Source organism: Setaria viridis, chromosome 2 (assembly GCF_005286985.2).
Source record: "Setaria viridis chromosome 2, Setaria_viridis_v4.0, whole genome shotgun sequence".
In the NCBI taxonomy this organism is placed as follows: domain Eukaryota; kingdom Viridiplantae; phylum Streptophyta; class Magnoliopsida; order Poales; family Poaceae; genus Setaria; species Setaria viridis.
This window is the reverse complement of record NC_048264.2, coordinates 11,273,232-11,344,760: the sequence shown is the minus strand read 5'-3', so window position 1 is coordinate 11,344,760 and position 71,529 is coordinate 11,273,232. Positions and strand designations below refer to the sequence as shown.

Here is a 71,529-nt window from a genome sequence, read left to right as displayed (position 1 = left end):
TGGCTTTCTTCCCCATTCGTGCTGCAACAAGGGTCTTCTTGCGCATATGCTCGAGGGCTAGGTTGGAAAGGAGACGATGGCACTCGAGCACAAGGATTGCAAGTGGTGACGCTAGGGCTATAGTGAGGAAGATGAACGGGCACAATGGCTCGGGTGAAATGGAAGGGATGAATTCCTCCATTATTTATAACCGTGGCACAGTCAATTGAGAGGCAAAGTTATCACCTGACAATTTCCAGTTTTATCACAAAAAGATAAGGTTACTGTTGGCGAACCATCACGTTCACCAATGGTTGACCCTTATACCCAAACTAGTCGGCTAACGACTCAGGGGCTGCGTGCCACGTGCCCATCGGCTAAAAAGTTTTTTCTTTGGTTTTTAAGGCGAAAGAGATGTAAAATTACAAGATTGACCCTCAGCCTGATTCTTCGATTCAACCTAAGACTCAGGGGCTACTCCATATGGAGTGCAATTTTCATCGCACTTCTATATAAATTTCAAGATTAAAGATTCAAGACCAAATTAAATGAGGCTTGAGCACCTTCTAGCCGTATGGCAGTACTCGAGTGTGTTTGAAGACTGAGATCTGATGGAGTACTCGAAGAGCACCACAAACTAGTCGGAGAAGCCTACAAAACTACTCGGAACTGCTACATTTGACTAAAAAGTACTCGGGGGCTTGTCGGCCATAGATATAAGGGCCCACCGAAAGGTTTGGACAGTCCTACAATACGGGGCTGTACGCCGAGATGTGTCAAACATGGAGACTATGGTGCAGGACGGCGTGGTCTACATGGAGGACAAGAACTAGTCGATGATTAGTAAACTACTCGTAGCAATTAGAGTAGGACTCTCTAGTTGAATCCGACTAGTACTCTTGTAAAACAACCGACCTGTAACCTATCCCCGGCAATATAAGGCAAGGCAGGGACCCCTCCAAACAAGTTCAATCAATACAATCCAACCACAACACACAGGATATAGGTATTACACGACATAAGCGACCTGAACCTATCTAAATTGTGTGTTCGAGTTCACCATCGAGTTCTTGATCTCGGCGAGTCCCACACATAAAATGCTACCTCAAGTACCCCTCGGTAGGTTCCCGGGTCTAAACACAGACACCCTCCCCTCCATCTACAGCATCCATCCCTACCTCATCCAGTGGCGGAGGCGGCGACCTAGGACCAGTTGTGAGCCAGCACCATCGCCCTCTCCTCTCCATGTAGGGCGCGAAGGACGATGGAGGCTGAGAAAGGGATAGTGATTAGGCTTGATACCGGTCACTCACGTCCTCACCATCAACCCCCATCTGCTGCTGTCTCTCGCCCATCCTTCTCGTCAAGGACAACATCCACCTCCACCTCCTCACGCTGGTCATATAGTTTGGCAGGCGATTGTTCCGGTGACGGTGGTTGCATCAACAGGTACCTTGGATGGCATCTAGAATTTCTTCCTCGAACACAGCTACTGCCTACCACACATTTCTAGTTCGATTCTTATATGTTCTTTGATCTAATGCATTTGTTCAGCTTGCATATGTGCGGCCATAGGTAAAAATCCATGGCACCTTGTGTGGCTACTCAACCCTATCACCAACGCCACCATCGACCAGGTCGACTCCGCGTACCGTGAGGCTGGTGGGGCTTCTGGGAGAAAGGCTCAGTACAAAACTCCAGGTATTAGATTCTCTTTCCGTCATTCAGGCCTTGCTTTTTTGGGTCTGGTCTCTGGTGGTATCGTTCAACTGGATCTCGTTTTGCTTCTTGACTACCTTCCATTTCTTGCTCTCCGCCACCTTGCTCGAGGTGGCTTTCTTCCCTATTCGTGCTGCAACAAGGGTCTTCTTGCGCATATGCTCGGGGGCTAGGTTGGAAAGGAGATGATAGCACTCGAGCACAAGGATTGCAAGTGGCGACGCTAGGGCTACAGTGAGGAAGATGAATGGGCACAATGGCTCAGGTGAAATGGAAGGGATGAATTCCTCCATTATTTATAACTGTGGCACACTCAATTGAGAGGCGAGATTAACAGGAATATTCCATTTTTAAAACGCTGAAGTTATCTCTTGACAATTTCCAGTTTTATCGCAAAAAGCCCTGAGAAGTCTTATTGACAAACTCAGTCCCGTTGTTAGCTTGGACACTTCGAACAGGAAGACTAAACTACGTGTGAGCATAGGCGCAGAAATTAGTGATGTGTGAGGCAACTTCAGACTTGTGAACTAGAGGAAACGTCCAACAAAAATGCGAGAAGTCGTCCAAAATGACTAGGAAGTAGCGATAACCAGAGATGCTAGCTACGGGAGAAGTCCAAACATCACAATGAACTAACTCAAAAGGAGCAGAACTACGAGAGCTAGAATGTGAGAAAGGTAACTGCACATATTTCCCTAACTAACATGAATGACATAGAGTATGACTATCTTTATTACAAGTAATGGATGAAGTTTGTCTAAGTGTGGTGATGGCGGCAGGACCAGGATGACCAAGACGGAGGTGCCACAAACTGGAGGAGATGGAGAGGCCGGCGTGTGGTGCTGCAAAGCTAGCTACTGGACGCATAGTGTAAAGATCGTCGGTGCTATTGCAGCAAAGAATCACGCGTCTGGTTAGAAAATCCTTGACAGAAAAACCGAAAACGTCAAACTCTATGGTGCAGTTATTGTCCTTTGTAAATTGATGAACAGAAATCAGTTTACGAATCAGAGAGGGAACAACAAGGACATTGTTAAGACGAAAGTGAGAGGTGGGGGTGGTAAGGGTGAAGTTGCCACCGCACGTGATAGGAAAGGTGTGACTGTTACCGATAGTAATGGAGGAGTGAGAGGGAGGGAGTCGGGAAAGAAGAATACCATCCGAGGATGACATGTGGCCGGATGCACCTGAGTCAACCACCCAACCGTTGTTCTGCAGTGCCATATGGTTCAGGGCAGCAACCAGACCCACCTGGTCCCAGGTTGACGCCTGAGTGGGTGCCTAAATAGGGGCATAGGCGGCGTGGGCCTGCAGAGGGGGGCGAGGAGACTAGGGGAGCCGGCACGCCAGCCCCGACCACCTGACGGATGCTGACCGCCAACCTCCTGGAAGCCCATGGCACCGTAGGACCCGACCCCTGGACTGAAGTAGAACCACGAGCTAGTGGGTCGTGAGGGCCCACCACCGTGAGAGCTGCCGCTGCCAGGGGGCGCCTGGAAGCCACTGCCACCCTTGTGCCACTTCTTCTTGCCGCCGCGACCGCCGCTACTGCTGCTACCGCCTCCGCCAGTCTGGACAGAACCAGACGGCGGGCGACACCCGCCCGTACAGCTGGAGGATGAAGACGACGAGGAGGTCTCAGCGAGGAGGATGGTGGAGTTGGAGATCTTCTCCTAATTGGCGAGGCAAAGTTCCTTCAAGGCGAGCATGTCCCGCGCCTGGGCGAAGGACGGGAAGCCAGCGGTGGAGTTGGCGATGTCGTCGATGGTGTTGGAGAAGCGCGGGTTGAGGCCGCAGAGGAGGTTCAAGATAAGCTGGAAGTCCTGAATGGGATGGCCAACGTCACAAAGGGTGTCGGCGAGGGTCTTCATGCGACTGCAGTACTCGGCGATGGAGGAGTCGCCCTGTGCCATGGAGTGGAAGTCCTGGCTGAGGAAGATCGCCCGGGACTGCTTGTTGGCGCGAAAGAGGCCCTCGATGGCGAGCCAAAGATCTCGGGCGGTCTGATCATTGTCGGTCATGGTGAGGTCGAGGACGGAGTCATCGATGGAGCCGAAGAACCAGGAGCGGATGCAGCAATCCGCTTGATCCCAGTTGGGGTCCTGGGGATGGGGCGCCACCATGCCATCGATGTGCGACTTGAGGCCGAACTTGCCGCACATGGACTTGAAAAAGGATGGCCACCTGGAGTAGGTGTTAGACTTCATCGTCAGCGTCATAGGGACATGAGACTTGACGAAGATGGTGGTGTAGGGGTGGATGGCGGGCGGCGGCGCCGGGTACACGATGAAGCCATCGCCGCTGTTGCCGGGCGCGTCGCCAGTAGGAAGAGCTTGGGGCGCACTGCTAGAGGAGCCGCCGGTGCCAGGTGCCAGCACAGATGCACTGTCGTTGGCAGCAGGGGGCGGTCTAGGAGACGGCGTAGGATTAGCAGCAAGAGCGGTGGTGTTGCCCGGACACAGAGGAGTTGGCGGAGGACATGGCGCACGACCGCGGGGGGGGGGGGGGGGGGGGGGGGGGGCGGTTGGGGAACCGGTCGGGGAGGTGCAGCGGAGGGTGGGTGGCAGCGGCGGTAGCAGGGGGGCACCGCCTAGGGTTGCGCGGAGCAGGGGGAAGGTGCAAGGAGAGGAGGCCCACGATCTAATCTTGTGATACCATGTCGAGAAGTAGATGGGAAAACACCACGCGCCCTAATGAGGGGGGTGGCCTCTATATATATGGCCAATATGGCTTGGAGTACAAGGAATACATCAAGTGTACAAGGAAAGGATAAATACATCCTAATATACACATACTTCCTAATACTTATGGTGAACTAGCATATCATCTTCTTCTTTTTTTGCATTCAGTTTGATATTAAACAAGCAGACTTTATGCTTAGCTGCTTTCCTGTAGCCTTTCCTGTAGTAGCTACTAAATTTAAATTACCTACTTAAAGAATTTCAGCTCCCATTTATGGAGCAGTATGCACCTTTATACAAGTCTTTGAATGTATCAGGTGTCTTTCTTTCTTCATCCAGACCATGACACAGTGGTGCATTGCTTTGAAAGTTGGTGCAGAGAGACCTTTATGTTTCAGTTCAATGTCCTTAAAGATATTGCTTCGGCCATGAATATTGAGTACTGATAAGGTGCCACTTGTTTTTCTAGGTTACTGGTATATGGCATTTGCTGGTTTGGTATGGTTTGAGAAAATAATCAAATCACATGCAAATATTTGAGGAGCTGTCCTTGGTTTATTTCCTTCTACATTGCGTTTCTGGTTAACTGCTTGATGCATGAATCTGATGTCATTGCACAGGTATGTTCTTCTCCTCTGATTTGAGAACTATGAAATTGTATATAAGGGTAGATAAGAATTTGAGAACTATGCAATTGGAGTGAGAGCTTTGAACTCTCAACGTTTTCTTCATGAATAATCAATCTTGTACAGCTGTTATTTATTTGAAAATGTAGACTTGTAGTTTGCAATTAGTGGGTGATGGATGGTACTTCTACCTTTTTGTGATGGATATAGCTAGCAAGATTCGCTGAAGCTAAATTGTGGTTAGTATGCAACATGCTGTCATTAATTGGTCTAAGTCAAAATAGCATTCATGATTCTGTCAGGAGGACCACTTGATGATGTAGATGTAGGATTGAAGAGTATCTTGCATCAGTTTAGGTATTCAAGGATGGTGCCTACATGAGATTTACAGATCACTCATATACTGTATAGTTTGCTAGACTAAAAAATATTTAATTTTTAGTACTTAATGTTTTCCTGCAAAGTGAGAGGATAGATTTATTTTTGGATCATGATCAGTAATAGATAGTTAGCATAGATTAGATGATTTTAATGATAGACTGAAATGGTCACTCGCGGACACATTCTTGCCCAAGCAACCGGAAACATAGGTCTGCAATGTAGACTTTTGTGCACACTACGTTTATTTGGTTTGTTAAATTGCGTATGACTTTTCTAGAATTCAATGATTAATTGACAATAATGTTTCCCAATAAGAAAGTTACCATTCCAAAAATCCGCTATTGGAATCTTGCTTTTATATCGCTATTCTAAAGTCTGGTGAAATTAAGCACCAGATGTGACACTAGATTTTTTTTTTCTCACCATAGTTACAATTTCACTTGCCTGTGTGGTTAAAGAAGGGAGTATTCGATTGTAGCCCTGATAATTGTTGAACACCCGGTTTGCTTAAAAACTTTGACACAACAGGAACAATGCTTCCTTGCTTTGAGCTTGTGATATATTTGATTTCCTGATATATTGTAGACTTCCATGATAGCTATTAATTAGCTTATTTTGTAAAGGATACGCGGTGCATAGATGATAATTAGTTTGCAGTAATTAGACACTAGATGCGAAGCTTTATTTTTCCTATAGAAGCAACTCAAATTAATTTGAAAGTTCATCTACATACATCTTATAAACCTTTGTGTAGAGATATTGTAAGTGTTTATGAAGTTTCAGATAATAGAAACTTTTCCATTGTGGCTCGGAATATCCAAGTTTACCCACTCAACAAGAAGGTAATTACTTCAAACTTAGCAGCATGTGAATGTGAAGCAAAATATAGTTTGTGCTGTTTTTCTTTTATTCTCTAGGTCTATTTATTATTTACACATTGGATCTGCAATTGATAAACCAGTTGACTAAGTCACAGGCTTTGCAATGAGGGGGGGCATGAGTTGATGAGCCCGTTGTATGTAATCTCTTTAGAGAAAATATCATGGTTTTACAGAGTCAATTATTTACTGCATATTTTCTTATTTGAGTTTATAAATACTTATCACGTTGAAGCTGGACAATCTTCAATATAATGAGAGCTGTATAATCTTCATTACTTATACACCAACAACCAAGTCTAAATCACAGGCTTTGCAATGAGGGGGACATGAATTGGTTCTGGTAAACGTCGCTCTTGTACCATAGGAATATGCAAATGATTTTCTCATCTACATTATGGCCCAATGCTTGATAAAATTACACAGTTTGACAGCTGAAGTGTCTTTGTTTTCTGTATGCTTTTTCTTATGTCTTGTTTTTCTAAGAGTAGTGACCCCTGAATTTGGTGATCTTGCAGCTCAGGAACAGAGCTTGAAGGCACATTAAGGTTAGCAATACATACTTCATTGAGCAATGGCAAAGCTTGCTTTCTTTATTTTAAAAGATTAGAAGTATTGAACCTGTAACCTTCATCAAGGTTTTTTTTGAAAGAAACAGGAGGGGCTAGCCCTACTGAAATATATTAAAAAGAAGGTCTGAAAAGGTTACAGAGCAAACAACACCAAAACAAAAACAAGTGAAAAGGAATAAACAAAGTACAAGGTCGAAGATCAGAGGGAGTGGATCCAATCTAAGCATTCCTGACTTAAAACAGAGTTCATCCTGTGCGAGGCCACCAACGAGAGCTCAGTTAAAAACTTAGATCGAGTTCCTGAAATCAACGGATCCACATTATTAAATGTCCAGTCATTCCTTGTAGTCCAAATACTCCAAGACATGAGGATGATGATTTCCATGAAGAAGGAGGTGTTCAAATGCCTTCTAATCTGATTGAATATATGAACTGACGATCTTGTGGAAACAAAGGAAATCCCAACCGAATTCCAACAGGCTTTTGCAAAATTGCATCTTAGAAATAGATGTGTTACCATCTCCCTTTTTTGGTGGATACACATTTCGCAGATGTTAGAATCCAAATGCATCCCCCTTCTCTGTAGAACATCTTTTGTGTTTAGCCTGTCTATAAGTAGAAGCCAGAAAAAGACTTTGTGCTTTTTCTGACATTTCGATTTCCAAAGCCAGCGATGGATTGGGTGTGTTTCCCTTTGTCCTGTTAAGGCCTTGTATGCTTTACTGACCGAGAAGATTGAGGATCCCCAGATGTAAGACCAAGCATCAGAATCATTCTGTGAGACTATATTGTGCATAAATTCCTGAAGCATAAGAAATTCCGAATGAGCTTCTGTGGATAAAGGCAAGTGAAACAACAGACTGAGATCTGTCGTGTTTATCGCTTTGTGATACGAGATATTTTTGTTCCGGACAAAGGAAAAGAGGTGGGGAAGCTCAGATTGTAGAAAGTGATCATTCCATGAGTCTTGCCAAAGCAGAACAGTGCTTCCATCCGCAACCCGAGCAGATGCAAATCCCTTGAATTTATGTAACAACTTGACGATATCCTTCCACCAGAAGGAGCCCTTCTTCTGAACACCCGGAAGGGTACCATTGCTGTACAATTTATCCCATATCAAGTGTACCCAAGGCAAATCAACTTTGGAGAAAAATTTGTGTAAGAACTTTAATAAGAGAGCCTCATTCTGTGTAATTATGTTGAGCACCCCTAATCCCCCTTGACTTTTGGGTAAGCAAACTAAGGGCCAAGCTGCTTTGGATGGTTTGGTAGATGTTAGATCTGAGCCTCTCCAGAGGCAGTGTTTTCGGAATTTATCAATCTAATGGATAACCCCTTTAGGTAGTTTCAAAGTAGCCATCTGAAACATAGCTGATGATGTTAACACAGAGTTCACCAACTGTAACTTTCCTCCTTGTGAAAGCATAGATGATATTCCACCTAATTTCCCTTCTATTCTTTTGATCAAAGGGAGGAAGTCTTGCATATTAGGTTTACGTAACCCCAGAGGTAATCCCAGGTAGGTGAAAGGGAATGCACCTGTTTGACAGTTTAGGATACCAGCCAAAAGATCAAGCTTGTCCTGCTGAGTGTTTATGGGGACCATCATGGATTTGTTGTAATTAACTTTTAACTCAGTAGACTCTGCAAAAGTATCCAGAAGACTCTTAAAGTGTATTAACTGACTCGGATCAGCCTCCATGAAGAGTAAAGTGTCATCTGCATACTGAACAATTGGGAAGTCATTACTGGCTCTCAAGGGAATTGGAAGGGAAAGGTGTCCTTCATCCTTAGACTTGTTAATAATGGATTGGAGCAAGTCAGCAGCAAGCACAAAAAGAAGAGGTGATAGTGGGTCCCCCTGCCGTACCCCTCTTTTACAGTGAAATGTTTTACCTGGGACACCATTCAGAAGCACTGACGACGTGCCTGATCCGAGAATGGTCTTAATCCATCCTATCCATTTCTCTCCAAAGCCTTTATGTTTCAGGATCTCTAAAATGGTCTTATGCTCAATACGATCAAAAGCCTTTTCAAAGTCCAATTTGAGAATGATGATGTCCTTCTTTGAAGATTTGCAACAGTGCAGAAATTCAAGAGCCCAAGCTAAGCAGTCCTGAATGGTCCTAGTTTTGATAAAACCATATTGATTCTGATGAATGAGATTAGGGATGACCTTTTGTAGCCTCAACGCTAGAATTTTTGTAATGAGCTTTATTGATGAGTTTAGCAGGGATATTGGCCTGTAATCACTCACATGCAAAGGGCCAGCTTTTTTCGGGATAAGAGTAATGAAAGAGGAGTTGATGCTACGCACACAAACTTCCCCATTATGGAAACCTTCACATAAAGCATAAAAATCTTTGGCCAATTCATGCCAGCATCGTTTGAGGAATTCTCCATTAAAACCATCAGGACCTGGAGATTTATTTGTTGGTAGATCCTTGATGATACCATCAATTTCTTCTTTGGAGAAAGGCTCCTCTAAATCCTGTAGACCCTCTGATGGAAATAAGGTAGCACTTAGATCTATATACATGTGGTGGTAGTCCGACATGCCCATTCTATTTTTGTATTCCACCCAAATGAGGTTTGCTTTATCTTCATGGTCTTTGACATTCTGTCCATTCTGGTCTTGCAGCGTCGAAATGTGGTTAATCTTGTTTCGTATGGAAGCCTTTGCATGAAAGAACCTTGTACTCTCATCACCCATTTTGGCCCAGTTAATGGAACATCTTTGCTGCCAGTAGGTTTTCTGTTGCTGTAAAAGATTTTTGAGATGATTCATGATAATATCTCTTAAGTTCCATTCTTGCAGGGATAGATCTCTAGATTCTTCCAGAATATCTAGGAAAAGAATGACCTCTTTTGTGTTTTGGATAGTTTTTGCCAGACTTGGTAACCCTGCTTTCCATATTCTGAGTTCTCTTCTCAAATTTTTGAATTTTGCACCAATGATTTTAGCTCTATCAGAGGATGAAACCGGAGAAGTCCAAACGTTATGCAGAATGTCATTGAATTGTTCATGATGCATCCAGTAGTTTTCAAATCTGAAAACTTGAGAAGAAGGCATTAGATTTGATATAGAAATGACACATGGATTGTGATCAGAGGAGTCTCTTGACAGAGTTGTTGCCCATGTGTTTGGATAGACTGAAATCCAGGCAGAAGATGAGAAGAACCAATCCAACCTCTCTAGTAACGGATTAATCTGTTTATTTGTCCAAGTGTATTTTCCTCCTTTGAGCTGAATCTCTGTTAGACCTAACCTGCTGATTGCTTCATTGAACAGCATCATTTCTTGGGGATGACCTCCAGGTTTATTTCTGTCTGAAGGACATCTTATCAAGTTGAAATCCCCTACAACTAGCCATTTTTCATCATCCGGCATCCTAATTCGCTTGAACCAATCCAGAAATTCTATTTTACCTTCTGGAGTGCATGGGGCGTAGATGTTGGTTAAGATCCATGTTTCCCCTGACAACTTACACTGTAACTCCATGGAGTGAGCAAATCTATTTTGAAAAATTGGCTGACCCTGAAACTTATTAGCATTCCATATCATAATGGCTCCTCCTGAATTGCCGATAGACGGTATGAAATCGAAAAGGGTGAAAGCAGGGGGACAGAAGTTCCTGAGATACGTGTCTGTGAAAACCTCCCTTTTGGTTTCTTGCAAACATATGATGTCTGCATTCGATTCCACTATTTTGCTTCTAACCGCATTCCATCTGACCGATGAATTAATTCCTCTCACGTTCCAAGATAGGATATTCCAAATACGTTTATGACTCATAATCAAAAAAGAGAGAACGTCGTTTCCAAGGGCCCCTTAATCCAAAGGGGATAGAGACCCAAACCGAAAAAACCTTCGGAATCCAGGAAGAATGATCCAGGACAGCCAGTAAACTAATCCCAAGAGATGAGGCAACAAGCAAGAGTACCATATAAACAAAACCAACGTTCCAGCAAAAGATCCCCCTAGTCAAAGACAGATTATAGTTTGTGACTGCCATAAGAAAAAACTTGCAATAGAACATGTTTGCCGATAGACAGGAACTAAAAAACAGCATCCATAAATCATTCAGCTTCCGGAGTTCGGTCCTTGAGGCTTGGTCTTCTTGGCCTTCTTCAGTGTCTCCTGGGAAGATGAATTTCCTTTGGTTCCTACCACCTTCATGGGATTGGTCTTCTCTGACAAACTAGCAGAGGAGATTTTAGACGAATCAATGCTGCATACCTTTTCTCCCAGCCCCTGAATGTGCGCTGAGGATAGGGTGGGGGCTTTCGAGTGGCAGGCCAAGCAACAGCTGTTTTGACAGGTAGCAGCACGAAAGCCTTCATTTCTTGCCTTGATTCTGCTACTCCTCCTGACAGAAGATTCACACTCCGGAGCCATTGAGCTCCCAAGTCTTGCCCTTGCTTTCTTCAGAGGGGGTGTCTTAGCAACCTTTTCAACGTAGGAAGCTGCAGAGATACCACCTTCTCCCTCTTGACTGATGCAAGGCAAGGGACTGGTTCTGGGACAAACTGGGGGAATGTTGAAAGCCATCATCGACAGGTTGTCCACACAGTTGAGCATGAAGTTCCAAGCAGAGGAGACAAGAAAGTTTTTGGCCCAATCAAAGTGCTGAGGTGATAGAAGCATATTGATGAAGAAGGAGGCCCAATCTGCTGGAATGTATGTTACTTGTTCAGGGCAGCCTGCTGGAGAAAAGTGCTGGGCCCAAAGTCGAAAGATGTTGGGGTTTTGAATAGCACCAGATGCCTTTGGGTTTGACTCCGAAGTGGGGGAGAGTGTCTCCGGAAGAACCACACCTTTGTTGATCTTTTGTGCCAGCACTGGGTCCCTATGCCACTGAGAGTCTGGTAACAGCGCGAGATTAACATTGATGTTCCCCATGGGCTGGTTATTTGCTATCTGGTTGGCAGCTATGATCTGATCTTGTTGGTTGTTGGCAGGCAGCCCAAGAACAATCTCCAGATGGATCAAGGGTCCATCCTGCATGGCAGCCTGCTGTGCATGAATATCCATATACTGACCCATTGGGGGGACCGGCACCTGCTCATGAAGTTGATCAACTTGATTGAAAGCAATTGCCTGAGGGATCCCTCCCGTGTAAACAACTATTGGGAGGGGGTCATTGCTCAGAACAGAAGAGCTCGAGGAAGGTGGTGGTGGTGATAAGTTAAGATCTAGGTCCAAGATGACCTGGGGTTCCTCTTCCTCCTCATGGAGTGCTTGTGCCTCCTCAATAAGCATGTCCAGAAGATCTTCCTCATTCATTCCTTCCTCTTCTTCCTCTTGTTCATTAGCCATGTTGTTCTGATCTGGGTTGCCATTCAAGTCCGGTAGCTGACCCCCAGGACCATCCAGATCCATATTGTGATTATGTGGTTGGTTTTGTTGCTGCTGAACATTTAACTAAAAACCTGGGAAGATGAATTCCCCATCTGGTCCTCCTGGTGGTATGTCCTCATCCTGCAATTGGGCCCCCAACATGTTCTGTTGTAAGATTTCACACTGAACAGTGTAAGAAACACCCTCAAAGTCATCTCCTTCTAACAGAATTAGATAATGTGGGATATCCACAAGATCCGTGACCCGAGCCTTTATAATGACCCTAGCCAAAACATCATCTTTCTGCCAAAGAATCATCCTACCAAAAGATCTGATGGAATCCTCAATTTCATGAGAGGAGCGGTTGTCAATGGGAAACCCAATAAGCATAAGCCAACATTCTCTGTTAAAGTTGACCCTACGGGCATTGGATGCACGATTGTGTTGTACAAAGGTGAAGCTAAGACCATTATGGAAAAGGGGGCTTCTAGCAATGAGAGCATCTCTATCCGATGGCCTACCCATTCTAACAAAAGCTTCACCTCTACCAAAAGGGCTTCTTTGAACTTCTCTAACTTCAAGACCCAAATCATGTACCAGGTAGTTGAAGATCGCATTCCTCAAGGGATCGAAAGGGATCTCACCGGGGGGAGGTTCCCTAAAGAGACGATTGCCAGGTCTTCATTTTTTGGTAGCGCTCTTGGAACCACCACCCTTGTGAACTGCTACCGACCTTGGACCATCACCCGATGAAAGCCGACGAGCATGAGGGGCTGGGGATCAATGTTGAGGAAGGCCATTGTTTGTGCTTGGTTGATTTATGGTGATTGATGGAGAGCGGCGCTCGTGTCCGGTGGAAGGTACTGTTGCAAAAGGGGGAAGATGGGCGGAGACGAAGCGGCAGGCAGACCGACGGTTGGGCTGCTGGTTGCGCTTCTAGTTACACTGCCATGAAGGAAAATTGCTAGATCCTCGAGATTGGTGAAGATCCTTGGGCCGCTTGTGCCTGTATTCCTTCCATCAGGTGGGCCGGCCTTGAACCATGTGGAGTAGCAATCCAGAGGCCAGTCTGAAGCCTTGATGCCTGGGGAAAACCCACAGCCGAAAGAAGAGCCGCAGCGCATGATGAACGCTTGGAGACTGTGAAAAGGCTTGCAGTCATTAAGCGTGTGTCCCGCCCATCTACAGTGCCAGCAGGATATCCTGTTTCTGCAAGCAGATCTCGTGTGTCTTGGAGACAGACATCGGGAACATAAGAAGCTCCTGCTCATGCGCGTATTCTGGTCATTAAACTTCTCGAGGGAGGGTCCACAAGAATTCAAAATCTTGCTGGCCCGATGATCCGTCTTGCATGCCTCAGCTCTGAAAGAAAGCCGATCAAACACCGATCTCCTCTTCTGTGGAGGGGAAGAAGAAGAGCCCAAAAATCCAACAAACTGATGATTATTGATGAATGCCAAATTTTTCCCTAAAGGGACGGTGTTAGCCCCTGTCAGCCTCTGTGGTGATCCAGAGGTAGATCTAACAACATCAGCAAACGAGCGAGGCTTCTGAATGATAACCGCGTCGAGAAGAAGAAATACCATAAGACGTTTTGGATGTCTCCTGATAACATGAAACCTTGGAACTCAGAGGATGACCCAAAAGAGAACTTTTAGAATGTGATACTACTTTTCCATGCCTGGGACCAGGAAGTTCCCAGTGATAAGCAGGTCCAGATAGTTTTCGAGAAAATAGAGAAGCCTTGGATAGCCCCGAAGCATTAGAGAAAAAGAAACCCAAGTTGAACGCATCACAAGAATAATCCTTGAGGTCCTCACATAAGAAACCCACATGTTTCGAAGCCACAAAAAACTTGAAGACTTGTTGAGAAATTTGAGAAACCCGAAAACCAGATGCAGCACTTCCCAAGACATTTTGCAGACAAGATGCGACTGAATTCGAATCCAGCCTGAAAGAATTCCTACTAAACGCAGCAAGCATAGCGAAGCCAGGAATTTGCGTCGACGAGGGAGAGACTTGGGAGTTGAGAAGATCACGGACTTTGGCTGCGAAGGCAATCCCATGACTCTGCACAAAGCAGAGGGGGGCCATCAAGTCTTACCTGAGACTAGGCCGCAGCGAGCACCTTGATGGACAGAAGGGGGAGGGGGAGGATGGTTGTCCGACAAGGCCGGAGAGGCCCTTGCCGGATGAGGTGGTCGCCGGGACCAGGGTGGTCACCGGCGAGGAGGGGCGCCTCCTAGCGCGGGTGGTCGCCTCATCTCGAGTCTCCCTTGGCTTTGGTCTTCTCACCTTCATCAAGGTTCATGCACTCAAGTTTGTGGATGCAAACTTGCTAAACTTGAGTAAATGTCTTTTGTTTGAGTAAACTGGCTAAACCTGTTAAATGAAGAGAGTATTCTATTGTAGCCCTGATACTAATATCTATGTTTAATGATTTCCAATTTGCCAGTTGGCTGATTGATAAATGATTCTTCTGTTTTACCCCTTTATATGAATGAAAAATATATTAGTACACATGTTTGTTGCAGATGTTAAGGACACATCTAAATTGTCGTACAATTTTGTGCAGGTGTGTCCTCTGTTGGTTCCAAGAATTTAGACAACTTTTTCAAGTATCTTCCTCTAGCAATAATGCTTCCAAATATTGGAGCAGGGAACTAGAAATGTTGGAAGAGATTCAAAAGAATTCTTTTCTTTAGAATTATTTCTTGCTAATAGATCCGTGTGATCCAAAAATATTGGTAGTTTGTTTGGGACATCTTTGATATAATAGCTTTCATGAATATGAACATACATGGATCAAAACATAATATTTGTTCAACGGTAACAACAAAGTGAGGTGATGTACTAGCTGTGTGATTGAGTGCTTGATCAAGTTTATTTTTATTATTTTTTTAAACCCGTGCGACATGCACGGGTATCTCCACTAGTATACAAAATACATTAGCGTGGATGCAAGACATGCATGTTAGGCTTCCACTCAAGGATCAAACAAGTAGGTGCAAAGTAAACCGGGATAGTAATTAAGGTCAATCAAAAGATTCAAATTGACTTAATATGAACTTCTCTTAACCCAACGATGCGTTGATCTAGTTTACTTCCATAATCTCTTTATGTAACTCTAAATGATGGCCAATTAAGACTAAGAGCGTGCTCAAGACTGAAAGCATGGACATTCTAATAGATTCATATAACTCTACAACGGTGGGCAACTTATCCTCCCACAGTTAAGGATAAACGCAGATTCATACCTCAATCTTCAGCCGAGATGGACAAGTATAACGGAACATTGTGTGCGCCCTCCCTTATGTTCCGAGACAATCTCCCTCCAGCCTAGGAGTTGAAGCTCTCGATGCCACCATATATTTGCTAAACCAACAACATCTCACTAAAACACTCCACTTATTTTTTAATTAAGGAAATTATCCAGTCTTGAACATTCACATTCACATGCGAATGTCTACGACCACAGCGAAACAAATCCGGTCACATAGTCAGAAAATACATGAGTCCTTAGACTCCACGCCTCAAATGAGGAACAAAGAAAACAAAAAAGAAAGAGACTAAGAAAGAAAGCTAGAAAAGCTAAGCTTCAAACTTTCTATGCTCTTGCTTCAACCTTGCATTTGGCCTTATCCAGCAACTAGTCCCTCACCTCTGCTATTTTCTTAGAAACTTTAGAAGTTAGGATCATCATGCTTGACCGTCATCTACTTCATGTTATTCTCTAGTCGTGTAGAAACTACACTTAGTCAATCTCTACCATACACTCTAGCAACCCAATCAAGTGCATTGAAACAGTCGTGCACTGCCATTCCTCCAAGCAGATCTAGTACCACCATCCCAAGGACTCCAAAACAGCGCCTGAAGAGGAAAGCAACGCCAAGACGCCGCGCCGCTCGAACCTGCGAGTCGGTTCTTCAGAGATCGAGATCCTTACTGCAACGCCTTCAACAAGGGGAATGATGCAACATGGCACCATCATCGGCACCGACCGAGACCGGTCATGGCTTTCGCCTGAGAACCTATGCACCCTGACAACCACCAGACGCTACCGCAACACCATAAGCCAACCTGGGCACCCTGACCACCACCGGACGCTGCGGCAACACCATAAGCCACTGAGCACCCGTGCCCGAGGGAGCTTCTCTGCGTCGCAGCCGCAACGCTTCAGACTCCCCCCCCCCCCCCCCCCCCCCCCCCCCCCCGGACGGAAGCCCGTGCCGTTTTGCTCTTTACTCTCTTCTACGCATTTTTGGATCTCAGTAGTGTTATCCTAATGTTTCAGCCACTTCCTGGAACAAAGATTATTTCTTCCCTTTATGTGCCATGCGTCTCTCTCCTCCTTTTGTGGCTGCTATCCCACAGACAGAGCACAAAGGTTATCGGCGTGTGTGAATTTAATTATCATCAAAAGTGGATTGTTATATCACGCCTGTTACATTCGATGAATCCTCTTTCCCGTTGCCTAACACGGCGGCGCCACACCGCCCTGTTCTTTACCTTGAGTTGCCGTGTGAACATGGACACCATGACGCTACCCATCGGGTGCTTTTGCAGGACGACGTCCTCCGCCACCAACCGTTTCCGGTGGCGCTGCGCGCGTTCCCTACCGCAGCTAGGCAGGTACGTAGCTGCCAGTGGCCCCCAAGTTGAGCAGGCCAGTGCGCCTGCTTGCTGCCTCATCCAGTGATCCTGATCATCCTGGCACCAGGATCGCGTTCACACCGGCCGAGTGCAGAGCCCCTGCGCATGCATGCGCCTCCCGCTCGCCGATGCAGTGGATGGACCGAGAGCGCCCCTCCGCCCTGAAGATGGGAAAGTTGCTAGCGTCACTTGCACCACCAATGCAAGCTGCTGTGGTAAACCGTGACTGTCAGAGATATTGGAGGGAGGGAAGGGATGTTATAAAAAAGTTAAAACGATGAAAGGAGGGATACTGGAACAACTTCACAACAAAAGAAAAAACTTATTATATACTCCCTCCGTTCCAAATTACAGGTTGTTTTGACTTTTCTAGATACATAGATATTATTATGCATCTAGACATAGGGTATATCTAAGTGCATAACAAAGTCTATGAATCTAATAAAGTCAACGACCTATAATTTGGGACGGAGGGAGTACTACTGATCACCATGAAAAATACGAAGAGCCTCTCCGATTAAATTTTTTTTCCAGATTTACTCTACACATAATAACAAGGAGATACCGTCAGGGTTCAAGCGTATCCATTCGTTCCTTCTGGCTCAGTGAACAGAACCCACCAAGGCACCAACCAACCAACCCATGGTAGCTGCTAGCTGGGGCTGCTGGCGCACGCCGGGAGATATATATCCAGGCCCAACCAACGAACCAAAGGCCCGGTGGCGCCGCCGCCGCCGCCGCAAATAGGCTAGCTGCTGGGCGCCACGCCCCCGCCCTCGCCGGCCGGTCGGCTGCATGGCGCGCACGCACGGCCACGTGCGCGCCGCGCTCGAGACCGTACGTCCCCATCCGGTGCATCGCGCGCGACACGCGACGCGAACCGACGTGCGGCCGGCCGGCTCCGCCGCCCTTCCTATATATACGTACGCACACAGCCTTTGGCCTAGCTGCGTGCGCGCGTGACTCTTCCCGAGAGCGGGACACGGCCCCGTCGCCTTCGACTGTTTTGGAGCCGAGCCGACTTCTGCAGGTGCGGCATCATCAAGGTTCGCAAGCAGCAAACACTAGCTCGATCGGTGATTGTGCTCAGCGTGCAGGCAGTTCTGCGCGCTGGCTGCGCGTACGTGTGAATCTTGATGATGCTGCACCAGCAAGAAGTCTCGGCTAGCTGGTGCTCTCGCTTGTGGCTCAAATTATTGATGGGGGCTCGCGTACGTGAGTAGGGCGATATAGACGGCCTACTCGGAGCACATGTAAATCGGGCGCGCGCCTGGCCATCGATCTCGTCGTCATCGTTGCCGGCGAGCGCTCAGCCGCCACATATTCCAGCACCATGTCCCTGCCTCAACAGCCATCAGCGTCCCACCTATAGGTAGAACGGTTTTCCCAACCGGCCTTTCACGCGCACGTCGCAAGGCACAAGTCACGCGATTTTTCACGCGAAATATGCGCATGCGCGGTACGTGGGATTCGAACCCACGACTTCAAGCCTCGCGCGTAGCTTCCTTACCATCTCACCTACATAGCATATATGACCGACACTACTGGAAAACTGAGCATTCATTCCGAGGCTCAATACCGGTTGTATTTTGACCCGGTACTAATGTGAGCCTAACGACTAGTTCCCGACGAGGCCCCCGTGAACCCCTTTAGCACCGGATGGAGGCTTCAACCGGTACTAATGTGCAACCTTTAGTACCGGGCAAAACCTCCACCCGGTACTAATTTGGACTTCATTGGATTGAAGTCCACCGCATGCGTCTGCTCCTCACCGTCTTATCCGCATGCCTCCCCCTCCCTTCACGGCACCCTCGCTTCTCTTCCTCCCATTCTTCCAGACGCGCCCCTCCCCTCAAGGCTGCCCCTCCCCTTTCCCCTCCGTGCGCCCCTCACTGCGATGCCGGTGAGGAGTGGCGGTGGGACGAGGTGAGCCGACAGCACGGCGGTGGGGGAGCGCAGAGGTGGAGTGGCAGGCGACAGCGCGGGGAGCTGCAGCGGGCGATGGCGTGTGGAGTAGTAGCAGGCGATGGCGCGTGGAGCAGCAGGATCTGCAGGCTAACGCAGTGGGAGAGCGTGGAGGCGCAGCGGGGGCAGCGGGATCTAAGGGGTGGCGGCGCGGCAGGACGAGGTGCGCGGCCTCACCTCTCTCTTTCTCTCTCTGGGCGAGGGCAGCCGGCAGCGTGAGAGGGCCGGGCAGGGGGAGGCGAGGCAGCGGGGATGAGGTCCGGGACCAAGCTCGACCGATGAGGAGGAAGGGCCGCCGGCAGTGATGAGGAGGAAGGGCGGCCTGTGGTGACGAGGAGGAAGGGCGGCCGGCGGTGACGAGGAAGAAGGACGGCTCTCTCTCTTCGATGCAGGGCTCATGTGCTATGCGGCTGGGGCTCTGGCGCTCGGGCGGATGGCGGCGGGGTGCGGCCGGGGCTCCGGTCGGCGGATTTCTTTTTTTTTAATTTTTTAATACCCCTTTAGTATCAGTTATTTGATCCGGTACTAAAGGACCCCTTTAGTACAGATATAATAGTACCGGTTGCACAACCGGTATTAAATGGGGGTTTGGGACTTGTACTGAAGGTGGATTCCTCAGCAGTGTGAGTAGGGGATGCAATCCTTTTGTAGTAAGTCGTGGGGATCCTTTAGTCCCGATTGGTATACCGGGTTTATAACACCAACCGGGACTAAAGGTGTTTTCACGGACTACAAAATTTAGATCCGACACTAAAATCTTTTAATCTCAGTTAAAAACAATCGAAATTTTTATTGAGAATGGAAGATCGTTTTCCTAACCGTAGCTACTCCGTACGCCACGGCCCACGCCTAGCCTCTGCCTCCACAAGGTCCTCTTCCAGTCTTCCTCAGCTCGCTCTATGCTAATTGCGTACTAACGACTTCAACAGTCGCGTACGTCTCAGCTCTGCCCTTGCCCCATGCATACACACAGAACCCCAAATTAAATGCTTGCTGCTTCTTTTTTTTTACAAGGGCACGAATATGCACACGTACACACCACTACACCCACATATGCACCCACGCATATGCATCCATCATACTAGCTTCTACAAAGAAAACTGTTGGAAGCACTCGTAAATCGTAGACACGACCATTTTAATAACGGGAATGCTAGGAGCCTGACGTCCGGCCGGAGGTAAAAAATCGGACACTCCGTCCAGCAGACTAGCCAACACGTGGCATGAACTCCTCCAATGTTTCTTGCTCTAATATTTTTTTTACCCCAACTGCCCTTCTCTTTCCTCTTCCTAGAACATGTTCCACCGCTTTTTCCTTCCCAAAGCCGTCGGCACCATCTCTTCGGCGTGAGTGCGCGCAGCAGCAAAGCTGCAGAGGCAGCGCATGCAGTCCCCGTCCTCGACCCTCTACCTGCCACGGACCTCGCCATGCCCGTCCAATTCGGCTTCCATACTTGCTGCCGCCGCCACGAGCTCGCCATGCCCATCCGATTCGGCTCAGTTCTCCAATCCAAATGCCCGGCCCGCGCTACTTCTTCGGCAAACGAGGCAAGGGAAAGGGATGGACGATTGCTCCGGTGCAGGGTCTGGATGGCAGCGAGGAACCAGCGGGCGCGGCTCGATTGCATCCTCGCAGGCAAAAGAAGTAGGTTAGGAAGCAGCCAACATCGCCATTTGCGATATAGATTTTTACATGTTGCGGTTGTTGCGGATGTATTTTTTGATTTTGCGCGATAGATTTTGAGATATTTAAATGTTGCAATATATGTCTTCTAATGTTTCATCTACTAATTTTTTAATGTTGCATTGTCTGTTATCGGTGCATCACCTACGAGTATTTGCTTGAATGTGTTGCATGAAACAAATTTTGATGTTGCGGTAGGAATTTTTCTCTCGAAATCAGATACATTGATGGGTTATATTTCTGATGTTGCAAACGTGAATTTTCGATATTGCATATATTTTTTTATGTTTGCAACGGAATGTCCAATCAAAAATTTCTCATCGGACGTCCGGACGCTAGCAATACCGTTTTAATAGTAGTGTATTGGAGTTGCATCACCCTCATGCTCTACATACGTATATACCGCCACTCTAATTAAGTAGTTCTCTACTCTAAGATTATTGACCTTATTAGAAGGAACTAGTGGGCTACCTCCGCGACTTGTATCCAATCAAATCACAAATATTCTCTAAGTTCAAATCAAGACGTACTTTGTTTGGAAAAAAATAACAAAACTCATATTTTGATCAAAAGTTAGTTAAATTGTCACTAAGTTGAATGTGTAAAATTTATGCAATTGAGTTTTTTTTGCAGATAGAGTTTCCTCTTATTGTATAGGATTTTGTAGTATAATTAACGATATGGGGCATCAGATGATGCTAAAGAACGGAACTATTTTTAACTTTTCCATTGTTGTAGCATTTAACTGTTCAAGCTTAAGAAGGGAAGGACTGCTTGTGACATACTAGTCGAGTTAAAAGACTTGAATTGAACGATCTCTTGACTTGTGCTAGTATTTTACTGAATTTATTCTAGAAATTAATGGTGCTATATGCTTAGGGTGGTAGGTGGTATTCTCATCAACATTGAGCCTTACGTGGTGATTTCATCAATCTTAAGATCTGTCATCTCGGTCCCTCATAGATGCTCATCGGGATAGGATTTACGTGCATCTATTTATAAAAGTGAGTGTGCAGCGTATAAGTGAGCACATTGAGCCTCATATGATGACTTCGTCAATCTTAAAAATTTTCATCTTAGAGTCTCAGAGATGCTCACGGGGATATGATTTGCGTGCATCTATTTATAAGAATGAGTGTGCATGTGTAGATGCGAGCATCCTAGTGTGATTCGAAAAGAAAACAAGCCAAATACCATCCAAAAAGAATTCATATCGTCAAATCCATGTGCGGATGAATGCTGACGTGGCTCGGGTTAATCAGCTCATTCTAGCTTGTTAAAATATCGAACTGGCTCAGGTTGGCTTAATATAACCAAATGAGAGCTAAAAGCGTGGCCTTATAGTCAGAACTAATGAATTATTTCAATTTTACCGCCATATAAAACTATCCTAACTTTGTACGTACAATATAATAATATAGAGGTTTTGTGCCCAAGTTCCAATGCATGTTTGGCACGTGACAAGGGGACGTCGCCCCCTCCGTGGTGCTGGACTGGACTGCAATGCACCCGTCACGACTCGCGAAGGGACAATGTGTCTGCACTGCACTGTGCTGCGCATTAATTAAATCCATTCTGTTTTGGAGCTCGGATGCAATGCGGCACATCTTGTGCAGCAGACTTCCTCAGGTGGTGACCAACTGCAGGCACGTGGGCATCAGCAGATCGTTTATGGATATGTTTGAGGACAAAGATTGAACGACCTAAGGTGCTCCCTGATGGAGTGATGGAGTAATACTCCGTTCCAAATTATACGTCATTTTGATAGGTACATAATTTTTTATACACTTAGATATAGTGTATATCTAGACGCATAATAATATCTATGAACTTAGAAAAGCTAAAATAACCTACAATTTGAAATGGAGGGAGTAGGTGCTAGCGTCCAATTATTTTGTTTTAGTGGTAGGAAACATGTTTATTGATATCAAGACATGTGTGCGTGGTGAATTCGTATCGATATTAAAATTTGTCAATCTAATCTTTCTCTCTGAGATATTTTTAATAGATAGAGTGTGTGTATGTATTTATAGGTTATAAATAATATGTAACTTATTGTTTATGTGTTTATATCATAGCTTAAAAACTAAGGATTGTCAGATTTTTTTTCATTTCTTGTTAAAGAGATCGCCGGGCCGTGGCACGATTTCATGCGCCGCACCTGACCGAAGCCATAATCCATACACTGGTGGAAAACTGAACTCGGGTAAGCCTTATAGCTCGTGAAAAACCAATCAGAACTAATTATTCGGGACTAAAGGTCCCCCACTTAAGTCCCGAGTCGGCCACCAGCAGGCGCACGCACGTGACCCTTTTAGTCCCGGTTGGTATTACCAACCGGGAACCAACCGGGACTAACGACCTTTTTTCTTTTAAATTTTTTTTCCATATTAATGCTAATTGTTGCTTCAGACACATACATATATATATTACACATCAAACTAGTATTTATACAATTACTATATATACAATAATTTATCCTCTTCATTCATAGGATCCTCCCGTTGTGGTGTTGCTCCATTCAGCTACTGAATGTCCATCGTAATAAAATTCTCTTTCAGAATTTATCATCTCGTCCACCAGAAATCCGATGATAGTTTCTTGGATTGCCAAAAGTCTCTACTTCTCCAAGAGTTCTTCTCTAATCTGTAACATCTGTAATTTGGAAATATGTGAATGTTACACAAACAATTAAATATAAGGAGCTAGAAAATAATTAATTCTTAATAGTTTTATTTTACGTACAGTTATATTATCCGATATCACCTTGTCCCGCACAAAATGGTACATGTGCTCACAGATGTAGTATCCACATAAATTATTGCCTTGTTCCTGTCTTAAGCACCTTAGTGGGGAAAAAATAAGTTATAAAATATTCATGTTATAGAATGTACAAAATATGCAAACTTCATACGTATCCGGAATGTTGTATTGAATGTAAGTTTTTCTTTGAATTCACCACGGTGAGTCTTACGGAATCGTTTCCATGCACTGTGAATTAAAATAATGAATGATACAGTGTTAGGTGAAAATTTAGGAAAAAAATTTTACATAGAGATAAAGGTCCAGAATTATTACAACCTTATCATGTCTCGAATATCTTTGTACTCCACCAATGGTTTTCTCAACGAATCGAACACAATAACGTTATTTTTATCAATCATAATTATAAGGAGAATCCAGTAAAAACTGCATACACAAATGTTCATATTAGAACTAACTAACATTAATTAGGTAAGGAAAACGAAAACGAAAATAGACGGTACCCACACTTACTTAAAGTTGTATGGTAGTAGCATGTATTGCTTGTAATTTTGTTGCTCCAAGAATTTGTATATTGCGTCCAATGTAGACTTTGGTTGATCCCGTATCTGAACTTGGTTAACAAGCGATGGATCCATAAAGCAATGTTGAAGTAGGATTCTCGGTGGCACCTTTGAATTAGCATTCTACATAAAATGAAAGAAAAAGTTAGTAGAGTGACACACACACAAAATAATGATTTGAACCAAAATTTACATATCGATAACCACACACTTACAGAACCCAGGCGCTGATGAGAGAGACATCAAGGGCATCTTGATGGTACACTTCATATATATCCTTGAATTGCAACCACAAGAGTTTCTCACCTTCACCGAAAAAATCAATTTGTTTGACTCGAAGAGCGAACATGACCCTTTCCTTGGCCGACTGCTCCATGTACCATTGATGGAATTCATCCATCTTCGTAAAGGGCTTTTGTACCAATTCAAGCCTGACCAGAAGCTTGCCTAACTCAAAGGGCCATTTAGGTACAATCTTTTCTGAAGCTAGCGGTTCAGCTTGCCCTAGAACTTCAACAAGTGACGGACCTGTGTCTTCCATAAACTTAATGATTTGGATTTGTTGGTCTAAAGGCAAAGATGCTATAGCTTGAGCGTCTTTATCTGCTTATTGCCCGAGCTGGGGGATAGTACGACAGGAAGACAACTCTCCTTGTTTTTTCTTCTGATTAGACTTAACTAACGAACGATCGTGGTTCGATAGTAAAGTCTTCTTTACTTCTTTTTCATGCCAATAAAAACTTTAATTTTGCTGGATCTACTGGCTTTGGCTCCATCATCTTCGCTTTTCTTTGTTCAGCGCATGCTTGGAAGAACTCCCTCACCTGTGCTTGCGATGCCTCCTACAATTCCTCAAGAGTCATATTGCCTGATAGCTTCTTAATGGGTTTAGACTTCTTTGTTTTCTTAATATGTTCTTTCACCTTTAGCTGCCTTGGCTTGGAAGGCGGTGCTCGCGACTTCTTGAGAGGTGCTGCAGGTTCCTTGCTCGCACTAGAATTTAGTCCCGGAGATGCAGACGGTGATCGGGGAGGGGTATTTTGGTCGTCGTCGCTCACACCACCAGGATTCGGTGGTGCTGGAGACAGTGATTGAGCAGGATGCCACGGTCCCGGTGGTGACAACGGTCTTGGAGGTGGATGTGCTGGAGATGACGATCTTGAGTTCTGAGGAGATGGTGGCTGCGGGGGATCTATGGGAAGCAATTATGTCTTATTGCTAGGGATGATGATGCAACGTTTGCACCATAAAATGATACTGTGAAGTGCATCTCCTAGTGTCTTTTCCCCATCACCTCCCAGTAGGTTGAGCTCTGGGCCTTCATATTGACTATCACAAATCTGCTTTAGGCCAACGCTAGAGTAGCCAGGTGGAATCTCCATGCCATGGTTTGTCTTTCCTAGCAGGATTGGTAAAGCACTTTCGTACATCACTTGTACATATAGGAGAAATAAAGAAGTTATTAAACTCCCGAGGCATGGATCAATTGAGATAATTGTATAAATTATATATATGTATACCTTAATAGTGAGGTTGCCAAATGGTCTGTACAGCTCACATGAGGTGGGCTGAGTGATGTCATTCACAGGGTACCATTGGTTGTCCTTCGCAACCACGGGTAATCTTGGCATGTTCTGATCGGGGACCCCTGTGGAAGCACAGCTGCTTCGGCATTGAAAGGGCTGACAATGACGTTGGGATCAGGAAGTGCTCCAGATTAGGCCATCTCAGTAACTGCCACAGCCACTCGCCGATTAATTTCTTCCTGCATTCCTACTTCTTGTTCATGCACTTTAGCTTCTAACATGCACCGCCAGCTCTCCTCTTACACCTCCTTTCTTCTCTTCCGGCTTCTGTACGTGTCGATGTCCATATGGAAAGCAAACTTCGACGGAACGACCCCAAAGTCTCGGCAACGTCCTGGGTGTTCGGGATTCCTGAGCGCCAAAGTCAGCTCATCGTTCTCTCTATCAACCTTCAACTTTCCGGCTTTAGCATCTTCAATATTTTTGATAAACATGATGGCCTTCAGACGTATTGTTTCATTGAAAATAAGTGTCCCATCCTCAAGGCTAAGGTTGCCTCCGTGAGCGTAATACCAATTTTTTGATCGATTGGGCCAGTCAATAGTTGCTGGTATGATACCTCGATCGAATAGGTCTTGTTCCATCTTTCTCCATTTAGGAATTGCACTCATGTAACCACCTCGCCCTAGACGATGATGGTACTCCTTCTTCTGGGTATTGCTTGAGTTGACATGAACCTTGTTCGCACTACCTTCACTCGTCTTGTACTCCAAAAATGAGTTCAGTGATCACTTAACTTTGGCCAGTCATTAAAATTTGGAGTTCGGCCCTTCTTGATAAAGTTGGCATACAGATTCTTCTTGAAGGTCTGGAATTGGGTTGCCATCTTCTTCAGCGTCCAGTCTTTCACAACTTTTTCATCAATGCCGTTAGGAAGTGTGAAGTGTTTCTTGATATCTTCCCACAACATATCTTTCTGTGTCTGCGGGAGCACGTATGGATCATCTTTTTTACCCTTCCATTCTCGAATGCTGGTAGGCAAGTTGTCCCTTACAATAGTCCCACATTGACTCACGAACTTTCTAGCAACTTTTTCGGGAGCAATTGGCTGGCCCTCTTGTGTCACCTCAGTGATGTGAAGCCTTCCCTCCATTATCTTTGTACGACCTCACAACTTATTTCGCTTCATCGATCCAGAGGGCTAAAAGTTCAAGATTTGTTAATTAGTACATGGTAATAATGAATATGAAATTATAGATGGGGTAAAACAATGAAAATGATATATACCTCGCCAGAACCTTCCATCACGATAAGGTCTTGTTCCGCATTGTTATCAACGTCGTGCTCGGGCTCATCATTGCCATCACCGAACATGTTAAGGAACATATCCGCCTGGCTACCCTCATCCTCGATGTAGGTTCTTGGTTCGTTTGAGCCACTACCGCTAGCAATAATCTGCTCTACCATATACCTTGCATCCTCTTCGTCTCCCATCTTAACTAATAATGACATTAGTTATACACACATGTAATCATAGATACATTAAATTAAAAGTTGTATCAAGTAGTACAATTAATGTATAGACATGAAATCATAGAACAACCATGAAATAAAAGAAACTTGTATAATATACACATGAAACCATACATTAAATTAAACACATGAATTGAAATATACAATAAATTGAAATATATAATCTACCAAATATACACATGATTGAAAAATACACATTTAAACTAATTTTCTAGGAAGTTCTATTCTTATAAATTATACTAATTTTCTAAGTATATACTAATTTATACAATTTTTCTAAGTATTTAAACTAATTTGCACAATTTTTCTATAAGTATTTAAACTAATTTGTACAATTTTCCTAAGTATTTAAACTACTAATTTGTACTATTTTTTAAGTATTTAAACTAATTTGTACAATTTTTTTAGTATTTAAACTAGTTCATACTAATTTTCTAAGGATTTAATGTAATTTATACAACTTACACATTAAAAACACTAAAAAATGCTGCTTGCGTAAGTAGGTCATGCATTCAAACACGCTATCCTTCTTTTCTTTACTAAGAGTATAATTGGCAGGACGTAAGTAGTTCTGTCATTTATCTTTTTTTCTAGATGTAGGTCATCTCGTTGCTTCATATGTTTCAAGTCTTGTCGTGCTTCTAATGTATCTTTTGAGTTCCCATAACAATCCATGAAGCCTAGCACGTTTACGCAAAGATTCTTCGTTAGGTGCATCACATCTATAGCGTTGCAGATCTCTAGGATTTCCCAATAAGGTAGCTCCCAAAATATAGATTTTTTCTTCCACATCGGTGCACGTTCGTTATCATCATTCGTAACAGGTTCGTTACCAAGACCCTTTCCAAAGACTACCCTTACATCCTTTATCATCTCAAATACATGCTTTCCATTATGGTGTGTAGGACTTTTACGATGGTCTGGCACCCCTTTGAAATGCATCCCTTCCTTTCTTAACGGGTGGTTAGCAAGAAAAAATTGACGATGGCCTATATACACGATTTTCCTACAGTGTTTCAAATACATGATGTCTGTGTCATCTAAACAGTGGGTGCAGACCCGATATCCCTTATTTGTCTATTCTGAAATATTACTCAGCGCAGGCCAATCATTGATGGTTATGAACAACAATACTTATAGGTTAAAGCTCTCTTGTTTATCCTCATCCCACACACGTACACCTTCTTACTTCCAGAGCAGTAAAAGTTCATCAACCAACGATCTTAGATACACATCAATGTTGTTGCCGGGTTGTTTTGGGCCTTGGATAAGTACCGGCATTATAATGAACTTCTACTTCATGCACAGCCAAGAAGGAAGCTTGAACATACGTAGGGTCACAGGCAAAATACTATGACCACTACTCAACTCACCGAATGGATTGAATCCGTTAGTACTTAAACCAAACATTATATTCCTTGCATCACTTTCAGAGTCCGGTAATGCTCTATCAATTGATCTCCACTGGGCCCTATCCGCATGGTGCCTCAGCATCTCATCTTGCTTATGTTCTTCTTTGTACCATTGCATCAACTTAGCATTAGCCTTGTTTCTGAACAAACACTTCAAACATGGTATTATAGGAAAATACCATAACCCCTTCGCGAGAACCCTCTTTTTGGGAGGTTGCCCCACAACATCGTCAGGATCATCTCGCCTGATCTTATACCGCAGCGCTCCGCACACAGGACAACCATCCAATTTCTCATATTCATCACCACGATAGAGGATACAGTCATTAGGGCATGCGTGTATCCTATGAACCTCCAATCCTAGAGGGCAAACAACCTGTTTAGCTTCATATGTTTTGGACAGCAATTCATTATTCTCAAGAAGCATGTTCTTTACAATTTTCAATATCCCCTAAAATGCCTTATCGGACACATCATTTTTTGTCTTCCATTGCAGCATTTCCAGTGTGGTACCCAGTTTTTTATGCCCCTGCTTGCAATCGGAGTATAACAATTTATTGTGATCATCTATCATGCGCTACAACTTTTATGGTTCCTTCTCAGTTTCCCAATCTTTCGCCATGCTTGATCCAAACCAAATAGTTAGGTATGAAACCGTATCTAAACAAGTTGCTGTGAAGAGTCCTCCAAGAAGAGTAGTCTTTCTTGTTATTGCATTGGAAGCATGGACAACATATGAATCCCTTCTCTAGCTTGTTGGCTTTGGTCACTTCGAGAAAATAATACAATCCATCAACAAACTCCTTGGTCCATCTATCCGCATTATACATCCATTGCCGGTCCATCTGCATCATATTACGTGAGAAATGGACATAGACCTTCGTATTAAATAAAGAACTTGATCAATATTAATAATTTATATCAATCAACCTTCATAAAGATAAAAACAATTAACATGAAAATTACACCAATCAACATTCATATCATTCACTAGGTCGACAAAAAGAAAAATGTAAGAATTCTGGAACAAGACAATAAAGATATATATACACTAAAGATTAAAGACACTCCATAGTGGACAATTATCCTAAAATAATAGTACAACATAGCAGAATGTTCGCTCCAAGCTATCTCTGTACATGACTCAATCTTCTACGAAGTCTATGGAGAGCGACCTCTACTCCTCTAGTACCAGAAAATAATGGTACGACAGAAAATCTTCGAGTCCACATACTCGAGCTGAATATCATAAAGAATCTTAAAATAATTGTCCAAATATCTTTTGGAGCAAGTGCCACATTCTCATAATAGAAGTATGGTGGCACACAATAGCCCATCCAGGCAAAAGATCGGTTCACTGAGCATGGCCCATTTGGCAAGCCAACACCAACCAAAAGTCGATGGGTCAAGGTCAGTGAATAGATCTCTACCTGAACAGGCTATTGGGCCACCATACTTCTATTACAAGAATGTGGCTGCAAAAGACGTTTGGAAAACTATTTCAAGATTTTTTTTATGATATTCAGCCTGAGTCTGTGGACTCGAAGTTCTTTTGTTCTACCATTATTTTTGGATTCTTGACTCCGTGAAGTCCACTATGGAGCGTGAAGTCCACTATGGAGCGTCTGTAGTCTTTAGTGTATCTTTGTTGTCATATTCCACAATGGTAGCATTAAGTTGACCGGTGTAATTTTCATGTCACTCTAATTTAACATGCAAACTCAAAAAAATTGCAGCAATGATCAAATTCTATTTCTTACACCTACAATTTATTTTCAAACTAATCATACAAACTAGTAGAAAAAGTTATACGCATAAAAAACTTCTTTGGCTAGCATGATGCTATTTCTATTTTTTTACACCTACAATTTATTTACCTTAATTTTATTGCAATGACTAAATATTAAAAACACAATTACTCTATTTTTTCCCATACCTAATATTGATCAAGATATTTATCTAATACGGATCATATATAACAAGCAAGCTATCAATCAAATTTTAACTTAAAAAATATGTATAAATAAAAATTCTCTCCATTCTCCCTCATTGTAAAAAAATTGATTTTTCTGCATCTTTAAAGCATAAAATAAAGCATAATAACAATAAATGAAGGGAGGATGAAAGAGCTAACCTTTACAACACTTTGGATGAGTGAAATCCCCACGAAAATGAGGAAAAAGATCAGGCAGCACCTCCCTAAGGTTGCTTGCTCGCCATGGAGAAGGAGCCCGAAGCTCTCGGTCTGAGTGGCTCGGGTTCGGGGAGGAAGAAGTTGAATTTATAGGCGAGGAGTTTTTGTCCCGATTGAAACACCAACTGTGACAGCTTTAGTCCCGGTTGGTGTTTCCAACCGGGACAAAAAGCCCCACCAGATTTCCTTGTCCCACTAGTTGTTACAACCAGGATTAAAGGGGACTCTTTAGTCCCAGTTGATATTACCAACCGGGACTAAAACTCCTCCGTTGGTGGCTATTGGTAGTGAGCTTTTGATCCGGGACTAAAGGACTTTTAGTCCTGAGTTAAAAACAACCGGGACTAAGAACGTTGGATGGAAGGCCTCTTCGTGATACCCTGCGTGCTTTGGTGCCGTATCTTTCGTGATACCCTGCGTGCTTTGGTGCCGTGATACGAGTACGACCCACCAGCTAGCTACAACACGAGTACCGACTTTTTTGTATTTTGGCCCTTTTTGCGAAAAAATCTCACAAATAGGCCCCTGGCGAAACCAATTCCGAAAATGGACCCTCAGCTTGGCGCCAGGCTGGCTGGCGCCAAGGTATAACGTCTTGGCGCCAGCCGCCCTGGCGCCAAGGTCCCCACCGTGGCGCCGGCCAACTGACGTGGCTCGGAGGCTTGGCGCCAAGATCCACGGCGCCAAGCCTCGGCGCCACGATCTATGGCGCCAAGGCTTGGCGCCACCGTCGCTGGCGCCCAGCCTTGGCGCCATAGATCTTGGCGCCGAGGCTCGGCGCCAGCCTCCCTGGCGCCAAGCCTTTTACCATAACGGCGCCACTTCCTTCTGCGCAGTTTGTTTTTGCATCTCGGTCAACCAACCTATCGCGCCGCGCTCCTAGTCCGCCACCACCGCCGCTGCCGCCGCCGCCCCCGCCGTACGCGTCGTCGCCGCCCGCCCCCGGCCCCGCCCGGCCGACGCCCCGCCGCCGCCCGCCCGGCGGCCCGCGCCCACGCGCCGCCCCGCCGCCGCTCGCCCGGCGCCCCCGGCCGGCTTCCCGGCAGCCCCCCGCGTGCCGTCCTGGCCCGCCCCGCCGCGCGCCCGCCCGGCACCAGGAGCGGCCCGCCACGCGCCGCCCCGGCCGGCCCGCCCGGAGGCCCACCGCGCGCCGCCCCGGGCCGCCCCGGCACGCGCCGCCTGGAGGCGCCCGGCCCTCGCCGCGCCTCCCCGCTCGCCGGTGCCATCCGGCCGGGCTCCGCCCGCCGTGGCCTGAGGCCGGCCGCTCCCCGTCCTGTGCCCGCTCCCGACCGATCGAAGGTAATTGTTGTAATATAATGTAGATAGATAGGTTTAGATAAAATAGTAATATTGATAAATTAGAATAGTTAGGTAAAATTTAGATAGATAGGTAGAATTGTTAGATAAAATAGGTAGATAGATAAGTTGACAGATAGATATAATTGTTAGATATGATAACTAATAGCATAGTAAACTAGTTATTACGATATTTAGTTAAGTAGTTGTATAGGTAAGTATGTAGGTACATATTAGGTGACATAGTTAGTTAGTATATGTGACATAGTTAGTTAGTTGTATTTAGTAGACTTAGAATGTTTAATTTATTATGGACTAAATGAATTGTGCGTCGTTATATTGATATACTAGATGGAGAACGTAGTGAGCATATATTACGGAGGCACTGTGGAAAGGGATGAATATGGATGTGTTAAGTTTGTTGGCATGCAGTGCGAGGTTGTCATATTCGATGAGAAACCATCGTTTAATGAGTTGGTTGCAAGGGCTCGGGAGGAGTTACATTGTCATGAAAATGATGAAATCACAGTCGAGGGCATACTTCACCTAGGTTCCCCTCTCAACATTCAAAGGAAGATGGTCCCAATTCGGTGTGCAGGTCAGTGGGAGAAATATGTGAGGACGGTTATGAATGGTCATTCCTCAAGTGTTGAAGTGGTTGTTCGTCCGGTGGGAGTTGATCGAAATCCTCGTCGGTTTTCCCGACCAATGGGTCAACGGGCACATTTCGATCCTCCCGTCCCAGAACCTGTTATGGACGTGGATGTTGCACCTACTATTCCCGATGCTGAATCTGCCCCTAATGAAGTAGTTGGACATGGTTGTCGGATTGTTGATGATGTGGCGGACTCTCCTAATGAGTTCCTTTTCACTCAGAATGATCCGAGTAAGTGTCTCATCGGTTTCTATTGATGAGAGATAATCCATTCGTTCCATCCACTTATTCTTTACTCATATTTGTACTTGATGGCGCAGGAGATATTCCAGAAAATGTGGATGTGCCTCTAGTTGATGCGCAAGTGCAATGTGGAGATGGATTGCGTGGCTCTAATAGTGTTGAAATTTTGAATGATGAAGATGCATACGAGATGGGAGTGGATCTTGATTCTGATGATGATCGTCCTGTTGGAGAGATGACAGAGAGTGATATTGAGATGTTCAGGCGTATATTCCCTGGACGTCGTGATCCGATAGTTCACGAGTTTAGCGACCTGACTCTTTCCGATCAGGCGTTTGCAGAAGGACGTGATGATGAGCTCCTAGAAGCTCCTGAAGCTAGTCCTAGTATGGTTATTGAGGAGGGTAGGGTATTTAAGGACCTTCCCGCATTGAAGAGATGGTTGCAAGCTTTTGCGGTGATACGGAAGAGACCGTACAAAGTGTTGCATTCATATGCGGAGCGCCGTTACACAGTTGTGTGTGACAAGGAACGGTGTCCATGGAGGGTTTGTGCAAGAAAGCAAAATATCATCGGGAAGTGGAAGATCACAAAAGTTGTCGGTCCACACAATTGTGCTGACCTTGAGCTTACAGTGAGACATCCGCAGCTAACAGCTACCCTCATTGCGAAGCGGTTGATGGGAATATTGAAGGAACAACCCAACATGAAAGTGAGAACAATTATAAGAACTGTTGAGGAGATTTATGGAGGATATGTGATAACTTATGGTAAAGCTTGGAGGGCTAAGCAGCGAGCGTGGAGGATGATTTATGGGGATTGGGAGTCTGGGTACGAGCAGCTGCCGGTGCTTTTTAATGCAATTAAAGCGGTGAATCCAGGCATGCATTATGAGTACATCCCAAAGCCAAATGCTTGGAAGGACGGGAGGCAGATATTCGGGCGTGCGTTCTGGTGCTTCCCTTAGTCTGTGGAAGCCTTTAGGCACTGTCGTCCTGTTTTCTCTATTGATGGTACGTTTTTTATTGGCAAATATAGAGGCACACTTCTTATAGCCATATCTTGTGACGCGAACAATATGTTGGTTCCTTTGGCATTTGCATTGGTTGAGAGGGAGAACAATGACAGTTGGGGGTGGTTCTTAAGACTAGTCCGGATACATGTGGTTGGTCCTGGTAGGGAGGTTGGCGTCATATCCGATAGGCATCAGGGCATACTTCATGCTGTGCAAGAACAGATAGAGGGTTATGCACCTTTGCATCATCGTTGGTGCACTCGGCACCTTGCGGAGAACCTTCTTCGGAAGGATGGTGTGAAGGATAATTTTGATCTGTTTCAAGTTGCAGCACGTCAGCTTGAGGACTATTACTTTCAGCGCAAATTGGAGCAGGTAAGGACCGCAACAAATGTAGAAGGTAGACAATGGCTCGCTGGTTTGATGAGAGATTTAGATAAGTGGACTAGATCTCACGACGCCGGTGGTTGGAGGTACGAGTTTCAGTGCAGTAACATGGCCGAGTCATTCAATAAGTTGTTATTGGGGATACGTGGTATGCCTGTGAACGCAATCGTTGAATTCACCTTCTACAGGCTTGTTGCGTGGTTCAATGAAAGACACGCAAAAACAGAAGCGTTGCAGATTGCGTGGTATTGCAGATTCCACCACGCGTACATTCAGGAATGGGACCAGTTCGAGGAGAACGTGGACGAGAACAACGAGCCGCACACAAACAGTGCGTACAGGCAATACCAGAGCTGGTACCAAGGTGCGACGCGGCACAGGCTGAGGGCAGCGTGGACGGAAGATGACTACGCCGATATCCACTCATCCGACGATGAAGACACGGTGTACGATCAGAGTACTCGTGCTGGAAGGCAGGTGGAGGCAGGACCGATCCTGGATAGGATGGTAAGACAATTGCTTCACTTTTCTATGTTCTATGTTAAGTTACTTAGAGATTTAGTTAGTTAGATAAGGAGTTAGTGATCATCTGACTTAATCATTTAGTCATTTAGTGACTTAGACATTTGTTGCTTTAGTGACTTAGTCATTTGTTGTAGGGGCGTACCCTACAAAGCTCGGTTAGAAATATAGAGCATATCCGTCCACGAGTTAGGGACCCCGAGATGCGGAGCTTCCTAGAGGTAAGTCTCAAATTATTCTTTCTAATACTTTATTAATACGTTACATTCTTCATTTGTGTAACTTGTTTTTACTACTGCAGCGATTGTCAAATTGGCTTCGCCGTGCCGCTGCTCGTTGTGGTTGCAGGACTGCCACGACGCGAGACGTGCACGTTCCATCCCTGCGCGAAGGAGGCGTCGGTACGTCAAGCCAAGGCCCCTCAGGTTCGAAATCAATTGCATCCGAGGAAGTCGACGACGACGACGATGACGACGACGATGAGCAGAGGGCCGAGGAGATTGGCCCGTCTCAGCTCCAGGAGGCTCCCTTGACTCAGCCTACAGAGGTTGTAGGGGGCACTAGACTACGTCGTCCACGTTCTCCTTACACTCCAGGCACCGAAGCCCTTGGTCACAAGGTTAAGGGTAAGACTAGGAGGCAGTGACGATTCTGATTGCGAACTTTGTATCATATGGACTATTTGTATATATATGGACTTTCATTCTGAACTATTGTGGATTCTATTCTGAATGTGTCATATGCTTGTGTCATGTGCTTCTATGCTTCTATGCTTGTATTTATATTCACTATTCATCTCGTAATTTTGTATGGATTGCATCAACAAGTAGGGGAAATTCTGCCGAAATTTCGCTAACAAGTACCATTTTTATTTTCTACGGATATTTCAGTAGACTACGACTTCGAAATGCATTACATCGCAAAATGAACATATGTCGTCTACAAATTGCGTGTCCTTATTTAAAGTGCATTATTACATGACAACATAATAAAAGTCTCACAGTAGAAAATATTGTTCATAAATAAACCATAGAACTAGAACCTAAATATGGCTACTGAGTGCAACGAGGCCACTTTCCCTTCCTTAAGGCATCGGGATTCTCCTCAACCGCTGCTTTCGCTCGGCGTGCCCGCTCAAGCTTCTTCTCTCTCTCCTCCCTGTTCGCAGCAACCCGCCTCCTTTCCTCCTCTTCCTTGTGCTCCTTTTCCGCAGCCTCCTCTATGAGCCTCTTCTCGTACACCTCCTTCCTCTCTGCATCCCAGCGCATCATATACTCCAAAAACTCCTTGTCTTCAGGATTGATCTCAGTGTCGATCCACTGCTCAAAATCACATAGCGGTGGAGGGGTCTACAACAAATGCAATTGTTATAAAACAAAAAAATTATGGACAATAATTATAAGACAACAACATTTCCTTACCAACATGTTAATGCGGCGCTGACGAAGTGTAGGTTCAAACGCAAAGTTGGAACACATCCAATACCTCTGCCTATACGTGGCATGTTCTTCGGACTTGGCTACCTTGCAAGGATCGCCGCAAAAGCACATCGGCACTAGAACACCACTAGGCAGAGGCAATGGATCGAACGCATTTCCGGTCTTCTTTGCGCCATAACTACAATTTTGTTTATTTCGTTCTATGAATCAAACGCACTTAAGAATAAACCTACAATTAAAGTTTTTTCATTTGATCCACAACAATGAGTATATAACATAACTACGGGCGTTGAGATTACCTTAGTTTCTTAGCTTTTCCACGCCTCGGCATCCTACATTTGCATGAAACCCTAAGTTCAAAAATGCAAGAAATATATAGCGAATCGATGTGAAAAAAAGGTACGACTGAGAGAGGATACCTTGCTCTTCAGGATCCACGGATCAAATGAAAGTTTCCTAAGCTACAATGTCGATTCGTAGTCTAGTGCAAAGTAGGGAGAGTAAAAACCCAAGAGAGTGGAGAATAATGACGAGGAACTCTCGGGCAGGAAGAAGGGGCGGTATATATGGTAGAAGGCTTGGCGCCAGGGAGGCTGGCGCTGAGCCTTGGCGCCACAGATCTTGGCGCCGAGGTTTGGCGCCGTGGATCTTGGCGCCAAGCCTCCACGCCACGTCAGCGGGACGGCGCCACGGTGGAGGCGCGGCAGAGGGACCTTGGCGCCAGGACGGCTGGCGCCAAGACGTTATACCTTGGCGCCAAGCTGAGGGTCCATTTTCGAAATTGATTTCGCCAGGGACCTATTTGTGAGATTTTTTCGCGAAAAGGGCCAAAATACAAAAAAAGTCGGAACACGAGTATGGGCTCGATCGGGGGTGTAGTGGCGGCCAGTGCTCAACGCACGGAGCAATGAATCAAGGGAGGGCATCGGCACTGAGACCGGATCATGCACTGGATAGGGTCATAGGGTGTGAGCAGAGGGCGGGGAAAAAGCTAGCCTGAATTGTATTCGTTGCTTTGCCCCCGCGACTCTACCTCGGCCTCCTGAAGGTCCGAGCAACAAAGAAGGCGGCGGCAAAGTGAAGTGACGAAGCGGGCTATGCATCTTTTCAAAGGAAGAGAAGAAGCGGGCTATGCTGATAACATTGGTCAACCTAGGCTGGAGGTCGGTCGACCACTATCGACCGCCACATAGGACCGACCATTCAGCCTTGTAGGCTTTGGCTTACCACGAATGGCTACATCCGGCACCGGTCATGTCCCAAATTCCAACCAGCAAGTCATCAAACATGTTCTAGGATGACATTTGTCTACATATTGAATCCGGTGAAAAATTCATTCGAAACATACAAACGGTTGTCAAAAAATTTGAAACATTGCATACGTGTAGGTGCATCTCCTATTCTATATACACACAAAACTTCAGGTCCAAATTCGGTGCCACTAAAAATATGCAAAAGAAAAAAAAAGACAAAATTTGGATGCAATTGCAGTACATGACAAACAACTTTTTTGCATCCTCTCGCGTTTAGAACAAAGGTTGTACCAGATCATCAACGGTACACAACTATGTTCAACTGACAACAGCGAAGATTGCAATAGTGGAAAATAAAAATAGATGCATTCCACAACGTACGGTTCAAGAAATATCGGTGAGAGCACTAGACATAAAACACAATAACATACACTGCAACTTGTTTATATAGAACCAAAAATCTCAACAGTAGCCACAAAACTGATAAATGCCCAGTCTCATCAAAATGACACAAAATCCATGCAGGAAATCATGTTTTAATCTATAAGGTAGATTATGCTCCATATGGCAAAACTAACTGATTTAAGTGGCCTTATCAGACTTGGCAGCAGTAGCAGCAGCTTGGCCTCTAAGACGACCAGTTCTCCTTGCAGCAATTAGACCAACCTTCTGGCCAGGAGGAGCATCACGGCGGACGGTGGAGGCATGACCAATGTGCTGGTGGTTACCTCCTCCGTGAGGATGCTCAACAGGGTTCATGGCCACACCACGCACCTTAGGCCAGCAGTTCCTCTTCACGCGGTACTTGTGGTAGGCATTGCCAGCCTTGAGCATTGGCTTCTCAGTCCTGCCACCACCAGCAACCTGCCCAATCATGGCACGGCAGCTGCTCGGGACAATCTTCTTAGCACCAGAGGGGAGCTTGATCCTGAAAAATGCAATACCATGAGTTCCTAGAGAAGACTGCTCCATACAACCAAGTAACTCCAAAGTTAACTGAAAGCATCACGACGTATCAACAAAAGGGAAAAAATGATGCAGTCAGCAAGCAAATTACTGGTAACAACAAATATCATGTCTCAGATGGACAAGGAATCGAGGATATAGTTTGTTCTAAAAAATTAGTTTTGGTCATCTTGTGTACATCAAGATGTTTTTTGGGGGTTTCTGAGGAACATTTCCACTAGATGCCTCTTCTATTAGCTGCTTATTGTTGGCAGAGTTAAAGAGTGATATTGAACTAAAACGGCAAATGTAGGAATTATTCAAGCATTGAATGACACCAATAGCACAAAAACCTGGTGAGAAAAAAATCTAAATAAAACCAAAAGATTTGAATCCTGACGTCTTGATAAAAACAGAACAGTTCTGCACCGACTACAATAGGTTACCATATTCTCCATCTAGGACAAGGACAATAGCTTACTACAGAGCTTAGTTCAACAGTTAAATAATTCAACATTGCCAGGCTAAAGCTCATAAAAGACCTCCACATTGAACTACTTCAGTCGAAAGGATTAAATCATCGAAAATTGCACAGCTAAACCACACAATGACTGAATACCTGTACTCAAAATTACAGAACCATATTATTACTCAACTCACAGCATTGGAAGCATTTCATAGATACTAAATTGTCTGCTAGACTGTTAGTATGACCAATTCGATGTTTCTCTACGAGAAAATACCTCCGCATAGACTACAAAGGCTTGATTGCAAATAAATGTTGTATGAACAACACAGGAGGGCCTATATAGATGTATTCACAAGCTTCCTATATTCACAAATGCTAAGAGTTTCAAACATTCAGATAACATCTTCATTTCTAACCATTTCATAATGCAACTAGCATACTGCACATACTGCTAAAATTCTGCACTAGAAAAAGTACACCGAGTCACCAACATGCCCAGCGTTCAGAACCTACAGAAAACTAGATGTCGACACCATCACATCCAGCTACTGATACAATAGCACACGCAACAAAAAAAACACACAAGATGTGCAGGCTTTACGCAGAGAGGGTGTGGGGGGAGGCTAATAGTTACCTTGATGTCCCGTTGTCCGGGTTGTGGCTGATGACGATGGCGTAGTCCCCGGACGCCCTGGCGAAGACGCCGCGGTCCCCGACGTGGTGCTCGACGTTGCAGACGACGGCACCCTCGGGGATCCCCCTGAGCGGCAGCACGTTGCCGATGGAGAGCGTGGCGCGGCGCCCGCAGTAGATGAACTGGCCCGTGTAGATGCCCTCGGCGGCGACGAAGAGCTCCTTCTGGTGCTTGTAGCGGAACGGGTGGCGGAAGGTGACCTTGGCCAGCGGCGCGCCGCGGCCCGGGTCGTGGATGACGTCGGTGACGACGCCCTTGAGGTAACCATTGCGCTCGCCGAAGTCGAGGGACCGGAACCGGGCGGGGCCCTTGCGGTGGTGGGTGTGGGACTTGAACACGCTCCCCGCACCCTTACGCTGCGCGCGGATCACGCGGCCCATCTCAGCGGCGGCAGCGGCGACGCGGGGTGGCGGCGCCGGAGGGGAAGGAGGGAAAGAGGGTTAGGGTTTGGGGGGCGGAATGGTCGAGGAGGGTGGGCCGTTGGATATGAAGGTGGGCAGATGGTGGATGTGAAGTTGTGGGGTTCGTTGTGGTCCCAGGGTGTCAGTGGTGGAGGATGGCCCTGGCTGGTTCTGCGCTCTTTGAGGGTACTTTGTCACTCGACTCACTCCTCTTCCTTTTGCTTTCTTCCTTTCTTGATTGACAAAAGTTTGATTTTCAACAGTCAACCTATAACTTAGTTGACATTTTCAGATGAAGTTTTAAAATCATAAAAAATAACACTGCTAAATATCAAGAGTATACTTTGTACTGTAACAATCAACTCATCTCACCGTATGCATAAAGTCACATATATACACTTCTATACAAATTTGTTGGTAAGAAAAAATGTGTTAGTTACAAGAATTGCATGTGAGAAAAACAATATGTATAGCCAAACCGTGGACATTTTAAAGCTTAGGAAATTTTCACATTGGGGGTGTTATTAACAATCTTATGATTTTGCTTATATCAAAATGTTAACCTTTTTAAATGTCCATGGTCCATAAGCAGTGTTTGTTATTCCAATCCTATGGATTGAACTGCAAATTTTGACTAAAAAATACTATTGAACAAATGGTCTCTTTTGTTGAAGTAATTGACTTTCACTCCTCTGTATATTTAGGAATGTCTCTTTAATATTTTTCTAGCATGTGTTGTTTTGCATCATGCCCCCTAACATTAGGTGTATGGAAAATAATTGGGAAGATAGCTCCCAGTTCGTAGATCAACAAATTATAGTTTGATACCATTTTTTATCACCCATTATGTGCATTGTTTTCAGCTACAAAGCAAGTTGATATTTGTTTTCTTGCTTGAATTTGGTTTCATTGTTTGGGGGTGGGGGTGGGAGGATTGTTATGAAATGTGCTTGTTTTTGTTTTGGTAGTTGTTTCTTTGTACATATGTCGTGATAATAAATGGTAGGTCTTGTTTGGTTTGATCGATTTGAGCTTTAAATTGGAAAACAAAATGAATTAGGCTTAATTCATTTAAACTGTTGAATGTTTTGTGCATAGTTAAAACAAAGTTAACAACTAAGCATTGTGATGTAGCAATTGCGAAGTATTGGTCGTGTTTTGCTTGAAAAGGACCATAAACTAATTTACTCTGGCTAATTCAAGTTATCCTCATAGAAGATATCAAATCTTTTTTATGCAAAGATTGCACTTTATACTGACCATTAGCACTCTCACAAGAGATTCTATAGTTACATTTAAAGGATGGTTTCAACTAACTTTTACATTCAAAAATAGAATTAAATAAATTTGAATAAGAGGAGTAAGTTATATGAGATTCATCCAATTTTATAAGAAATGTGATATTGGCTAGAGAAGAGAAAAACATTGTGGCCTAGAAAAACAATACCCATGCATGTAAACACATTAAACACCTTAAAATGCAAACGCAAGGACTCCATAAATGCAAAGCCCAAAACATAAACCCAACATTGCCAGAAAAATAGGAAAATAATGTAAGGTTTCAAATGCAATAAAAAAAAAGTCAGCACTTCACTGGCTTGAACACAATTGTCTCAAAAAAGGAAAAGTTGTCATGCCACCATCACCTATCCTTTATCACCATAGGTTTAAACTAGCATTGCTTTTCTTGCGTGACATTCTATGCTAACCAATTCATGAGCCTCCTTTTCTTTTTTCTTTTTTGAAATGAACACACTGAAGAACCGTCAGTTATATTAAAGAACGAGCCAGTCCGAGTATAAAAAATATACATACACGCACACATATAAATACAACGATTAGTGACAAGTGCCACACGATCGCAATGATTAAAAGTTATGAGCTTGCCAACTAAACGAGCCTCTTTGAAGTACCTATCAAAGTACCTATCAAACGCTGCTCGTCTTCCCTTAATCGGGAAACACTTGTCGCTACCTGGAATCACTGGAGCAACATGTTGAGACAGTATGGATAGTGATGTCGAAAAGCAACTTATCATGATCCGAGCTTAAAGTGGCACTTCGTATTGCCATTTATCACCTTTTCTCTAGCTGACCTTTTTCCATGTCTCATCTCCACTAGATTTGCTCTCTATTGCTTCCTTTTGCCATGCGTCATCATTAGCATTAACGTCGTTGGCGGTTACCAACCTATTCGCTAATGATATACTTATTTGGTCTACGATGATGATATTGTAACGTATACTTTCAAGTTCCTCATTTGCTCTCCTACTATATTGGATTAGGAGTGAGAATTATCGAGCCGTAGCATTAGTTGCGCAAATACAAGCAGATTAGTAGTGAGAAGATTTCAATAGACAATGTAAACTAATAAGAAAAAAATAGAATGAAACACACAAAGAGCCACAAAGTCTCCTCAAATCAAAAAAAGGAAAAAAAAGCCACAAAAGTCGTGAAATGTGGTCGGCCGTGAAACCTTTTCCAAAAGTTCAAACTGCCGCGACGACCCACAGTTGCGTCCCGTCCAGCACGGACCGGAGACCCCGGCCTTCCAAGTCCCAAGTTCCATCCAGGCCCCTGCAGCAATTACAAAATCACCCTCGTTGCTCTCTCCATCCCAGGTACCCGTCCACAATTGGCTCCATACATAATTAGATTATCTTCGAAGTGCAGGGACGCAAGTTTCCCCAAGTTCGCGTGAATCCCCAGCAACCTTTCACCGCAAGGCTTGCCTTCCCCCTCCCCCGCTCCTCTGCTTAAACCCCGCGGCTGCGGCGAAACAATTCAAAATCCCTTGCACGAATCCGTCCGCCCCCACCCGGAATCCCCTCTTCGGCCGCCTCGCCCCGCCGCTCCCCCGCCTCGGAACCTTCTCCGACCTTCTCGGGCCTCACGAGTCCGCCCCCCGCTCGCTTCCAGAAGCGTCTCGCCCCGAGCGCACCGCCGCGGGCGCCATGGCGGCGGAGAAGCTGCGGGATCTGAGCCGGCCCATCGACGTGCCGCTGCTCGACGCCACCGTCGCGGCGTTCTACGGCACGGGCTCCAGCGAGGAGGTAACCGCGCGCCCCCCTGAACCCGTTCAATGCTGCTGATGTCACGGGTCCCGTGCCCCGGGAGGTTGTTTTGGGGCTGGGGTGTCCGGCCTCCGGCGGCCGATCGCTGGGAGCGTGCGGTATAGGGTTTTGGGCTGTGAGGGGATGGTTCGTTGGCCCGTGTTTGGTGGTGATCGCGTCGCAGCGGAATCTGTGTCCACACATCTGCTTTGATCAGGTCGATAGGTTTGCGAGTGTGGTTCTGAAATGATGATTACCTTGATTGGTTGCATTGAAGTCTACAAAGTGCTCCTGAATCAAGTAACGGATCCTGTGCAATTTACATGTCTAACACTTCAATTGCATAATTGCAAAATATTGACCACCAATCATATTACAAAACAACATTTGTATTCAAAGATTGAACTACGAACTGAATAACCAATGGTTCAAATAAAAACATGGTGAAATAAATAAACTGTAAATATAGCCCAACACAGCATTCTAATGTAACGTATGCATTCTATGTATCGAAGCTTATATGCTGTAGTTGTATAGGGGTGCATACAGCTGTATCACCAATCAACGGTCTATATTTAGCAGTGGAAAAATGTATGATTTCTGCTTTTGGCTTTCCCATTATCAGTTAAATCTAAACTGACTTTTGTGTAACCTATCAGCAACAGCCATGTTAATTAATTCCTAGCAACTTCTTGTGTTCTTCAAGCATCACTTTGGTTGTTGCAGCAGATGTGCTATGACACGTGTTCTATGTTGCAATGATACAAATTTTAGTTCAGCCTGAATTAGTTGCTGCATGTTGCTTGTATTACTGCATCAGTGTCTAAATCTAATATTACTGTTAGATGAAACTGTTTATATGCATGCTTTGCAACTGGCAAAAGCAATAAAAGCCAAACTATAGGAATGTTTATTTCTTTGGGCATTAATACAATTCATTTTACTGTCAAGTGTTTGACAAGCTCCTACCTTTTTCCTATGTGAGGTAACCTTGGCCATTTTTCTTATGTACTGCTGCTGTGTTTCAGAGGCATGCTGCAGATCAAATCTTGCGGGAGCTGCAGAATAATCCAGATATGTGGCTACAAGTGGTTCACATTCTACAGAACTCTCAAAATTTGAATACCAAGTTCTTTGCTCTCCAAGTAAGTTTTGTTTCAAAGATATGTTTTTGTATGTGACTCTGTAAACATTAAATACCTTGAAGCTGAGCAGGGACTTAGCAATACTGCAATCACTTATGGCGATCGCCCCATTATGGGATCACCCCATGAGTTTAGTGGATGGGCACTATGCCAACTGGTCATGTACTTTTGAAGGATGGTGTGGTGATGGACCAATACATCCCATTTCTCAAACCAAACCAGTTGGTTAGTTTGGAGCTAGGATTGGATGGTCCATTCCTCAAACCAAATACAGTGCAAATAGTCATGGCTGTTTGTTGTGAAATTTTCTTAGACACCTCGAAGTAATGATGTATATTAGGAGTTCATGCACATTTGTGTCATCAGGAATTGTTACTGTCATATAAAACTTATGCATGATCACACTGCTGAGTCGTGGGTACATAGTGTCCATACTTATGTTTTATTTATGCTCTTTGTTCAGTGTGAAGATTGCATGCCAACTTATACCTTCGTGCTGTAAGCCTGTAAATGGGATATTCTTTAATTTACTATGAAAATAAAAACCTCATTCAGTACAGCTGTTACTTTCCTTGCCTATGAACTTTAATTTATGTCTTATTCTAATCCTATATTTTTAGGTACTTGAAAATGTTATCAAATACAAATGGAACATTTTGCCAGTTGAACAGCGTGATGGAATAAAGAATTACATATCTGATGTCATTGTTCAGGTAATGATCAACTTATCAACCTGATGTCATCTTTTGCGGTTTGTAAACTGATTCTATCTGACTTCATTTCCACCCCTGTTTTTGCTTTCCACTAGCTCTCAGGAAACGAGGTTTCCTTTCGACAAGAGAGGCTTTATGTAAATAAGCTCAACATTATCCTGGTGCAGGTAGGCCAAACTGTTTTGATTCTATTATAGAGCAGGCGTTTTCTTTTGTGTAAGTATGCATGTCTTTGCAAGAACTATAATGGTTTATGCTACTATGACTAATATGGATTTTGTTTTTCACAGTACCGTAGATATCTGTTTCTTACTTAGCCTTACTGCACTATAATAGGTTTTAAAGCGTGAGTGGCCTGCCAGGTGGACGACCTTCATTCCTGACCTTATTGCAGCAGCAGCGACTAGTCCAACAATATGCGAGAATTGTATGGCAATATTAAAGGCTAGTTGCTATGCTTGATCAGTATGTCTTACATATTTGTGTTACCATATTTGGTTGTCTCACTGAACATCAAATATGCAGCTCCTAAGTGAAGAAATTTTTGATTTCTCAAGAGGCGAAATGACACAGCAAAAGATTAAAGAGTTAAAGGGTTCGCTAAATAGGTACAGATTTCCATCTCCTTTTGCACTTTTAGCTTCTAGTTGATAGATTGCTCATTTCTTTGATTCATTGTGTATTCTTTTGATGGCATTTTTTTTACCTGTATGGATTGTTTATATGTGACTTCAAATACAGTTTTTATATTTATAAAAAATATTTATCTATGAGTACTAATACAATGACATATTTTTTCAACAGTGAATTCCGTCTTATTCATGAGCTTTGCTTACAAGTCCTGTCTGGGTCACAAAGGCCTGAACTTATCTGTGCCACATTGGCCACACTTCATGCTTTCCTGTCATGGATCCCCATTGGCTTCATATTTGAGTCACAGCTGGTTTGTAGTCTGTTCTTATGATCTGAATGGTCTTATGTAAAGTTGCATCTGCTCGAACTAAACCTTTTCATCTAATTCTTTAGCTGGAGACACTTTTGAAGTTTTTCCCCATTGCTGCTTACCGGAATCTTACTCTTCAATGCCTAACAGAGGTAAAAAAAGTGCCATTTTCTTGTCATTTCTAATGTGTTATTCCAGTATAGCAACTACTCCCTTTGTCCAAAATTATAAGTTGTTTTAATTTTGTCCTAAGTCAAACTAATCTAACTTTGACCAAGTTTATAGAAAAATATATTAGCGTCCATAGTGTCAAATGAATGCACTATCAAAATATATCTCATGGTCTATCTAATGAAACTAGTTTGCTGTAGTAGATATTTGTGCTTTTTTCAATGAACTTGGTCTAAGTGAAATAAGTTTGACTTGGGATAAAACTAAACAACTTGTAATTTGGGACGGAGGGAGCAGTTGACAGTTTATTTGGATTTGATAACTATTGAGCCTTAGTTCTTAGAGTTGAATCGGGATTCAAGAGGTGGCTGTCATTACTGATCTTTTAAGCTATTTCAGGTTGCTGCTCTTCACTTTGGTGATTTCTATGACACGCAGTATGTTCAGATGTACACAGTCTTTATGTTGCAGTTGAAGGTATATTTAATAATGTCAAGAACTATGTGCACTTTCCTCTGTTTGGTGGCTTCCTGTTCAGTCCTTGTTTTTTCTGGCTGAGCAGGTAATACTTCCTTCTGGAACAATTTCAGATGGATATGGCAATGGTTCTAATGAAGAACAGGTATAGTTTATCCAGAATTAAAGTAGCAGTTTTTTTTTCTTGTGTCCTCTTCGGAACTATTCATACTTATCTTAATTGCAATTTTCCAATTTTAAACTGGGAGTTTTTTTTAAGCTTGAGCTCAGTTTTGACCAATCAAAATTCAAAATGTTCAATTCATTTAGTATCTTATTTTAAATTGTATGGTTATTCAACATACATGTGTAATATAAGTAATTTCAAGATTGGACGTTTCAATAAAGAATACGGATATAATAATTTTGTTAGGATTGAAATTTGATAGTGAAGGCATTTCGTTATGATAATGAGATTGTCAGATTACCAACGTTTCTGATAATGGGCAATTATAGATGCGTAGTAACATGATTACAGTCATAGCTTTTAGTTATGATATTCTAATGGGAATATTCACCAATAATGCTATCTGTTGTGTTATAATTAACTTCTGATGGGCCTTAAAGGGTCACTGAGTCCAGTTCTGCATAATGAGCATGTTGCTCCCATTTAATGCACTAATACATACTTATTTCTCTGAACAGGCATTTATCCAGAATCTTGCGCTTTTCTTGACATCCTTCTTCAAGGTAATGGCCACTTAATTCTGATTCAAGCAAATTAGTCTAGTAATATACCTTTTAACTTTGTTGTTAAAATCAATTTAGACGCTCTGGTTAGTGCATCTACTCTGTTGATGTTATATTCCCCTATATGAGAAAAAAAGTTGGAGTATATTATTCAACTTTAGAATGCAAGCTAGTTTCATGCCTGCTTTATAACCAAGAAAATATTGTCTCACAAGCCATTCCACTCTCAATTATATTACTCTTTCATTTTGATAAATGTAGAATCACATACGTATACTGGAATCGACTCTTGATGCATTGCTTCTGGGCCTTGACTACCTCATTGAGATTTCATTTGTTGATGACACAGAGATGTTTAAGGTATGAAGCTAGACCAAATTCTGGGGTGCACAAAGTATTGCCTAAGGTCGCCTTATAATGTTGGTTTTTTGATAAACAGGTCTGCTTGGACTATTGGAATCTGTTTGTTTTAGAACTATTCGAAACTTACAACCAAGTGGAGCGATTGCTGGGACTTCAGGTTTGTTTACTTGTAATACTGCTTATTTACTTATATAAGAAATGCCAATTCTTGTCTTCTTGCTCTGGGACGTGATTAGATCTTGATAATATGATTTGATCATTCCTTTTTTATTAGCAGCGCCTAGTGATATATGTCTGGACCAGATAAATTTGAAATTTCCCGAGCTGTTACTGCATTATGTTTCACACTCAGTTGTTTCTGATTGTAATTGTTACGTACTTATGTCAGATATAGATGTTTTTCCATTTATAGTATGTGTGGCACATACATGACACTAATTTGACATGTATGTGATTGCCATTTTAAAGGATGTAAGACAATCATAATACTAATTTGACATGTATGTGATTGCCATTTAAAGGATCTTTGTACTAAGAGAAAAAAAACGGCTAGAAACCCTTAGAAATACAAGCCAATAGTTACCTAAATTGCATTCGCGCCTGTGATAATTGTTTGAGAAAACGACCTCGACCCTCATTAACTACCTCCTGGCACATGGGCAGTCAGGAAGGAAAGACCCTGAGCTCCGTTCATACACCACTACTGTAATTCCTCACTGGCCAGCAACAAGGCTCCAGTATGTTTGAAGCACCACCATCAGCCACACATCTGTTATGAATTACGATGCTTCCAGATCGACCAGGCCATAGGATGATTAAGGAATCAAGACCTCACTATGCTTGGCCATCAACTACCTCACTAGCTTTACTTTTGCGTGCCATTTACATGCCTCATTAGTTTTAAAATTGTTGAAACTGATAAAGTAGTTTGCATCGTGATGCTGTTATAGAAGTATTCAGAGTTTCTGAAATTTTTTATTATGATCTGGAGTACAACTTTACGGATCTGAGCTTTTGTAAATGATGTGTTTTCCCTTTTTTTAATCAGTTGCTTTGATACAAACAATATCTTTGTGTGATTTGTGCATTACTGTTCTTTCCTGTCGTTAAATTCTGTTTACTTCATTTCTAATCATTTAGCACATGCACAAACTTCAGGCTCAGCGGATTCCTGGAACTGATGATGGTACTCTCATAGCTGTTCAGCGAAGGAGGCAACTTTATGCAGGTCCACTTTCAAAGTTACGAACATTAATGATCTGTCGGATGGCGAAGCCAGAGGAGGTTTTGATTGTTGAAGATGAGAATGGGAATATTGTACGGGAAACATTGAAAGATAATGATGTCCTTGTTCAGTATAAGGTTAGCAAAAGGATTAGTTGGCAATTCGTGCAGGATATCATAAGGACCTTTTATTAACTTCCTACTGTCGTTTGCTGTTTTATTCTAGATCATGAGGGAAACACTGATATACTTGTCACATCTTGATCACGAAGATACAGAGCAGCAGGTATGTCTCTCTAAGGGACTTTGTTATCTTTTAATTCCATGAATCCTAATTCAACTTTATCCAGGATGTGTATAAACTCTGTTCTTTATGCTGTTTCCATTTGATACCGGATTAGGTTTAGGGTAAAATGTACACAAACAAGCAATGGAACCTGTTTGGAACAAATGATTCTCAAGGAAAATGCATAGTCAAATCATGAGCAATATTGGGGCTTTTCTTGAACAGAGAAACGATCTAACAAATTCATAGGATAGTAGATTACTTTGATTTCAGAGCTACACAGGCATCTAATCATCCACTCTGACCTTATTCTGTATCTTGCTTGCATATGATTGCAACAATGTATCCTGTGCCCTTTCACTTCAGACACCATCCCCTTCAACTTTTCTTTGTTTTAACCTGGATTTCTATCATATTCATGTGCCTTTTCTTTTCTACTTTGGTCTTTTTCATCCTGCTTTCCAATTGGGACCTTGGAAATAGAAAAAAAGGATGTAAAGCTGTTAGTTATTATCTGGTGATGTAGAAGCTGTACTTTATCTTCTTAGAGTATTAAGAAATTTTTGTTAGATTCCAAGATGTTTTTTTTGTATAATTGTAATTGATATAATTCTCCATTTGTTTGACTTACAGATGTTAAAGAAATTGAGCAAGCAACTTAATGGAGAAGACTGGAGCTGGAATAACTTAAATACTCTATGTTGGGCTATTGGATCGATTTCTGGTTCTATGGTGGAGGAGCAGGTTCGTTGACTGTACCTTTCCATCTGTGGCTTCCTGACCAGCATTCCATCAATTTAAAAATCCCAAACACAATGAGTATAATCCTTTTTTCTATTGACTTGTCACAACATCTTAATTATTAGGATTTGCAGCTAAGTTCCCAATCTCTCTTCCTTGGTTGCACATTGAACTCTCTACAGATATAAGAATGAGTTGGTCCGTCCTGAGGCAGTGAGGACATTCATGATTTTTGTAGCATGACCTTGCTCCTCATATTTATATTGGTAGTATGCCATTTGTGCTCATAGATCTACTCATCCATATTCCCATTCGTGAGCCAAACACAAGGTGGATAACTTGATTATACTAGAGCCATTTAAAGAAATATAGTCTGTTCTTTAAAATAACCGAGTCTTTAACACGTCAGGTTTGCTGAGTTTGCATCAACAGTCAGTAAACACTTCAGTTTTGTGCCAACTGACGACTATGTAGTCTTCTATTGTTCAGCCCTTGTCCAATTGATCAGACCCTTATTCAGGGTCTGCCATCTTGGACAGTCAACGCATTGTTAAGCACCATGTTTCTAACTCCTGGACCTGCCACTTTGTCCCATGTATAATGCTCTGTTGTTCATAGTGTACTTTAATGTTAACATCAGCTCCTGCACAAAATCTTTATATATATCCCTGATGAATATGCTGCAGGAAAACAGGTTTTTGGTTTTGGTTATTCGTGATTTGTTAAACCTTTGTGAAATTACAAAAGGGAAAGATAACAAAGCTGTGATCGCAAGTAATATTATGTAAGTATTGCTTTCGTTTTATTTTGTCACGCTTTTATTCGTTGGGATTCAGAATGATCAGGATGTTGCTATTTTTCCTTCCATGAATAGGTATGTTGTGGGACAATACCCAAGGTTTTTAAGGGCGCACTGGAAGTTTTTAAAAACAGTGGTCAACAAATTATTTGAATTCATGCATGAGATTCATCCTGGAGTTCAGGTTACATATTCTGTTTGTTTATTTGTTAGAGAAAAATGCATTTATCTGATATTCTGTTAGTTCTGCAGCTTTTCGTCTCAATGTTATATTCCTGATGATTACCTCCCCTAGTTTTAGCAAGGATGTTTGTTAGTTTATGTTATTCTGCCATGTATCTAGCACTGCTGTATATTCTGGAAAAAATGGCCTCTGTGAAGAGGACATTCAAAGTAAACTAGAACCTAATGCTTGTTTTGTTTGCAGGATATGGCATGTGACACTTTTCTGAAAATAGTTCAGAAGTGCAAGCGCAAGTTTGTGACACTTCAGGTAATGCCAGCTTCTACAGGGTGCTGGGTTCTATTTTGTACTATTCTAGTGTCAGTAAGATCTAGGGGTATGAACTGGGGGCTCATGGTTTAGGGGTGACTGCACAATTGCCCTAAACTGGGCTTAACCTGTCCAGCGAGGGGTACTGGGGCTCTGATTGGCAGATTTGATGAGATGCTTTTCTTTTATTTCTTTTATACCTTATATAAGCACTGCACACTCCTTTAAGCAGATTGGCCCTAACAAACTGAGTAATAGACCTGATCTATGATAGATTAATCTTAGCAAACAACCTGAAGGTAATGTTCTTAACGAATTAAGATGAAGGATTATCTCCTTAGTCACCTGAGTTGTGGGAGCTGTGGTCCTCGCATGTGAGTAGTTGTGGCTAACAAAGGTGTCTACAACATCTGGACTGATGTTGTACCTTACGACATCTTTAACAATACGCCTCATCAAGGTAATGTGTGGCTGTTAACATCTAGTTTCATGTTTATCCATGGTTGTACAGGTGGGTGAAAGCGAGCCATTTGTTTCTGTGCTGTTGTCCAACCTTCCTACCACAATAGCGGATCTTGAGCCTCATCAGATCCACACATTCTATGAATCGGTATGCTGTTGAAATTAACAGTTTTTCTATAGGTTAATGAAGCATATATCTTATATTTTCATTATCTTTATTCAGGTCGGTCAGATGATTCAGGCTGAATCTGACAATACAAAGAGGGAGGAGTATCTCAAGAGATTGATGAGCCTTCCCAATCAGGTTCCACCCTCTATCTTTCAACATCCAATTTTGCTATGATTCTTACCCAGTATTCTAGTTGTAAGTTGCAACATTGTTGTATTCTAATCTTTGCAGAAATGGGCTGAAATAATTGGGGAGGCAGGGCGAAGCGCTGATATACTGAAAAACCAAGATGTTATCAGATCTGTTCTAAACATCTTACAGGTAATAAAATTCACTTCTGAATCTGACAAGTCAGTTTCTATTGTTTGTCTGCTGTTCTAAAAGGCACCTGCCTAATCAGTGTCTTCTTGTTGCCGCATAGTGCCTGGCACCTGATGTTGAGACAGTTCCTCATTAAACTTGATGCTCAATTCGTAATTTTCTTTGGTCCAATCTTAAAATATGCTTCCATAAATCGTTTTGTCAGAAGCATACTGTAGTGACATATTGCTACTTTTCTCCATTCTTGCAATACTTCCTTCATCTATTATATTTTAGATGATTGTATCAACCATCAACCACTTTAAGAGAAGCATGCTCTAGTCCCATTTAAATTTGCTCAGGCAACTTTCTGTTTAGCACTACCGTTTTTCTCCAAATTTATTTTTTTCGGTCCTTATCAAGGATAATGGTTTTTGGTGCTTGCAGACGAACACAAGTGTTGCATGCTCACTTGGACCGTATTTTTTCCCACAAATTTCAGTAATCTTCCTGGACATGCTGACAGTGTACAGGTATCTTATTTGCAGTTTACCAAAGTTATTGTTATGCCTTTATTTTCTTAAACATAACTGGTCCATGTATGCTTGTATTCTAGAGTTCAGTTGGTCCAAAATATGGTTTCTTTGGTAGTGTTGCACATTTTCTGGTAGTGTTGCTTTCTTCATATCATGTGTATCACCTGCGAATGTACTACAGAGGTAATGCCTCAGCTACTAATATACTTCCTTGCCTGTTACACAGAATGTACAGCGAGCTGGTGTCAAACACTATTTGTGAAGGAGGGCCTTTTGCTTCAAAAACATCATTTGTAAAACTTCTGAGGTATGCATTATTAATCGCTGCACCTCTTCATTGTGTGTATTTTTGCTTAATTAATTTGTAATTAACAGATCAGTAAAAAGGGAGACACTGAAATTGATCGAGACTTTTCTGGACAAGGCTGAAGATTTACCACACTTAGGGAAACAGTTTGTTCCTCCAATGATGGATCCTGTTCTAGGTGATTATGCTAGAAATGTGCCTGATGCAAGAGAATCTGAAGTTTTATCATTATTTGCGACAATTATAAACAAGTAAGTCTATCATTTCTTTTGTTCATCCATTTTGGTTCGTGATTTTTTTTAATTTAGATGTACTTTCTGCTGGGTTTTTATTTGAAAAAATGGCATTGGTTCTACCCTTAGCTTGGTACTAAAGGGCTTTGTTGTTATTGGTAAGTAAATGCCTCCTTTTTTTTTATGTAGGTACAAAGGTGAGATGCTTGAGGAAGTACCTCGCATCTTTGAGGCTGTTTTCCAGTGCACTCTTGAGGTATAGTTAATAATAATGTGTTTCATGTACTGATAAATAATAATTTTGATTTATTACCAAGATATATTTCTTATACTTTATACCAGATGATCACCAAAAACTTTGAAGACTATCCTGAACATCGCCTTAAATTCTTCTCCTTGCTTCGTGCAATTGGTACACATTGTTTCCAAGCGTTTATTCAGCTCTCAAGTCAGGTAAATATGAACTTGGTATCTCATCTTTTAGAAGTCCTGTAAATTACAATAGCATCATATCACATATGCTTATTGTGCTTGCAGATCACTTGTTGACTGTGTTTCCCTGATTATTTCATTTGTCTGTTTCAGCAACTGAAGCTTGTAATGGATTCCATAAGCTGGGCATTTCGACATACAGAGAGAAATATTGCTGAGACTGGCCTAAGCCTGTTATTGGAAATTTTAAAGAACTTTGAGGTGCATTTTTTGCTCTATCCTTGATTAAAACTCCGTGGTTACACTGAAGCTAATCTGAGTGATGCCATATCCTCGCAGGCTTCAGGGTTCCAAAATCAGTTCTACAAAACATACTTCTTAAATATCGAGCAAGAGATATTTGCAGTTCTCACAGATACCTTCCACAAACCTGGTTTCAAGCTTCACGTTTCTGTCCTACAACATTTGTTCTACGTGGTATGTATACATTTATCTGGTGTTCTATTCTCTAATGATTGTGTGTGTGTCTTAGGTTAGTTTCTCTGCTGGCATGTTAGGTCGATGGTCTAACGGAGCCTCTCTGGGATGCCACAATGGTTCCTTCTCAATACACAAATAATGCAATGTTTGTCCGTGACTATACTATCAAACTCCTCAGCTCATCATTTCCTAACATGACGCCTGTTGAGGTATTTTTATTTCTTGCTTACATGCATTCTTAGTTCAATCAGCAGGTAATTTGAAATCCATATTTCCTACAGGTAGCTAAGTTTGTTGATGGACTTTTTAATTCAAAAACTGATGCTCCAAACTTCAAGAACCATATAAGGGATTTCCTCGTTCAATCGAAGGAGTTCTCTGCTCAGGTAATGTCACAAATGCCTATGTGTCATCTAGAATAAATGTATTTCAATTTGCCCATTCTGGAATGAAAGATCTTTGACCATATTATGTGCTGTGAAGTATATGTACCCCTACATGCTTATATCAATGAATTGCACAGTCAGGTCAGTGTAAAATTTTAATCCTCTGTTGACTTTCTTCTGGTTGCCATGTGGTGCCAGGATAACAAAGACCTATATGCTGAAGAGGCTGCTGTACAGAGGGAAAAGGAACGCCAACGTATGCTTTCCATTCCTGGACTCATCGCCCCAAATGAATTGCAGGATGAGATGTCGGATTTGTAGTGCATCTCAGTTAGCCGCATAATGTCTTGCTTCGACATTAAACTTCTGGAGCCCTTGTGTCGAAGGCCCAATTCTTTGCTAGGGCGATGAGAGAAGTGCTGGCTTTAGTTTTAACATTCTTCATAGTTACACTGCTGGTTCGGAGGTTTCTGAAGTAGATAGTTGAAGGATTTAGTTGTCTGAGCTGTTTCAGACTGCCATCGGTATATTGGGTTGTATTGGTTGATTTATTAGCAGTAGCTGTTGCGTTCAATGCATTTAGCAGAGTGTGTGCTGCACCATATTGTACTATGATGATGGCCAGATCTTGCCTAGTTTTCATTTCTTTTATAGAATGAATTTCTACTGTTGCTTCTCAGTAATCAAGTTAAAAGCATGCTACATTATGTGTATTACTCTGGGAGAACCATTTGCTGGTTTCATTTTCTTGGTGCCAAAATATAATGATCAATTGTAGCTTCCTGGAGTTCCTGATAGCAGTGCTGTAGTTCTCCATGTGAACCTGCTCATCATTTTTTTTGCTTAATAATATATTAGGTGTAATTCAACCGTTGTTTTAATCTGGAATATGACTGTAAACCTTGGCGAGTTCGGTAGAATAGTGCAAGGTCTTCATTGATTGGAAACCTTTTTGATTTGATGTGGTTCGGATTACGAGGGTAGTTTTCCTGCATGTATCACTCACTTATTCAGAACTTAGCGTGCGAACGGTATAAATTTTCCATAGTGTTCTATTTTTTCTTCGAGGAATTGTATACTTGACCCTGTTGGTACCAAGAAGTTGGAGCGCGTCAAGCCCAGGTCTTCTCACGCGCAACAGCAGCCCGGTCTCCTCTCGTGCGCGCTGCCGCTTGGCAATGACGGCACCTGTGCTCCTGTTGTGCTGCCATCCATGCTACAAGAGGTTCAAGAGCATCTCCAGCAGATTGCTCATATCCACCCCTAATTAAAAAAACTACTATTTAGGAGATTTTGGAGATGAGAGAGACCTCTAACATACTACCAATCCCTTCCCCAATACCAAAATTTTTTTGGCAATTGTCCAAAACTCACCTCCTCTCCCCTTTATGTAGGGGAGAATCAATATGTTGCAGCGCTCTCCCCTATCGGCGAGTATTGTTGGGGTGTTGAAGTTTCTCGCTGCCGTCGCGGCGAGCAGGAACCAGCAAGCGCCGTCACTGCGTGCCTCCACCTCACGCTATAGCAGTGAGGACTGAGGAGTAGCTTCGTCCGCGCTCCTCTCCACTGACTCCATCACCGGCGGAGGGGCGAGGAGCCAGCTGCAGTGGTCGGGGCGAATGAGCGGGTGGAGGGGGCGCGGCCACGGCGAGGATCCAGCAGGCGCCGTCGCTGCACCTCCACCTCGCGCCATGGCCGTGAGAAGGAGTAGCTCCGTCCGAGCTCCTCTTCACCGACCACCGTCGGAGGGGTGAGTCGGTCGGGATAAGCGGGTGGAGGGGGTACGAAGGGAGGTGCGGGAGGAAGAATGGTGGGAAAAAAACAAAAAATAAATAAACCCCTGGCGTGTGGGCCCATGTGTTGGGGGAGCTATTGGAGATTGATTTTTAGTAGTCTGCTACAACGGTGATCACTTAAATCGCAAAAGTAAATATTGGAGAGGGAGAGAGAAAGTATTTTGGTAGTGGAATATGAGCAATCTGTCGGAGATGCTTTCAGCTATCTCGTTTCCTCACTCTCCTGGGCTCCTGGCTCTGTCCCTCCAAAAGTCCTATGCTGGTAGATGAGAAGGGATTAGGTTGATGGATTAGCACTCAGGATAGTGATCATTTGTGTCATCCTCTTAGATAAATAAGCTATTTCTAGGAGAACTGCAGTGTATTTATTTTATTTTCACATTACCTTGAAAAATTAGTATTTCAAATAGAATGTTCAAGCTAGAATTTTTGGCATGATCAAATTTATGAAGTTATATGATGCTAGGAAGACTAAGGGCATGTTTGAATCTCATAGGGATTATAAGAATCTTGGATAGTGGGTGGGGATTATAAGAATATGGATCCTGGCTGATATGGATTGTTGGGGTCAGGAGTAATGTGAGTTTTGCCCCTAATAAATGCTGTCTATCCCTTTCTCTGCACAAGTAATCTTCAAATGGTATGGTTGAGGGAGATAGTGCGATTATAATCTGGATGGTTGGATTCTTATAATTAATCCACACAAGAATTTAGGATGTTTGGATCTCATGGAGATTTTTTAGCTAATTTCTATAATCCCTATGAGTTCCAAAATGGCTCTAAGATGGTGCTTTATAGGTTTGGAAAACATTTACTGAAATTAATAGCCCACAAGAAAATATCATCCTATATGTAAACCTCAATAACCAGCAGTGAGCTGTATACATATCTACCCTGGGTTACAATTAAAATCTCCATACAATGATACAAATCAATTTTAGCAGTAGTATACATAATTAATGTTTTCCATCAATGGCGAGCTCACATTTCAAGTATAAAGCCAATGGCAGTCACCTGAGCACCTTCCCAGGAGGGGTGGAAAGCACCATATCATCATCTGCTTTCACAATTTTGTGGTGCAGTAGTTCACAAATCACAGCCATCCCCCAACAAACCTAGCTAGGATGAGGATATCCTGCACATTGTTGATTGTCGTTGCTCTCGTGGTGCAGTACTCAGGTACATACTTGTAATTTCCTTTGGGTACACGCATGTCCTTCTAAATCCGTTTCATTTTCTTAGAAATGTTATGGTATTTTATACATTTTTGTTTTCTTTTGAAATTTGTTCCTCAGATATCGCGATGGCGGCAAAGGAGGTTGCACATGGTCATGGTTCATTTACACCTCAAGACTGCAGGACACTACCCGTCAGCCCAGGCCCCTGCGCCCCTGCGTCGTGCTCTCAAAATTGTCGGAACAGTATTGGCTACGGCAGTGTAGGCGAGTGTGTTTCGGGGGGATGCCAGTGCACCTATTGCGCACCATCAAAACCAAAATAGACAAAGCCGAATGACTGCTAAACAATAACAGTAATGTATTGGTCCGCATGACCATTGTTGCTGAATGACCATATGTTGCAAAAGAAACTGATGGTCATTAGTACATTTCTAAAAACTTTTCCAAATCCTAATATGGCTTACAAAAATAATCGAACGCTACGCGCAACTAAAATAAAAAACTCTTCTGCCAGTGTAGGGAGCATTACACAAGTCGCTAGTCCTTGTGGCCGGAGGGATCGGTGTCAGTATGCAGTTGGTTGCAGCGTGACATTAGTCAACACAACGTCTCTAAAGTCTAAATTAAAGGATCAAACAATCATGCTGTCAGACCTCTATCGACACCAAAAATTATAAGGTTCCGCGACTTGTGATGAGGTTGGTCCCCTTCCATACTTCCATTAGCGCCATGATCGAGCTGTCTATTGGCCCTTGGGACTTGCTAATCAGCTTGTGTCAGGATCACTGCTCTTAGTTTAAGCACATGATCAGGCTAGGACAGGGAGCAGGGGAGTGTAGCTTAGCTTATTTTGGTCGAGGCACCTGTCCTGAGATCGACGCTTGGCCGATGCTACATTATTGCTAATGATGGTGTTACAATGAAAGGACGATGTCATTATTTTACACGCCTAAAAATTAAACCCGCAGCATCCGTGGTGGCGTGGCGCGTGTTCCCACTGGTTCAAGTAGGAGGATACTATAATCCGAGCCCTACGTAGTAGACCTGCTTTCTTTGTGTTGTTTACGTTGACGAGCTAAGCTAATGCCGCGGCGCACTTCCGGCTGGACCATGAAGGTCTCCTATCGATCAGTGGCGCACGTTAAGGGGAAGACCAAATCTTTAATCGGCAGTTATACGTTTTTATTATTCTACAGTGATTCCTTTGATACTATCTTTGATGTTCTAAGTTTGATCCCTGGAATTATTAGTTTCCACTAGTAATACGTGCAATAGAGTAATTTTGGTTAATTGAAGTCAAGCTTCTAGAACAAATGAAAACTGGCTCTCAGCTAAGGGCGTGCTTGGAACTCTGCTGCAGCTCGCCTTGCCTCACCCGCTTGCCTTGCCTCGCCTCGCCGGGCAAAGCAAGGCCAGCTTCTAGGGGATGTTTGCTTCTGAAAGGATCTTCGCTTAGAAGGGGTGAGCCGTAACCTGAAATTATCGCTACTAAATTTATCAACCACTTGTGGATTTTTTCCGAAATATTTTCGGAGATTCCGCAAATTACGGAATCTCCGAAAAAATCTCCAAAATTTCTGAAGATAGGAAACACGCCTTAAGCAGCGGACTAAAACTCTGTCCGCCTGAAAACCAGAACTTCCGGTTCAAAGCCGGAACTTCCGGTTTTGACTCGGGCAGAGAGAACCCCCAAACCTTATGCGTTGCAAGTGAGGTAAAGATCAAACCAGGTTTAGAGAGTATGCTCAGATGGTGTATCTTAGTAGGATCACAAAGCTCCTGCACTTCACGAACACTAACACCCGAGTAGATTAACCAATATTACGAGATCAACAATGAAATGGAAGTGCAATGCAAATGTAAGCAAACCAGTGAGGAGACACAATGATTTGTTTCACTGAAGTTTAGATTCACCCCAGACGAATCCTACATCTCTGTTGGGTGCTTCCAAAGAAGCTGGGTTGCACTCAACCCTTTCCCCACTTCACTAGTTAACTCCTTCCCTTTTAGAGGCGAAGCTCGACCTGCACAAACTGTCCTGTGGTTCACCACACCTTAGGAGCTCTTGGTGACGCCTAGCCGTCTGGAGGAACACCTCCAAGAATAACAAATGCTTCACTTGAAACTTCACAAGGCAAACCAGCGCTCAGGCGTATGAGTGCTCTTCTAGTGCTCTCAAATGGCTCCTCTCTACAACCCAACTCACAAGATCTAGCAAAGATCACACCACCTCACAAAGAGGGGTTGGTGAGAGCTATTTAGCTTTAGTTCAGCTTAGAACAGGCAGGAAGCACACCAGCAACTGCAAAAACAGCAACCAGCTATTGAGGAGGTCGTGGGGTATAAATACTCCACCCCTAAAAAACTAGCCGTTAGAGTTATCAGACCAAAACCAGAACTTCCGGTTTCTCGAAGCAACTAGCGGAACCTCTTGTTTTCAAAACCGTAACTTCCTATTTTGCCACTGCCTGACCCGTTAGTGTGCATGTGTGACTTTTGTGTCTCTCATCCCTCGCATAGGATACTTGAGCACTGAGACTTTGTCAAATGACCATGTGATGCATCCCTCTTGATAGTACGGCACACCTATACTCAAAATCAACACATAAATACAATATTCATCCTCTTGAGCTTCATTACCATCAACCATGCTATACTTTTTCAACATATCCACTTGAGAGGTGCATCCAACTTTGTCTCTTCAGTTTGAGCACTTCAACCTTGAGCTAGTGACTTGGATCAATATTCAACCACATATGAATGAAATCCAATTTTAGATCACAAATCAGTTATTCATATGACTCAATAACATTTGATGCATCCCATTGCTATACTTGGTAAGGCTTGACTTGATACCTCAAAATCCTCCAAGCACTAGCCGCTTCACCCTAGCAAAGCTCATGGCCCAAGTCACCACTTGACCAAACTTTGCTTAGTACCTCATTGCTAATCACTTACTTGATTCCTTCATCCAATCGCTACCGCATTGAGTCTAGCTTTGTTTTGACATAAAGAATGAAATCCACTTGAGATCCTATCTTCTTTTAACTTTTATATCCCATTTGTTCATAACAAGCTTCTCATTTTATTTAGAGACCAACTAATATCCCAATGCCATTATGCCTCTATCTTTACCTCAATTTGCTTGTCACATATCACACATATCCATCATGGGATTTACATAGTATTCCTTATTATGACATTCATCTTTAACTTAAACAATCTTGCAATATGAGGCTATCAACCAAGTCTCAACTTACTTTTACACCATTGCTTGTTTTCCATGCTTAGATGAACAATGCCATATACCACACTTATTCTTTTCATTATATGAGCCATTTATTACAATCTTTCCCACAAAAATTATTCACCAATAGCATTATACTTGCTCATAGACTTAACGAGTTCATTAGACCTTTAATCAAGTTGTCATTCAACTTACCAAAACCCACTAGGGGCCTAGATGCTCTCTCAGCTTCCCTTGCCGCCGCTTGCCTTGCCTCGCCCCGCAGCTTGATCCGGCAGCGTCCAAGCTCGATTTGGTGGCGGTGGAGCTCGATTTGGCAGCAGTGGAGCTCAAATCGATGGTGGAGAAGCTCAATTTGGTGCTGTTGAAGATCAATCTAGCGGCACCGGAGCTCGAAACAACGACGGCAAGGTTGATTCGGTGGCTGCAAAGTTCAATTTTGATGGCGACAGAGCTCAAAAGTTCGATTTGGGGTAGTACAACGCCGATTCAATAGTGACTCAAGCATTCCGCGTGAGCACGCGAGCGGGCAAGTGAACCTTGCCCAGCCAAGCAAGCTTGCCAAGCAAAGAGACGAGGCAAGCAGGTACCAAACAGCTTGCCTTGCCCGGCGAAGCGAGGCGGGGCGCTCAGCTGGCATTGCTCGGCGAAGCGAGGCGAGGCGAGCGCCCGGCAAAGGTTCCAAGCGCACCCTAAGTTACACTCTCAATACAATTAAACACACAATTAACATGACAAATCCGTGCTCCATCCACTAAAAAGAACTAATGAATCCTTTGTTTTACAGGTTTGCAGGTAGCGCCCTAGTTTTTTGAATTTGAGATATGCAATTTACTTAATTTATTTAGCCTCCTTAGGGCAGTCCCAACCCAAGACACTAGCCATAGTTTTCATAAGCTCCACATCATCAAGAAACTAGTACTAAACATTACTCTTCCAATGCAAACACCACTATTCCATTTTTGAATTTAATACTACTCATCTCTCATTATATCTTGGATTTGTGTAGAAACTAAGTCTCATGCAAAATCTAGTTTCCTTTTCTTTCTTCATTTACTCCCTTGCTACATCATCTTTTATCCTAGGTGGCAGCTCATTTAATTCTATGAACACTATCCTGGTCATTGGGTTGGGACTGCCCTTAGGCTATTCCCAATGGGAAGTTTCATCTCGCGGTTTCCAAGATTGACATGTCATCAAAAGAGGTTTGAGTAGATGAATGAAACACTGTCTCCCAATGCAGAGTTTCATTTCGTGATTTCATAAGTTGGACGTACCATTTAATTGCGAGACATGTGATTGGATGTGATGAGATGAGATGAGATGAAACTCTCTAGTCCCTAATGCTAGTTTCAGAAGGTTTCATAGTGTATACAAAGTTTCATCCTAATAAACCTCCTTCCCTCTCTCTCATCTTAAATTTTCTGCCACATCACCGGATTAGCTGATATGTCAGTGTATTTAATGTGCATGAAACTTCCATAAAATTATCATTATGGTGGTGCATGTGCAGGAACCTTTAGCACGTGCACTGCAATATCGGTCATTTTTTCCAACTAAACAAAAATGCAAGTTGCTCACGGGAAAAATAAAAAACAAAGCGCCAACCGCTCCACTGAAAAGTTTTGAAGCTTTCTATTGTCCTACTAGTTTGAAGATCCCTCAGTGACATATATGTATATATTATGGTTCAAGATATGAAACCCTTTTTTTTTCCATTACAAGGAAAAAGTTAATATGGTGTTGCAACTTGATATTTTATCCTATTAATGTATTATCATATATTGTTCTAAGAATCCTTGTGTACGTACCACCAGATCTGACGACTTGGTGGCACGACTAATGATAATTCAAAGCACGGATAAGATTCTTTTTAACGAACCACATAAGACAGTGCAGATTTTTATTGATATAGTAGAAAAATATAAGATCACAGTTCTGAGAGACTGCAGCTCAGCTAGTAAATAAAAGAAAGACTAAGAAAAAATAACTAAACTCGACCAGTTGGAAGCACGAATAAGATTTACACTAGTTCGCATAGTAACGCTTGCCATATAATTTAGTCACGTGCATATAGCTATTTCCGCGTTCCAAGGCTTATAACTGAATGTAACAAAAAAATGTAAGATGGACCTAAATATGACTAAGTTGTGGCATATTTAATTTTCTACCTGTGGATGCCCTTAAAGAATTAATTGGTTAGAAAATTTTGACCATACCTTCGCGTATGCAAGACATCATTGAGATTAAATGATTGAAAAAAATATTAAATAACAGTCACATGCACTGGACCATCTCCCTTCCTTTCCTCTCGCTTGTACCCTCATACTAATAACAAAGCCAAGTACATACGTCACAAATTTCCATTTTATTCAACGAATAGTTCCAGCATGTAGGGTGATACTGAAACGTGCACAAGTATTCTTTTTTCCTAGTACACTGCCGCGTCATTTCTATGATTGTCGCAATCGCACAATTTTCCTCGTTCACGCATCCCATCCGCTTATTCCTGCATTTCTTAATCCTCCGTTTTCTTTTCTTTTCCAGGATCCTCTGATCGCATTCTTTTCTCGATTCCGATATTCTATTTTCCCCGTATCTCAGATACCAGATAGACAGCGTATATAAAAAAAATATACAAAGTGCACACGCAGAACGCAATGCTATTACAGAGAATCAAAGTCCTGCAGAGGTCGAATTGCTGCTGCCCCAGTCTCCCATGCGTAGTCCTGTCACATCGGATATTCGGATACTAATTAGGAGGACTAAACATAAACTAATTATAAATTTAATTGCAGAACCCCTAGGCTAAATCGCGAGACGAATCTATTAAGCATAATAATCCAATGTGAATGGTTACTGTAGCACCACATTATCAAATCATGGACTAATTAGGTTTAATAGATTCATCTCACGATTTAGCCTAGAGGTTGTGTAATTAATTTTATAATTAGTCTAGGTTTAATACTTCTAATTAGTGTCCAAACATTCGATGTGACGGAGGCTAAAATTTAACCTCCTCCTCCCAAACACCACCTTAATTTAATTAAAGGAAAGAAAACGAAAAAAAACTCTCTCCGCGTGGCGGGCCGTGACCCGGGAGCTCCAGCACGCGCAAGCGCTGCTACCAGGTCACCAACGCCCCCGCACCAAATCGCGTCGCCTTCCTTTCCTCCCCATTTCCCCACGCCACGTCACCCCGCACCCGAACCCAAACCCACCGGGCTCCCGACCCGCGCTCCCCGCCGCCACGCGGGTCCCTCCGCCCTTCGTCCCCACCGCATCACGGGCAACTCAAAGCGTCGCGGCACGCGGAGTCGCGGAAGGCCACCGCCATTTTCTTACTCGCGAAACCAGGCCGCGGGCGGGGGAGCGGACAGCGACGAAGTCTCCTGCGGCTTTGACCCCCGCGGAATCCCCCATTCCGTTGATGGTTGCGGGGGGACCGGGAGCAGCGAGCCGGCGACGACGACGATGGGCCTCTGCTTCTCCTCCACCGCGGCCGCCGACAGCCCTCCCCGGCCCGCCGCCGCCGGCGGCGCGGCGGGGAAGAGGGAGAGGAGCCGCGGGATCGTGGCCTGCGGCAAGCGGACGGACTTCGGCTACGACAAGGACTTCGAGGCGCGCTACTCGCTCGGCAAGCTGCTGGGCCACGGCCAGTTCGGCTACACCTACGCCGCCGTCGACCGCGCCTCCGGCGATCGCGTCGCCGTCAAGCGCATCGACAAGAACAAGGTACTGTGCTGCCGCGACCCGTGCTCTCCGCTCGCCGGCGACCGAGCCTTCAACCTTCATTTCCCCACTCCCCCACCCCCTCCTCCTTTTTTTTTTGTCGCGGGGCCATTTCTCTTGGCTCTTGCGGAGGAGCCGAGGAGGGTCGTGTCTGGCTGACGGGTGGGCCACGCCTGACACGTCCTCGGGCCGTGTCGCGACAGCTATGCTAGCCTGGCCGAGCTTGCGGGGGATGCCTCCCGTTTACCACGTGGATTGTGGAGGTCCGGAGAGCAAAGCTAATTGCGGGAATCTGCGGTGGTACCCACGGTGGTGTCGTAGCAAATGCAAAGTTGTTAGCAGTTAGCACAAGCTGCCAAATGCCAATTGTCTGGGGAGACTGCACATGGCGAATCGGCAGAAACAGGAGTCCCAAACAACGACGTACTACTGGCTTATTTGGGATTCCTATACAGATAAAGCTACTTTGGGCAAGTTTCCTTTTCCGCGACAAGTCGGGAGTCTTGGAGAGCTGCCCATCTTTGGATAATTGGATCAGTATAATGTTTATGCAAGTAAGGGATATATATCATTCATGAATGTTACACAGATCAGGACCGATGGTTGGTTCTGGTTTCTGAAGTTGGCTGGTAGCTATGCGTGGTTAATAGTGGCAATATGCCAACTTGTCCTTGCTCAGCAGGCTGTCCACCGTTCTAGAGCAAGTTAGCTAGTAGCAGCTCTGATTTGGCCTTAGACCGTAGCAGTACCATAGATGTATTGGGAACATGTTGGACTTTTCTGCGGTTTTGTCCAAATGGAGATTATTGATATTCGCCTTTACAGCTGTTTCTCTCTATATTCAGTGTAGGTACATCATAGCCACTGCAATTTGCCCGTAATATCAAGAAAGTTCTTTACTAACCCATTTACAAAATTAAGCATACTGAATTAACTCATATTTGCAAAATAAAACGTACTGAATTAACTTAACATGCACGATCTATTTTCCTTGCAGATGGTTCTTCCCGTTGCTGTTGAAGATGTAAAGCGAGAAGTTAAAATATTGAAGGCCTTGCAAGGGCACGAAAATGTTGTACATTTTTACAATGCATTCGAAGATGACAACTATGTGTATATAGTCATGGAGTAAGTTGTGGAAAATCTCTCAAATTCTTTAGGAACCTTTGATGTTTCCTTTGCAAGTACAAGGCCTGCATGAACCCTGAACGGTCATGGATTCTATTCTATGAGAGCCCCAATCAGACATGAAGTAGAGTGGGCTACATAGTTTGATTACACTTCTGTTAGAAACTTTTCCCATAACTTTTAAGGAGTTGAGCTAAGTGGGGCCTGGGGGTAGTTGGGAGTTTAACGACGTGAATCAATGACATCATATTCAAACTCCCATAATATTGTATTCCCTATGATAGTGCTGGTTTATATAAAATTCGGGATGAAAGAAAACGAGGCTCAGATTTGTTGGCAAGTTGGATGATTTCCAATCTTTAGTCTTTGTTTATCACTTTAATGAAACATCTGACTTTCTGTGATGTGTTCCTTCTGACAGATTATGTGAGGGTGGTGAATTACTTGATCGGATATTAGCCAAGTAAGAAATATTATACCCTTTAGATGTTTATGAAAGTTCTTACTTGCTACCTTTATTGCAGAAATATTTCATTCCTTGTTCTCTCTCTGAGCTTGTATGTGCAATATTGAGCTAAGATGTTGCCTTTTTTGTTCAACTAAGTGTTCCTTTTGCCGTATACTTTCTCACTTCAGAGTTCATTCTAAAATATGTTCTTTGAATTTTTGCCTTTTTTTTATTCTGGCAAACTTTTTGTTGGACCATACAGACATTGATTTATTTTCTGAAGGATAGTTTTTCCATATAACTGAACCTACTATGCTTAGTCACAGTTTGATTCCTCTCTGCATTTATAGCATTTATTGATAGATTGAGATGGAATGTCGTAGTCACTTTTCGGCAACAGTAAAAAAAGGACATTCTAGTCTTATATTCTATATACCCTTTTTATACAAGAGTTTTTGTTCTGATGTCTGTAGAAGATAACTGCCATGCTGGGACTCACATATTTTGCCTCCAAACAGGAAAGATAGCCGTTATAGCGAGAAAGATGCTGCAGTAATTGTCCGACAGATGCTCAAGGTTGCAGCTGAGTGCCACCTGCATGGTTTGGTTCATCGAGACATGAAACCTGAGGTATACTCTGAAAGTATACGATGATTCTAAGAGTAACTGATAATATATTTTGACAAAAAGGAGTACCTAACTTTTTGGTATGTTTTTTTTTCTGTTTCCAGAACTTCCTATTCAAATCAACAAAGGAGGACTCACCCCTTAAGGCTACAGATTTTGGCCTTTCAGACTTCATAAGACCAGGTGTGTTCTTAATTTATTATTCGTAGTTTTCCCTGTATGACTATCACTGTATGTGCTGGTTATAGCTTGCACTAAAAGTCTAAAACCTTGTTGTGTGCTTTTGCAGGAAAGCAATTCCGTGACATTGTCGGAAGTGCCTACTATGTGGCACCAGAAGTACTCAAGCGTAAGTCAGGGCCAGAATCTGATGTTTGGAGTATAGGCGTTATTACCTATATTTTGCTGTGTGGAAGACGACCTTTCTGGGACAAAACTGAAGATGGAATATTTAAAGAGGTTATTAGCCTAAATTATCTCTGTTCTGTAACAATTTTTTACGTGTTTTTTCATTTTCTATATATTAAAAATAGTTTCCTTTTGTTCTACAATGTTGCTACATTTTGATATCATTTCCTACTTCTAATTGAATACAGACTAAAATCTATTCCATGTAGATGATTATGGTTCATGTTGATTTTACATAAGCATCAAAGATGTAGTTTCATATTTTGATGTGTAGTTTATTTTATAATGTGATAATTTGACATTGCGTGAAAACAAGTATTTGTAGGTTCACACCCATTTCATATGCTTTATTTTCTGGAGAAATTGGTTGTGTAACATAGAAAGTTCCGACTTTGGCAAAATACGAACAAAACAGTCTGGTTATTTGAATACCACTGAAAGTTCCCAGCATATCGCAAAATACTGCGTCCTGCATCCATTTGGATCCAGGATATTTGCCTTTTTCTTTTTTTTTTCTTTTTGATTTTTCTACAACCGAACAGGGTAGCAAATGTCTCTATTACGCTTTCGCTCTATGACTGTACTCTCCTACTAAGCTCCAACATTTACAGAACTTCTCCTAGCACTCCTCTCTGCTGCATTCTCTGTCATCATCCTGAAAAATATTTTGCTATTTTCTTTTTACTGCAGGTCTTAAAAAACAAGCCAGATTTTCGCCGCAAGCCTTGGCCAAATATTACTCCAGCTGCAAAAGATTTTGTACAAAAGTTACTAGTTAAGGATCCCCGTGCAAGACTAACTGCTGCCCAGGCATTGTGTATGTGACTATGAACCATCCTGAAAAATATGAACTCTTTAAGTTTGCTAATATGGTTAGCATAACTAATACAAATCTGTTAAGGGCGCCAAGATGTAAACTCCCAACATGACAGTTGGATAACTATCAGATGGATCATATTTAAAGGCATATACCTTTAGTACCCTTAGAACAGAAAATAATGCATTTGTGGTTATATGAGGGATCGTACATCGCTATTCGGTGGTCACAGTTAGACCAAAGCATATGGGTTTGCAGTATATCCTGTGAAACTAGTGCCAGTGGCTCGTTGTCTAGTTTCTCTTCTTTGGGGTGGGGGCATCTGATTTTTTCGCTCCTTGTTTTTGTCCATGTTTAGGGTTTATGCCACTTCGTAGAAATTTCCTTTTGTCGTTTCTCGCAGTTGGGCATAGTAGGTGACATGACCAAGGGCTGGTAAAATCTTCCAAGTGCTATTGTTAATATTATCCACCTAACTAGGATGCTACTATCATCAGTGACTACAGAGCGTTTGCTGCTGACTATGATTGGTTATTGTAGACTAGGTATAGCTTAGTATTTTTCTTTTAAAGTTATTTATTATTTAATTTATGTTTTTCTCCAGCACATGATTGGGTGAGAGAAGGAGGAAAGGCATCTGAAATACCCTTGGATATATCAGTATTACATAATATGCGGCAGTTTGTGAAATATAGTCGTTTCAAGCAATTTGCTTTAAGGGTAAGTTAAAGGTGCCAGAATTTTTGAAGATCTTGAACATTACTTCAGGAAATTTGTTCAAGTCAATTCAAAGATTTATACAACATTTTGTAGGCATTAGCATCTACACTAAACTCAGAAGAGCTGTCTGATCTCCGTGATCAGTTCAATGCCATTGACGTTGACAAAAATGGAACCATTAGTCTGGAGGAACTGAAGCAGGTTAGTTTTGTTGGATGTCATTGCTAATTGTTTCCTCAAGTAACTGTTTTTTTTCTAACATTTAACTCTGGAGTCTGGACTATGTAGAATGAGCTTCTCAATTGTAAGATTCTTATCAGAGTTCACAGTTATTGGCAACCTAAGCAAACCAGATTAAATGTTAACTATTGCATCAGAAAAGATACAATGTGATCTACGATTAATATGAATAGCTGAATTTTTTTGTCACCGGGCTGAACTAATTCAAGATTTCTCTCCAAACTACCTAAAGACTTACCTCAAGATTAGCCATGCTAGTGGTGTTGTCACAATATGTCAATATCCTATTGTTTTGCCCACCACAAGACTAATCACGTGCCAGTATTCTAAGCAACATATGCACTGTTTTTAGTAAGATCTCTCTTTTCTGCGGTGTAGTTTTTGGAATCTTGTCCTATATAATTGCATGTGCTGGCACATATTTCGTGGCTACTGCATGTGGTTTGATTACTTATATCAGGTTGAAAGAACAGGGAAAATTTTGTCAACTTGAACAAATTTTGACAACTTCTAAGAGAAAACTGGTAGTAGTTTTAAATTCATATTCATGGTTTGTACACAGATGGGTCGTTGTAAACTATTTCCTGCCAGGAATAACTGAAACCACTACCATCGTAGGGATGGGATTTTTCTCCTTCAAAGTAGTTTCGATTTTTCAAGAAAGTATTAACTTGTATCCGTTTTTATCATAAGCAAGTTGGTTGAAACAGGTTTATCTTAAAATGAAAGAATGTAGTTCTTTCAATTGTCAGTTGATGCTTCAAATAACCAATTGTTGCAAAAAAAATTTTTGACCTTTGTATTGTTCCATCTGTTCCAAAGAGATGCCCTTTTAGAGTATGTTAATTTGGTCAAAGTTGATTAGTGTTATACACTTACAAATGTTTACAGAGCCAGTGCTATTTATTTATAAATTTGATATATATTTCTTGTTCTCAGAATAAAGAACTAAATTCCATGTGGTAGATTTTCATCTCAAGATCAGACAAAGTTATAAAGCAGTTAGATACCCTATTTTGTTCTAGAGCCTGTGTTCTAGGTGATTGATCTTATACTCATCAATCATTATAATGTGGTTTAAACACTAATCTGCAGGCTCTTGCAAAGGATGTTCCCTGGAGATTAAAGGGTCCTCGTGTTTTAGAGATTATTGAGGCGGTATGTTTACTTTGGCTTATGCTGTAGCAGTATTGTCTTCATGTTTACTGGGACATGCTTGTTTGGAACAAAGTGTGTATTATTTTGAGTGTGGTATTGTTAAGGTGTCTATGTATGTAGCAGTTTTCCTTGTTTCTAGCCCATTTCGGCCCTTAGTCTGTTTGATTTATGTACTATACTGCTTTGCAGCCTTGGGCCACAACTCACAAATTCCCAAACCTATGCGTTATGTTGTTACAGTTTCATGATTATAATATCTTAACATACTTATACAATTTCTTGTAGGAAACTTGGAAGCATTATGACATTTTGTTTGTCTCTCAACTTCTGAATGATGATAATGAGATTTGCTAAAATAATTTTCCAACTGTTCTTTTTTCTTTGAATTAATGGTATATGTTGCATGTTCACTGTAAGAATGCTTTTTAATACTCCTAAGAATGGTATGGTATGTATTTAAGTCGCTATAACTAAGTGCTTGTTTCCGTGATGTCTTTATTTGGTTGCAATGATGCAGATACATCCACTGCCCTTCCTATATCTGTATGGCCAAAACATGGCTGTCTTTTAATCTTTTTAGCAGTAATGCATAAAGTTACATATTTCATTGGAGTTTCAGAAATTGACAGTCAATATTCCATTCTCGGGCAGATTGACAGTAATACAGATGGGCTAGTTGATTTTGAAGAGTTTGTTGCGGCAACACTACACGTTCATCAGCTGGTGGAACATGATACCGAGAAGTGGAAATTATTGTCTCAAGCTGCATTTGATAAATTTGATGTCGACGGCGATGGCTATATCACATCTGATGAACTTAGAATGGTATGCTTAAGAAAACTGCCAGAGTTTATTATCTTTGTTCTTTTGGTTACATTTACATAGCTCTCAATCTTTGCTGTACTTCCTTAATTTGTTACGAGTACAGGAACCCAGTTATTATTCATGCATTTATGGTTTTTCATTTTTACTGTATAGTAATCGCATTATTAATGTTATAGTTACATAGTGCAAAAATCGAATTAATAATGTATATCAGGCTGGTCGTTGACTTATTTTTTTTTCTTTGCCTACAGCATACAGGAATGAAGGGTTCTATTGACCCCCTCCTTGAGGAGGCTGACATTGACAAAGACGGCAAAATAAGCCTAGATGAATTCCGTAGGCTCTTGAAAACTGCAAGCATGAGTGCACGCATTGTACAAACTCCGAGGGGCATTCGCATGTCATAGTTTTGCAATTTTCGTGGTTCACATAACTGGTGAGACGTTTTTCGTCTGCACATGTAAAATTGAGAATTGTTGCCGGAAAGGCTTCTTGGTGTAAATTATACAATCAGTGCACATGAAATGGAGTAGATCTGTAGTTCCTTGAGGACATATTATACAATCAGTGCACTTCACGTCTGGTTAGACGTGAACTTGCTTCCGGCTTCGTTTGTTTCCAGCAAGTTCTGCGATTGAGTTTTGATGAGAACACGAAACCGAGTGTGTCAATTCAAATTTAAATCAAAACCGAGGGCTGGAGCCAAAGGGCTTGCAACCCTGGACTCAGGACGGGTGACTGCATAGATTGTTAGATATGTTGCGGTCAGGTCTTAGTTGTGAGTGTTTTTCTGTAAGAATCTCTTGTCAAAACTCAAGAATCCTTCACTCTTGGTCCGAGGTGATGTGATGTTTCTTTTGTAATTGAACCATCCTTTTCTTCTCTTAATATAAAGATGCGCAACTCTCTTACATATTCGGGAAAAAAGAAATTAAATGCAATTCTTTTTAAAAAAGGCTTAACCAGCTTTCCCTCA

General features: G+C 42.9%; 4 protein-coding genes across 4 annotated transcripts; 3 read left to right on the top strand and 1 right to left on the bottom strand.

The window, feature by feature from the left end:
- The first annotated feature begins 32,090 nt into the window (after positions 1-32,090).
- Positions 32,091-34,268, top strand: LOC140221982 (uncharacterized). Its single transcript, XM_072291942.1, has 2 exons — positions 32,091-32,651; positions 32,741-34,268. Exons 1-2 carry the CDS (start codon positions 32,117-32,119, stop codon positions 33,628-33,630), a joined length of 1,425 nt encoding a protein of 474 aa, XP_072148043.1. The 5' UTR covers positions 32,091-32,116; the 3' UTR covers positions 33,631-34,268.
- Positions 34,269-37,707: 3,439 nt separating this feature from the next.
- Positions 37,708-39,858, bottom strand: LOC117846158 (large ribosomal subunit protein uL2). The gene is made up of 2 exons (XM_034727272.2): positions 39,328-39,858; positions 37,708-38,207 (listed from the first exon to the last, which is right to left on the bottom strand). The coding sequence occupies exons 1-2, from the start codon at positions 39,765-39,767 to the stop codon at positions 37,862-37,864; spliced, it is 786 nt and encodes a 261-aa protein (XP_034583163.1). The 5' UTR covers positions 39,768-39,858; the 3' UTR covers positions 37,708-37,861.
- A 2,740-nt stretch (positions 39,859-42,598) lies between these two features.
- On the top strand, positions 42,599-54,942 carry LOC117844650 (protein EXPORTIN 1A). Its single transcript, XM_034725383.2, has 32 exons — positions 42,599-42,840; positions 43,869-43,985; positions 44,606-44,698; positions 44,794-44,865; positions 45,035-45,142; positions 45,224-45,306; positions 45,503-45,641; positions 45,725-45,793; positions 46,212-46,289; positions 46,375-46,434; positions 46,974-47,018; positions 47,280-47,378; positions 47,458-47,538; positions 48,540-48,743; positions 48,832-48,891; positions 49,525-49,635; positions 50,319-50,416; positions 50,507-50,615; positions 50,859-50,924; positions 51,436-51,534; positions 51,610-51,690; positions 51,787-51,876; positions 52,303-52,388; positions 52,618-52,698; positions 52,767-52,949; positions 53,121-53,187; positions 53,274-53,384; positions 53,517-53,624; positions 53,703-53,840; positions 53,921-54,052; positions 54,125-54,229; positions 54,428-54,942. The coding sequence occupies exons 1-32, from the start codon at positions 42,742-42,744 to the stop codon at positions 54,548-54,550; spliced, it is 3,195 nt and encodes a 1,064-aa protein (XP_034581274.1). The 5' UTR covers positions 42,599-42,741; the 3' UTR covers positions 54,551-54,942.
- Positions 54,943-63,764: 8,822 nt separating this feature from the next.
- On the top strand, positions 63,765-71,156 carry LOC117845656 (calcium-dependent protein kinase 18). Its single transcript, XM_034726720.2, has 12 exons — positions 63,765-64,185; positions 65,180-65,310; positions 65,732-65,773; positions 66,277-66,388; positions 66,490-66,568; positions 66,675-66,844; positions 67,484-67,610; positions 68,215-68,330; positions 68,424-68,531; positions 69,666-69,728; positions 70,380-70,553; positions 70,805-71,156. Exons 1-12 carry the CDS (start codon positions 63,925-63,927, stop codon positions 70,958-70,960), a joined length of 1,539 nt encoding a protein of 512 aa, XP_034582611.1. The 5' UTR covers positions 63,765-63,924; the 3' UTR covers positions 70,961-71,156.
- Positions 71,157-71,529: the final 373 nt, after the last annotated feature.

Coding starts and splice junctions, on each gene's coding strand:
- LOC140221982 (XM_072291942.1), top strand. CDS start 32,117: ATGGAGAACGTAGTGAGCATATATTACGGAGGCACTGTGGAAAGGGAT. Junction 32,652..32,740: donor TTTCACTCAGAATGATCCGA/GTAAGTGTCTCA, acceptor TTGATGGCGCAG/GAGATATTCCAGAAAATGTG.
- LOC117846158 (XM_034727272.2), bottom strand. CDS start 39,767: ATGGGCCGCGTGATCCGCGCGCAGCGTAAGGGTGCGGGGAGCGTGTTC. Junction 38,208..39,327: donor CCGGACAACGGGACATCAAG/GTAACTATTAGC, acceptor TGCATTTTTCAG/GATCAAGCTCCCCTCTGGTG.
- LOC117844650 (XM_034725383.2), top strand. CDS start 42,742: ATGGCGGCGGAGAAGCTGCGGGATCTGAGCCGGCCCATCGACGTGCCG. Junction 53,625..53,702: donor AAATTTTAAAGAACTTTGAG/GTGCATTTTTTG, acceptor ATATCCTCGCAG/GCTTCAGGGTTCCAAAATCA. Junction 53,841..53,920: donor TACAACATTTGTTCTACGTG/GTATGTATACAT, acceptor CTGGCATGTTAG/GTCGATGGTCTAACGGAGCC.
- LOC117845656 (XM_034726720.2), top strand. CDS start 63,925: ATGGGCCTCTGCTTCTCCTCCACCGCGGCCGCCGACAGCCCTCCCCGG. Junction 66,389..66,489: donor ATCGAGACATGAAACCTGAG/GTATACTCTGAA, acceptor TTCTGTTTCCAG/AACTTCCTATTCAAATCAAC. Junction 68,532..69,665: donor GTCTGGAGGAACTGAAGCAG/GTTAGTTTTGTT, acceptor ACTAATCTGCAG/GCTCTTGCAAAGGATGTTCC.